The sequence below is a fragment of the Heterocephalus glaber genome, unplaced genomic scaffold, assembly GCF_053883595.1.
Source record: "Heterocephalus glaber isolate CG9 unplaced genomic scaffold, H.glaber_assembly_v1.0 deba00001472, whole genome shotgun sequence".
Classification (NCBI taxonomy): domain Eukaryota; kingdom Metazoa; phylum Chordata; class Mammalia; order Rodentia; family Bathyergidae; genus Heterocephalus; species Heterocephalus glaber.
In genome coordinates, this window is record NW_028258315.1 from 37341040 (window position 1) to 37413128 (window position 72089).

Genomic DNA, 72089 nt, shown 5'->3' on the forward strand with positions numbered 1-72089 from the left:
AGGACAATGCATTGAGCCAAGTCCCCTTCTTTGCAAAGTCTCTGCTCTGCACTACCCTGGGGCACAGGAATCTGATATTTCCCTTGTACTACTCAGAAGCTGAGTGCCCTCCCACTTAGACCCCTTCATTGCAAAATCTGTAAGTCAACTACCTTGTCACTTATTCAAACAGTAGCCTACACTCCCCAGACACCCATCCGTACATACAAGACAGGAGCAAAGCATTTGTTGGATGACTAAATCTTTTATGTCCTATTAAATTCCCACTAGCATTTTTTAGCAATTCCTCTTTGTAATTCAATGTATTGATCAAAAAATTGGTTTCTGTCTGTTGAGAGAAATGGAACTACATGTCTGGCTTCTGTTTGTTTCTGTTTCTTAATGTTTTATACTTTTGCATTATTCATGTACCCAGAGGCTCTACATGACAGCCACATTTTTATAAATCCCCCAAATAAATAAGTAATAGCCTATTTAGAAAAGCTACTTTGGTTTACCTAGGACTTTGTTGGTATCTGATAAGTCACATCTCCCAATGGAAGCCAAAGGACAGCAAGTGCAATATCTCCTGTTGTGCTTCAGATATTAAAAATAAAAACTATTACCACCCACTGGTGGGTGAGTTCGATGTGAATATCACAGTGCAGCATTTCTGTTGAAGTCTTCTTTGCTTCACCGAGAAATCTAACTCACTCATAAATTCAATTCAACATACAGATAATTGAATAATAAGTGACCTTAGGAAAACCTTTTTAAGAAAAACTGAAGACATTTTTTGTTAAAAGAACTTTTTTATGAGTGTTTGCCCTTTGATACTTGAGGTTAATAGATGTTACAAAGAGATTTGATAAAAATTGATTCATTTAGCAAACTAAGGTAGGAAAGGAAGATAATTTTCTTTATTATGCTTGTCCTGAGTAGATAAAGGAAAAAAGTCAAATTTTCCACTGATGCAATCTGTGTTAATCTAATTATTTAAAAACTTGCTCAACTCTCCACTAAGCATGGTGCACCCAAGAATGTCCAAGAATGTCCTGCCAAATTCACCAAAGCATCACCCTCCATGGCAGTACCTCCCCCTGAAAGACAGGAGATGAGGCTGCAATGTTATTACACTATGTGACTGGCAATGCAATAAAACTCATTCAAAATGATTCACACATTAAGATATTTCCCTTCTTTGCAATCTACCTTATGTCCTTTAATTACAAGGGCAAATCTCCATGACAACTTGCTCAGAAGACATGCAGCTGTGTAGCCAATTCTGCAGGGGATTTTTTTTTCTGAACTTGGTGATGTCAAAAAGAATTCAGGCTTTTGGATTTTTCTGTTCCTTTCCTCCAAGATGCTTCACTTTATAAAGCACGTTTTATGCACATATTCCTCACTCTTCTCTCTCATGGTGAAATGCATTAAACTTTCTCTTAGCTTCACTTTGGCTTAAGATCAATATTTCGAATAAATTCATATCTTTGATATATAGCATTTCACTAGGAGAGTATAAGAAGCCATATATTATTTTGCTCTTAAGAAAAATGGGAATCTGATCTGGAGATTACCTGCTAAGCAGTTGTGAGGATTTATTTGAATTCCCCTAAGAACCTGTTAGTGTATAATTTGTTGCATAGGATTTATGACCCTCCCCAGAGATTTCATTCGCTGCAGAACATTTCCCCGACATGTCAAAAATGTGCCACTGTACTGGGAGTTTTGTGTATCCATGATGAGCCTGCAGTGGAGCTTCTCTTGAAAGCTTGGCTACTCCCCAAAGACCGGCCAAAGAGATATGCTCACATGGGAACCACAGAGCATCTTCCTGACTATAGAGCCCATTTTCATACTCAAATTAATCATATTTTACAATACAACCCAGATTGGCCTTTATTTCTTTTGTTCTCTCAAATCTATAAAATGAATTTTCATTACAACAAAATGGTCTCTAGGTTTTACTGATTTTATACTATATTGTAGCATATTTATCTTCATCTAATATTTATCAATCAAAAAATATCCTTTAACATAAAATCAAGATTTACATTTTAAACATGTATGTTAAATTAAAAATAAATAAAGCAGCATGGTTTGGTTTGGTTTGGTTTGGTTTGGTTTTCCCCTACAATCAAAGTGGCCTAGTTCTTCCAGAGACTTGCTCCTTTGTCTAAAGGATGCTCAAACCTCATTAATTTAGAGAAGATGTCTTGTGAACCATAATTAAGAGGACTAAAACTGAGTTAAAACTGATGTCTGTACCTGCCATCAGCTTAGTGTTTGAAGCTGGTTGACAATGTAAGCGATATCTTAGGGGCAATATCTAGTAGTAAGTTCATCTGCTTTCCAAAAATTTGGAAGCACCAACGATGACAAACAGAAAGTACTAACTCTGATTATGATAAGTTATGTTTACATACTGCCTTGTGGATCTAAGAAGAACTTAAGCTATTTACTCCAATTCAAGTGGCTGAAGCAGTTGCCCGAAAGACCATTTCTTGTCATGTTTTCAGTTAACACCACTTGAGAATTTCCAATAAGTGGCTTTAAAATCCACTACAATTTTTCCCCAATTTCTAAGTACATTAAATTTAATTATAGACTGAAAATACATTTTAAAAATAAATAAATTCTTTAGCCTTCATTAAATCCCTCTGGAATTTTTAACATATAGATTTGGAAATTGCAGATCATGCTATGACTATTTATGCATGAAAGTAAAATGCAGGATTCTCTCTGTGTAAGTAAAGTAGACAACTGAAAATCCTCACTCCCATTAGCTTCTGGCCCTGTGTGCCTTTGCAAGAAGCATTCAGGCAAAGCCCACCCTAGATCTCTCTTCTCACTTTCCCCCTGAGAGAGAAACTAATCTAATGGGATCCAAGATTGACAAAAGAAAGCAAGCTTGTTGAATTATACTGAGATCCTGCACAATTTTTCTAATTTACCTGTTCTGAAGACAAAGCTTCAGATATATGTCCAGCCAAGTCACTACTATCCTGGAGTCAGTTTTGCCCCTGTAGAAGTTTGGGGATGGCAGGGTCAGCTCAAAATTGAGATTGCTTATTCAGACACCCACTCTACATCCAAACCCAAGCCAAGGTCCCCCATCCAGCCTTGCACAGAACAGAACTGGCCTGTCCATTTCCATTTGTCAGATGCCCACACTATTTCTGCATTTGTTATAAATGTGTGTAAAGTCATATTAACTATTAGCCCTTAAACTGTAGCATCTTGGTACATTCCTCAGAAGCCCTAAAGAAAAGAAAGGGAAAAATTTGTGAGTAGAAATGAACAAGTAAGAATTGAAGGTTTCGGATTGATGAGAGAAAAATTCTGAGATGTCCTAAATGTAATTATAAGGATGAGAGGATGGAAGGGAGGAGAGATGGGGAGGTCAGTCGATTAACAAGCTACAGGTCAAAAAGAACAAAAGACCATTTTACATCCCAAATACAGATTAAAACCCCAACTCAAATTTCATCACCCTCTTTAGGTGCCACTGCGTCCACCTTGCACCTCCAGCTCACCAACAATTGCTCCTCAAAGGAAGGTCCTCCTATTCCAAAGCTTCCTCACCTGTACATAACCGCCCCCCCCTTATCTCTACCTGTAGGTTTTGTGTAAGTATACCAGGGCAATTCCTAGAGAGAAACTCCTGTTTTGAAGAGTCTTCTTCTTTTGAAAACAGAAAGTAGAATAGCTTCCAGTCAGATTTCTGAAAACTCAGGTAATTCTCTTAAGATTTAACTTGGAACTTGGTATGAACTCATGAGCATTTTCTCAGCTTGAGTCCAGGTGTGTAGCTACCTGCCAGGCTCACTAGCAAAAGCAGTGCTGTTACTCAAAAGCTAGAATTGCTGCCTGGAGTGTTGACTACACTCCCTAAGGAACTGACGCTTTCCCCAGAAGAGGCCCCAAAAGAGTATAACTAGACCCCACAGAAGCACACTGTCAAAGTGCATCACCCAAGATGAAGATTCAACAGAGATGCTGCTGGGGACTAAGCATGCTGTAGAGAGGATGCAACTTAGAGACATCACAGTTCAATCACAATACTCTGATTTTTTTTTTAAATGTGTATGTATTGCAGTAATGGAAGACTAGAAGGAGGGATATGTTTGATTTTATTTCCTCAACTTACCATATCACTTTCTACTTTAGACCAAATGTGTGCCCCCCAAATTCACATGTTGAATCCTAATGTCCAAGGATTAGGAGGTGGGTCTTTTGGGAGGTGATTAGGTCATGAGAATGGTGCCTTCATCAGTGAGATGAATGCTCTTATGAAAAAGATCCCAGACAGCCTCCTTACCCTTTCCACTACAAAAATATGGCAAATGTATTAAATTAAAGAGAATGTATTACAATAAAAGACATCTTACCATTAATCCTTCTCAAAACACTCTCCCTCACTTCAAACACACTTATCCCATCATTTTTGCCACTTTATGAAGCAGTTTTGGAAGTCTTGTTTTGAGAATGTCTTTAACAGGATTGACCAAAAGTACAGTGAATCTGCTGCCTAGTCCCATCCACCAGAAATGCAAGTTCATAAAAACATTACGGAGTGTCCTCATGCACTTCATCTGAACTTGGCTCCATATGACCTCTGGGTCTTCCCCAAAGACAAAATGAATCATGAAAAGCAAACATTTTTAATTCAATTCAGGACACACAGCCAAAACAGCACAACTAAAGACACTCATGAAAGAGAACTTCCAGAACTGCTTTAGAAAGTGTTAAGAATTATGGGAGAAGTGTGTTCAAAGTGAGAGGAAGTATTTTGAAAGGAATGACTGTGTGTCTTTCACTGTAACAAATTTTTTATAAATATTCACCATATTTATTTAATCACAACACATTTGAACCCAGAAGAGATCGTCTCCAGATGTGGAATCTGTGGGCTTATAGATCTTGGGCTTCCAGCCTCCAGAAGTGTTAGAAATAAATTTCTGTTATTTATAACGCTTTTAGTTTGTAGTATTTTGTTATAGCAGGCCAAATGGAAAAAGAGACTTTCTGCACATAAACTAACAATAACCAATTGGATTTAGTGATTTGCTTAATTAATCCTAATATCCACTGAGGGTTTAACACAAGCTAAGCTCTTGACTTAAATATTTTACATAGGTTACTTCCTTTTGCCTTCAAAAAAAACAGTGACTTGGGTCTATTTTATCTCCTTTTTCACATGATGGAACTGAGATTGTGATAGATTTAGAAACATGTCCAATATTAGGCACAATGATAAAGTGAAAGTTCAAGGCTTAAACCTGGAAATCATACAAAATAGACTCTTTAGAAGAATAGAGGCAATGATTCCCATTTCCAAGAGCTTATAATCTAACTGGAGAAGAAAAAGCTTTAAATCTGTAAAAGAAAAACTATAAAATACTGTTCTATAAAAACTCAGCCATTAAAAAATGATTAAGCCCCAGCCCAGAGGTAGGGGCTTCTGAGCCTCCGTCCCACTGCTCCTGGTCCAGAGGAAGGGGCTTTCCGGCCACCATCCTTCCTGCCAATTCTGGCCCAGAGGAAAGGGCTTTTGGGCCGTCATTTGTCCCGCTGCTCCCAGCCGAGAGCAAGGGGCTTCCAGGCCACCATCTCTACTGCTGCTCCCAGCCCCTGGCCCACCTCTGCCAGCTCAGAGGAGTTGAGCCGTGTGGGTGCCAACAGCACCCACCTGCCCCCCAAGTCGAAATGAGAAGACACATAAATAAGTCTCAAAACCAGACTTCCAGGTCACCTACAGCAACCCCAAAGGGAAACGAGATGGAACACTCTGATACTCAACCACCTGGACCCACTGAACTGGCAACAAAAGGGGATCTGGAAAAAATGAAATCAGAAATAATTTCTCAGATAACAGGAGAAATTGTGCTCCTAATGCAAGACATGATTAATAAATCTAGAGAGGAGCTGAGGAACATGATGGGATCCCAACATAGGAAACAAATGGAATCCATAAAACAGATGCAAATAGATTTCCAGGACATGAAAAACTCCACTGAAAGTCTACACAGCAGAATGAGCCAATGTGAGGACAGAATTTCAGATATAGAAGATAAGTTTGAAATTAATGACCAGAAAAAGAAAAATTGCTTCAAAATTATAAGGGAACATAAGAAATCCATCCAGCAGCTGCTAGACAATGCAAAGAAGAATAACATAAGACTGATTGGAGTCAATGAAGAAACAGGAGAGAGTGCACATGACATAAAAAAATCTCTTCACGGACGTAATGGCAGAAAACTTCCAAAGCAGGGGAAAAGAACTTGGCATACAGATAAGTGAGGCATATAGGACTCCAAATAGTCTTGATCAAAACAAAAATCTACACATAGGCATATAATTGTTAAGATTCCAGAAACTCAACAGAAGAACAAAGTTCTACAAGCAGTTAGAGAAAAGAAACAACTCACACACAAAGGAAGGATCATCAGAATCCCAGCAGACTGCTCAACACAAACAGTCAAGGAAAGAAGAGCTTGCAGTGACATATTCCGATCCATAAAAGAAAACAGCCTCCAACCCAGATTGATGTACTCTGCAAAACTATCTTTCAAAATTGATGGAAAAATAAGATACTTTCATGACAAAGAGCACCTTAGGAACTTCGTGAATACCAAACCAGCACTCCAAAGAATTTTACACAATATCCTAGGAACAGACATTGAGGATCACAACCCCAGGAAGCAAAGCAGAATGAACCCACATGGCACAACAAGAAATTAAATATAAATACTGATAGTTTCTCTGGTGTGAGAAACTGAAAGTGTAAATAAGGACTAAAATGTGTAATATGTAATGTGAAATAGAAAGAGAAGGGGCAAAGGGGAAAAAAGTGGGAGGGCTAGGGGAAAGGAGAGAAGGGAATGGGATTAATATGAGAAAATGGATAAATAGGAACAAAATCTTTGTAAATAGGGAGGAATGGAGGGGTTGAAGGGAGGGCTGGGCAACGGTGAAAAATAAGAACCAAGAGAGACTATGTAAAGGTGCAAATTTCCAATGATGAATGTCATTATATTGTATATCTAAAATGTACCAATGATTAGAATAAATAATCGATAATGCAAAATAGGAAGAAAAGGTCCAAAGTGGTAGGGGTAGTGGGAGGGGCAGGGGAAAGGGAAGAAGGGAAAGGAAAAATGATGAGAAATGGAAAGAAAGGAAATAAAGTCTTTGTAAATAGGAAAGGGTGGAGGGCCAAAAGGGAGGGCTAGGAATGGGGAAAAAATAAGAACCAAGATGCATTATGTAAAAGTACAATTCCAAATGAGAAATGTAATTATGTTGTATACCTAAAATGTACCAATAAAAGAATTTTTAAAAAAAGAAATTAAAGGTAAAGAGGGAGAACCCAACAAAAAGAAGAAGTCATGGCAATGACAAGTGAATACATTTCAGTTATAACCATCAACATTAATGGTCTCAATTCAACAATCAAAAGAAATAGACTGGCAGAATGGGTCAAGAAGCAAAATCCAACAATATGCTACATACAAGAAACACACTTAATTCAAAATGAAACTCATAGACTGAAAGCTAAAGGATGGAAAATAATACTCCATGTGACGGAAACCCAAAAAAAAAGAAGGAGTAGCTATCCTCTTTGCAGATCAAGTAGATTTCAAACCAACACTGATTAGGAGAGACGAAGAAGGACACTACATCCTTGTAAAGGGAAAAATCCAAGAGGAAGAGATGACAATCATAAATATCTATGCACCAAACACTAGTGCACCCAACTATATAAAACAAATACTAACAGACATGAAAAGCCATATATGCACTAATACAATTGTGGTGGGGGGCCTCAACACCCCACTGTCACAAATAGATAGATCAACTAGACTAAAAATAAGTAATGAAATACTAGAACTCAATCGAAATCTTGAACAAATGAACTTAACAGATGGTGACAGAGTCTTCCACCCCACAAAATCAGAATATATATTCTTCTCAGCTGGGCATGAGTCATTCTCAAAAATAGACCACATACTCACACATAGAACATGTTTAAGTAAGTGCAAAGGAATTGAAGTTATCCCCTGAATATTATCAGACCATAGTGCGATGAAATTGGAGATCCAAAGCAAAAGAAACAGGAAAAATTTCATAAACACATGGAAATTGAACAACACACTTCTGAATAACCAATGGGTCACAGAGGAAATTAAAGAAGAAATCAGACAGTTCCTTCAATTAAGTGACAATGACAATACAACATATGGGAATCTATGGGACACAATGAAAGCAGTCTTACAAGGGAAATTCATAGCAGTGAATATGCATATTAGGAAAACAGAATGAGCCCAATTAAACAACATGATGCTGAACCTCAAGCTTCTAGAAAAAGAAGAGCAGGACATCCCCAAAGCTCATACAAGGGAGGAAATTATAAAGATCAGAGCAGAAATCAATGCAATAGAGACTAAGAGAACAATACAGAAAATCAGTGAACCCAAGAGTTGGTTCTAGGAAAGAATCCACAAAATTGACAAACCCTTAGCCAACCTTATCAGAAAAAGGAAAGAAAAGGCCCAAATCCATGCAATGAGGAATGAAAAGGGTGAAATTACAACAGACCCAGCAGAAACCCAGAGGATCATCAATACCTACTTCCAGAACCTATACACCAATAAGATGAACAACACAGAAGAAATGGACAGATCCCTAGATACATGTGAATTACCAAAGTTGAACGAAAAAGACCTAAAAATTCTAAACAACCCAATATCAATGAAAGAAATTGAAAAAGTAATTAAAAACTTATCAACTAAGAAAAGCCCAGGCCCTAATGGCTTCACTGATGAATTCTACAAGACATTTAGAGAGGAACTACTGCCACTACTGTTTAAACCCTTCAATGAAATTGAAAGGGAAGTAATACTCCCAAATTCATTCCTGGAAGCAAGCATCACCTTGATCCCCAAAACAAAGAAAGAGCCAACCAAAAAGGAGAACTATAAGCCAATCTCACTAATGAACATAGATGCAAAAATCCTTAATAAGATACTGGCAAATAGAATACAGAAGATCACCAAGAAGATCATACACCCTGATCAAATGGAATTCATCCCAGAGATGCAGGGGTGGTTGAATATATGCAAATCAATCAATTTAATACACTGTATCAATGGAGCCAAGGACAAAAACCATATGATTATCTCCATAGATGGAGAAAAAGCATTTGACAAAATCCAATATGCATGTATGATAAAAACCCTACAAAAAATTGGAATAGATGGTCTCTACCACAAACTGATAGGCGCCATCTATGAAAAACCAACAGTCAATATCATACTAAATGGTCAAAAATTGAAATCCTTCACACTAAAATCAGGAACAAGACAAGGATGGCCACTATCACCACTCTTGTTCAATATAGTTCTGAAAACATTAGCCACGGCAATTAGACAAGAGAAAGAAATAAAAGGAATAAAGATAGGAAATGAAGAAGTCAAATTGTCATTATTTGCAGATGACATGATACTCTATATAGAAGACCCCAAGAACTCCACCAAAAGTCTTCTAGACTTAATAACCAAATTCAGTCAAGTAGCTGGTCACAAGGTCAACACACAAAAATCATTAGCTTTCCTCTACATGAATAACAGACTCACTGAGAGAGAAATAGGGCAAATAATTCCTTTCACAATAGCATCCAAAAAACTGAAATACCTAGGAATCATCCTAACGAAAGAAATCAGAGACCTCTTCTCTGAAAACTACAGCACTCTAAAAAGAGAGATTGAAGATGATATCAGAAAATGGACAGACATCCCCTGCTCCTTGGGAGGAAGGATTAATATAGTGAAAATGGCCATACTTCCAAAACTGCTATATAGATTCAATGCAATTCCAATTGAAATCCCAGCAGCATACATCATAGACCTTGAGAAAACAATCCAAAAATTCATTTGGAACCAGAAGAGACCCAGAATAGTAAAAGCAATTCTAGGTAACAGAGACATAGCAGGGGGTATCACAATCCCCAACCTGCAACTATACTACAAAGCTACTGTGATAAAAACAGCATGGTACTGGCAAAGAAACATACCTGAGGACCAGAGGAACAGATTAGAAGATGCAGAAACAACTCCAGACACACTCAGCCATGTCATCTTCAACAAAGGAGCCAAACAACCTCACTGGAGGAAAGATAGCCTCTTTAATAAATGGTACTGGAAAAATTGGGCTTCAACTTACCAAAGATTAAAACTAGACCTGTATCCCTCTCCATGCACTAAACTAAAATCAAAATGGATTAAAGATCTAAATATTGAAATAAAAACTCTGAACCAGTTGGAACAGAGGTTAGGTAGAACTCTTGAAGACATTGGTGTAGGAAAAGATTTCATGAACAAAACCTCAGTTGCCCATGAAACTAGCACAAACAATCAACAAGTGGGATCTCTTCTTTTTGAAAAGCTTCTGCACAGCAAGAGAAACCACCAACAGTGTGAAGAGACAACCCACAATGTGGGAAAAGAAATCTTCATCTGCTTTTCCTCAGACAAAGGTCTACTATCTAGAATCTATAAAGAATTTTAAAAGATCAGAACTCCCAAATTTAAAGAACCAGTACAAAAATGGGCATCTAAAAATGAGCAAACATTTCTCAGACAAAGAAGTAGAATTAGCAAATAAACATATGAAAAAATGTTCAACATCACTGGTCATTCAAGAGATGTAAATGAAAACAACGCTGAGATTCCACCTCACTCCAGAAAGAATGCCTGCTATCATGAAATCAACCAATAACAAATGCTGGCTGGACTGTGGGGAAAATGGAACCCTTCTCCACTGCTGGTGGGAGTGTAGACTGGTGCAACCACTGTGGAAATCAGTATGGAGATATCTCAAAGGACTAGGACTGGAAGTCCCATTTGACACTGCTATTCCACTGCTGGGGATCTTCCCCAAAGAATTAAAAGAATCATACCACAGTGAAATATGTGCACCCATGTTCATAGCAGCACAGTTTGTGATAGCTAAAACTTGGAAACAGCCTGAATGCCCATCAACTGGAGACTGGATAAAGAAAATATGGTTTTTATATAAAATGGAGTACTACTCAGCCATAAAAAATGAGAAATTTTAGACATTTATTGCTAAATGGATGCATATTGAGGTGATCCTCTTTAAGTGAAATAAATAGGACACACATGAATAAATACCAAATAGTTTCTCTACTGTGAGAAACTGAAAGTGTATATAAGGACTAAAAGGTATAATAGATAATGTGAAATAGGAAGAAAAGGGACAAAGTGAAGGAAGTGGGAGGGGTAGGGGAAAGAATAGAAGGGAATGGGATTACTATGAGAAAATGGAAAAATAGGAACAAAATCTTTGTAAATAGGGAGGAATGGAGGGGTTGAAGGGAGGGCTGAGCAAGGGTGAAAAATAAGAACCAAGAGAGATTATGTAAAGGTGCAAATTTCCAATGATGAATGTCATTATATTGTATACCTAAAATGTACCAATGATTAGAATGAATAATCGATAATGTAACATAGGAAGAAAAGGTCCAAAGGGGTAGGGGTAGTGGGAGGGGCAGGGGAAAGGAAAGAAAGGAAAGGAAAAATGATGAGAAATGGAAAAAATGGAAATAAAGTCTTTGTAAATAGGGAAGGGTGGAGGGGGTGAAGCAAGGGCTAGGAATGGGGAAAAAATAAGAACCAAGATGCATCAGGAAAAGGTACAATTCCCAATGAGAAATGTAATTGTGTTGTATACCTAAAATGTACCAATAAAAGAATTTAAGAAAAAAATAATTTAAAAAATGAAGACAGCATTACTGTAAAAAGCATTTAGAACACCAAAATTATTATGATTTGAAGTTACTATCACTATATGGGAACTAGCATATATGTTACAACCATTTTCCTTGCTTGAAAAACAGCAGAGATATTTAATTCAGAGGTTTATTCAGATATACTGAATCAGTACAAACTACTTTAAGAAATATATACAAATACCCAGGATACATTTAAAAATAGAAGACACAGAAGCAACAAAAATCAAACCCCAAACTGAAGGAGTTCCTGAATGAGAAAGGCAGAACAAATACAACAGAAATGCTATGCATGTAAATGCAGAAAATATTCCAAAATTTAAAAACTGAGAATGGGAATGTAGAGTTCACTATTTCCTAAATAAAGATAACAGGGAAATACTAGTATTTAAACTTACTTATTTAAAAACTTAAATTTCAAAAATTTAAAGAAATAATTTTATAAACATCAAATGTAAAAATGCATGCTTACCGAGGGCCTAAGATGAAAACTGTTCTCTGAATGCTAGGAAGAGTATGATATCTCTGTAATCTATGAATAAATGACATTGATTCTATTTTCAAAGTAGTTACAGTTCTAATTCATGTATATATAAGTACTCTCCTAAACTATTAAAGCACATAATATTTCTCAACAAAGTACCTTTCTGCAGAGAACTTAAAAAGAAGAAGAAAAAATAAATGAAATATGACTGGATTATTTTGGGGGCATTAAAATTTTAGGGCAATGATAAAATGTAACAAATATTCGTTCACTAAACAGTTACTTCTGTCATCAGCTGTACAATATGTACAGTACCATAGACCTGGCCACTGGGATTAAAATCCACAAGAAGATTTTCCGTGTTAAGTGTCAACAGCAGCATCATGGAAATTTTTACATCTATACCTATATATACAGTCAACCATTTTGAACCATACATATATACACATATGTATATACACATTCAACCATTTTCACATATTTTAACACATATTACATATTACAGCATATTGTAGCATATTACAGTCATGTGTCTAAGCTGTTGCTCAGTAAAAACTCAAACCACTGCCTAGACATAAATGTAGCCATTGAGTATAACTACAATTTGTAAAGCAAAAAGGAAAAAAGAAATATAACTGGACATGAAGTGGACCCTAATGTATATTTTAGAAATGGACTTGTTTGGTTATGATAATCTGCTTAAAAGGACAGGGATTGAGGATTGGGCTGGATAATGGTATCACTGCCTGAATAAGAAAGAGAAGATAGAATTCCAAAGAACAGGGATGTTGCTTCCAAGGTTAACTGACTTCATTGCTGTAATAAAAATTAGAAAACACAGAAGAAACCAAAGCCAGATCCATAGCAAAGTTTATTGTTATTGTTGTTGTTACTATTGTAATTGTTTTAATAGGGCAGGATTTAAAGAAAGATTCAAGGAAAAAATATAAACTTGGCAAGAATCTCTCCTTTATAAAAGGCAAAGGGTATTTACTGTTTTAATAAACAGTAACAGAAAAACTACAATACAAAAAATACGATAGTTTTCTGAAAAATTGTCAGTACTATTAAAAGTATATGATATTTGCAAAAAATCTTAGTTAAACCACTTGTTAGCCAGGGGCTTGGTGTAGAAAAACTTTCTTATACCTTCCACTCCATGGTTTCTTTGTCTAGATAACAGGACATAATTCACATTTTCTAGGGGAGAATATTGGATGTGGCAAGGTGCTCAGAGCACCTCCATTTTTCTCTAGAACCATGTTCTCACTGTTATCCTCATACTAGGTGATAGCGCCTGGATAAGTGATCAGATTCCATATAGAAGGCATTGAAATATGATATAGAGAAGTATTTCTCAAATTATCTGCTTGTGATTTCTTTAGTATCTTCAAATTTACTGATTTAACTTCAATATACTATAAACAATCATTATAAAACCTCCTGGACACTTGCAATATTCTGGATTTGCCTCAGGGTATGTGCCTGTGTTTCCATGCCACAAATGCTACAATATCTAACATAAACGAGTAAAGCCAGAAAAGAATAAGGTATCATGTGACACTCAGAGGCTTGTGCCTGACAACCCAAGTTGCTGGTCCTAGAGCAGGTGGCTACGCAGCTTTCTACCTAACAACATACAACAATTTGAGCACAAGTGTATCTATCTTTTCCCTTTTGCCCAATAGAAAAATAACGAGAGCCTCATACATAATTTAAATTCCCCAACCCCATAAAAAGGTAAAGAGGTGGGCCGGGGATTTAGCCCAGTGGTTCCCTCGCCTGCCTTGCAAGCTCAAGGACCTGAGTTCAATCCCTGGTACCAAAAAAAAAAAAAAAAATGTTAAAAAGGTAAAGAGGTGAAATTAATTTTAATTATATATTTTCATTGACTCACAGTTCCAAAGTACTATTATTGCAACATGTACTCAATCTTTAAGATTCTGTAGATATTTTCCACTCACAACAATAGAAAAAAATATGACACTTTGCAGTTGGGAAAGCATTCACTGAATTAAAATGACCCGCTTTCTGATTCCCTTCTGTCAAATATATTCTGTGGGACTTTGGTCAAGATCATTAACTTCTATAATCTCAGGTTCCTCATAAATGACACAACAGTGGTATCACAGAGGTAGGGTAAGAATTAAATGGAACAACACATATAAATGGCTTGACAGATTGTGTGTTATTTTGTGTGGCTGCCAGAGCAAAATATAACAGTGAGTGCCTTGAATAACCAGCAACACTTTCTCATAGTTCTAGAGGCTGGAAGTCCAAGATTAAGGTGCCAGTGGGGTGGGTTTCCCCTAACCCTTCTCTCTTGGTTTGCGTTCAGCCATGTTGACTGTGTCCTCACGTAGTCACACCTCTGTTGGGGCAGCCCTGGTGCCTCTGAGTGTGTTCTCCCCTCTCCTCATAAGGACATCAGCCATGTTGGATTAGAACCCACCCTACAGCCTTCTTTTAACTTAGTGATCCAATTAAAGGCCCTATCCCCAGATACAATCACATTCTGAGGTACTGATGGTTAGGGCTTCAACAGTTGTGTCTTGGGAGACACAATTCAGCCCAAAACATTCTAGGAAATGCCATCAATGTATATGAATATTATGGATTCACATAATTTTCAAATGAAAGACCATTTATTCCTATCTTTATTTATTCATTCACTTAATCATTAAAAATATACAAGTCAGTGGACTTCTAAGTGCTAAATAATGAGCTCCCTGTTCTGCAAAGGGCTCCCTTTCAAGCTGGGGAGACAAAGAAAAACATAGTCATAGTTTAACCTGATGAACCCATCTTGGCTCTCTGGCCATGATTGTGTGTGCTTAAACAGCAGCCTTGGCTGTGTCTGACAGAAGGACTTGCATTGATATCACTAATATAAGGCAAGAAATATAAAATCATACTGCCAAGGAAAAAGAGAATTCATTTGTCTCAACTACCTATTCGCAAGTGCTCCTTCCCACCATAGTAATCCAACTTGAAAACTGAGACCCAGAGGCTTAGAGGGAGCACTGAGAGGGGACAGAAAACCAGCAGCCATGCAAACAAGAGAGATTGAGTGCTAGGTAATTGGTGTCCTTCAGGCAGTAAACTGGATGGAGATTTTGCCTTAGAGGCAGAATCGATGTGCACCAGTGCTTAAAGCATGACCTTTGTTACAGTAGCTTTGTAGTATAGTTTCAAGTTGGGTATTGTGATACCCTCAGCCATGTCTCTGTTGCCTAGAATTGCTTTTGCTATTCTAGGTCTCTTCTGGTTCCAAATGAATTTTTGGATTGTTTTCTCTAGTTCCGTGAAGTATATTGTTGGAATTTCAGTTGACATTGCATTGAATCTATATAGTAGTTTTGGAAGTACGGCCATTTTCACTATATTGGTTCTTCCTACCCAGGAGCAAGGGATGTCTTTCCATTTTCTTACATCCTCCTCAACCTCATTTTTCAGAGTGTTGTAGTTTTCAGTGTAGAGGTCTTTTGCTTCCTTTGTGAGATTGATTCCTAGATATTTCATTTTTTTGGATCCTATTGTAAAAGGAATTGTTTCCAGAATTTCTCTCTCAGTGAGTCTGCTATTTGTGTACAAGAAGGCTATTGTTTTTTGAGTGTTGACCTTGTATCCAGCTACTCTACTGAATCTGTCAATTAAGTCTAGAAGCCTTTTGGCAGAGTTTTTTGGGTCTTCTATGTAAAGTATCATATCATCAGCAAATAATGATAGTTTAACTTCTTCCTTTCCTATCTTTATTCCTTTTATTTCTTTCTCATTTCTGATTGCTGTGGCTAATGTTTCCAGAATTATAATGAACAGGAGTGGTGATAGTGGCCATCCTTGTCTTGTTCATAATTTTAGTGTCAAAGTTTTCAGGTTTTGACCATTTAGTATGATACTGGCTGTTGGTTTTTCATAGATAGCCTTAATCAGGTTAAGATAAAGACCTTCTTTTCCAATTTTCTGTAGCATTTCTATCATGAATGGGTGTTGGATTTTGTCAAATGCCTTTTCTGAATTTATTGAGGTGATAATATGGTTTTTGTCCTTGACTCTGTTAATATAGTGTATTATATTTATTGATTTATGAATATGGAACCAGCCTTGCATCCCTGGGATAAATCTAACTTGGTCAGGGTGTATGATCTTCTTGATGACCCTCTGTATTCTGTTTGCCAGTATATTGTTGAGGATTTTTGCATCTATGTTCATTAGGGAGATGAGCCTGTAGTTCTCTTTTTGGGTTGGGTCTTTCCCTGGTTTTGGAATGAAAGTAATACTTGCTTCCAGGAATGAATTTGGAAGCCTTGGTGCTGGCAAAGAAACAGACCCAAGGATCAGTGGAATAGATTAGAAGATGCAGAAACAACTCCAGACATACTCCCACCTCATCTTTGACAAAGGAGCCAACCACCCTCATTGGAGGAAAGATAGCCTATTTAACAAATGGTGTTGGAAAAACTGGATTTCAACCTGCCAAGATTAAAACTAGACCCATACAAATCACCATGCACTAAACTAAGATCAGAGTGGATTAGAGATCTAAGTATTAAGACAGAAACACTTAACTTGTTGGAAGATAAGTTAGGTAGAGCTCTTGAAGATATTGGCATAGGAAAAGACTTTATGAACAAAACCTCAGTAGCATGGGAAATAGCACAAAGAATCAACAACTGAGATCTCATCTTATTAAAAAGCTTCTGCACTGCAAGAGAAACCACCAACAGAGCTAAGAGACAACCTACAAGGTGGGAAAAACTTTTTAGCAGCTGTACGTCAGATAAAGGACTACTATCTAGAATATATAAAGAACTGAAAAAAATCAGACACCCCCCCCCCCGCAAATTCAAAGACCCAATTCAAAAATGGGCATCTGAAATGAACAGACATTTCTCAGACAAAGAAGTAAAAGCAGCAAATAAATATATGAAAAAATGTTCAACATCACTGGTCATTCGAGAGATGCAGATGAAAACAACCCTGGGATTCAACCTCACCCCAGAAAGAATGGCTGCTATCAAGAAATCAATCAATAACAAATGCTTGTGGGAGTGTGGGGAGAAAGGAACCCTTCTCCATTGTTGGTGGGAGTGCAGACTGGTGCAACCAGTGTGGAAATAAGTATGGAGATACCTCAAAGAACTAGGACTAGAGGTCCCATTTGACCCAGCTATTCCACTGCTGGATATCTTCCCCAAAGAATTAAAAGAATCATACCACAGAGATATATGTGCACCCATGTTTATAGCGGCACAATTTGTAATAGCTAAAGCTTGGAAACAGGCCAAGTGCCCATTAACTGGAAACTGGATAAAAAGATGTGGTTCTTTTATAAAATGGAGTACTACTCAGCCATAAAAAATGAGAAACTAGAGACATTTATAGCTAAATTGATGCATATTGAGGCCATACTCTTAAGTGAAATAAATAGGCCACATGTGTGTAAATATTGAATAGTTTCTATAGTGTGAGAAACTGAAGGTGTAATTGAAATAAATAATTGATTAAAAAAAACATGACCTTTGAACAACTGTAGGCAAAGACCTGAGCTGCAATTATCATTACAATAACTGAGTTCCTTTTCAGTTGAATTACCTCTGAAAAGCATGGAATACAAAAATGTAAAGCAAGCACCTACCCACATACAGACACACACACTCATTCACAAACACACATACACCAGGGTCTGTGCCAAAACCCAAGTTGATGAGAGAATGCCACTGGCTAGCGTTGGTCCCTGCTTCAGTGACTATGGAAACTAAAACTGAAGGGGCAACATGAATTTACAGGCAAAGCCTTTGATTGGAACATAAGAGAAAATGAGGAAAGGACTTTAGCTTGAGGAGAAGTTGAAGGAGGAAAGCTCTGAGGAAAAAGATCAGGCTGGCCTATTAACAAAGAGAAGGGGCCAGATTTATGGGATTGCTGGAGTGGGCTAGGGTTTGATTGATCATTATCTCAGTTCTGGTTTTGCATCTCTAGGAAAAGCCCTTATGGCTTAAGGGCAATACAGTTTTTAGGAGAATGATTGCCCCTTCTTGGGCACAGGGGGAAGTCTGTTGTTGTTTTTTAAAGGTAAGCCACTATTTTTAATACAAACAGGACAAAAAAGGCTTGAAAAGTCTCCCTGAATGTCACAATTTATTTGCCCTGGTGTACATTCTTGGTGAGCTGAACATTATTTTCACAGAAGGAAGCTCAGTTTTCTCTTTTTATTGTAAGTCAGTGATGGCAAGCCTTTCAGAGCTTTCAATAACAAATAGCCAGCTGCAGCATGGGTGCCATAGGTTCACCACCTCATTCTTAGTCACCTTTGAAAGGGGTACTTTGCCTATCAAGTTCCTCAATGCTTAGACTGATATAACAAGGTATAAAAAAGTCATTTATAATTCAGAGGGATACCAGGTTTATTTGGAATAAAAATACTCTAGAAAAAGAAGGCTATTTTTTTAGTGATTTTTCCAAAACCCCTCCTTTTGTGAATAGAGGAGGAAATCTAAGGGAAGGGATTAAGTCTCACAGATCTTCCCTGATAATTCTGCTAATCTAATCATATTTGACAAACAAACTGATTAGTTTAATTATCCAAGAAATCTGGGTTTTATATATCTGCTGCCTATAGATCAGTATCATTTTAATATATGATACCCTGGGAACAGTTAAGAATTGTATATTGCATTTATGATTTAACAACCTATATTTAAAGATTAAGACTTGTGCTTATGTAATTATGATGTTAAGGGAAATTAGAAACCAAAGAGATTGATATTTATAAAAGCGTATCTCAGGAAAGGATTTAAAGAAAGAAGCCCTTTCCAACTGAGGAACATAAACTGAGGAACATACAATGACTTTAAAGAGAAATAAGTTTCTTCCTAACTTCACTCCAGATTATGTCAAGAGCAAGATATTCCGCAATCGTGAGACTTTTAGCTCCCCAAATTTCAGCTGGACTGCTTTCCAGAATGATTATATGAAATCATGTAGCTGACGAAAAGCTGAATATTTACATTCTTCTGGATTTTTCTGTGTTAACGCAGCAGTCCAGCGTTCACCACACTGAGCGGAAAGGAATCATTTCACTTCCTTCATCCCTGTATTGCATAAATGGGGTTAACGTAGAATTTCCTTTGATGGTTAATACTGTTGACTTCGTGTCAGGATTAATTCTAAGGACACAGCTGTCTGTATGTCAGCTAGAAAGTGTACTTTTCAGTTGCCACGGCATCTTCAAAGAGTTTTCAGTTTGTCTTTGTCTTGTTCTTTCTGACTGCAAAGTGCAAAGGATTCTCGCACAAACTGCCTGCACGTCGGGCACTGCTGGAAATACGGGACGCAGCCGTGGCACAGGCACGTGTGCCGGCAGGGCAGGAGCACCCAGTTCACACTCCCGTTCTGGCACACGACGCAATCCTTGCTGCTGTCCTCTGAAGGCTCTGCCTCGCCTTCACACAGTCCAGCCCTCTCCAGGAAACTGCGGTCCGCGTTCTTCTCTTCTGGTGAGGGACCGCTGGAGGGAGTGGAATTATTATTTGCAGACATGAAAAGTTGCTTAAGATCATGAAATTGATCTTGAGCCAGGAGTAAATATTGATACAATATTCTGCAGGGAAATTTATAAGTCTTATCAGGAATATGAATTACTGATACCATGGAAATAATATCATAAATTGCTCGGTCATCCTCATCTGCTAAGGTCAACAGTGCCACCAACAGATAACGAGATCTGGGCACCGTCCCAAAGTCTTCAATTTTAGTGTCTCTTGGTAACTGGCAATATATTTCTTCTTTGCTGTCCTTTTTAATAAAGTACTGCTCTTGGTGGAGATACTCGCTATACAGGGCATCTTCTAGCGCCTGCGGAGTGCTGATCCGGAAGCAGTACGCGTGCTTCTGCAGCGCTTCGTATAATTTCTGGACACTGCAGCCCCAATAGCACGTAAGGTGGCTGTCTTCAAGACAGTCTGTTGTCAGTGTTATGCCGGCTGCGACATTCCATTCTCCTCTTGGGTAAGTGTCTCTCTCTGTTTACGAGGTGATAAATTCCTTAGAAGAAAGCTGTTAAATTCTTAATCTTTGTATCTGCAGTATTCAGTCTAGAACTTGTAATTGTAGCTGTGGATGGATTCGTGATCTCTAGGCCAAAAGGATTCTTCGCTTGTCTCATTTGCTTTTTGAAAACTCTTGTGCTGAACTGGGTCTCTTCGGAATTTCTCAGAATTACCGGAACATCCCAACCAAACCTTTTTGGGTGACTCTGTGACTACGAGCTCAGCTGCAGAAAGCACTGCCTCCACCCCAGCAGGCAAGGGGAGAACAGGAAGTCTGTTTTGAGGCTCTATCAGAACCTGAGGTGACAGGAGGTTTAATGTAATGACTGGAGACTTTTTGCACCCATTTCAGAGTGTAAAACATTGTACTTGAATGTCTCTGTCTTTTCTTGGTATCTTGATTTTAGGGTTGATATACAGTAACTTGTATTACCACACCCCCTAAATGACTAATCTGCATACATGCACAGCTGAGCAGGAACCTGGCCCAAAGTTGTAAGATAATAAAGGTGGCAGATACAAAATGAAGGCAGAGCTTTATCCTGCATTGAGCATCTGTAGACCCAAGTGAAGAGTCATGTTTTGTTTTATTTTGTTTTGTGTTGTTTTAGCAAAAACAGTTTTGAGGTCTCTAACTGCTTCAGAAGAAAATACAAATCGTGTTTTTAATAGGTAACAAGGTAAGGCCTTCTGTCCCTTTGTGGTGATCCCAACAGTCTTATTTCTCATCTACTTTGTTCTTGGAGAGCCTGTGGTGAAAGAATCCTGGTTTTGACCTGACTTTTAAGGTCCATAAGATTGGTCAGGAGAGTGAATGGGGAGAATACTACATTTTTAAAAGGTAATAGGTACTGAGTTAAGGCACAGGAGTATAACCTGCCCTTTATCCCCAAGGTGGCCTCTGTCCAAAAAAAAAAAGCTATCTTCCAGACCACATCGGGATAATGAAAAAGGCACTGGAATTAAATATTGCAGACTTCAATATTGATTATTTATGATGGAACATACATAATTTGCTGAAGTTCACTGGAGACTAGCATGTATTTAATGCATATGTGGGCTCAAATACTCTCATCTGATTTTTTAACTTGTATTTCTTACTGTGATATCTTAAAGACTTCCTCTGAGGTTATAACAGCTGCCTGGACCAGGTAGACCATATTGCCCAGTGCACCTGAGGTTCCTGCATTCTTTGTGGTCCCTGGGTGTGTAGCATCCTGCATGATGCTTTGCTTTTTCTGACAAATTGGTGCCTGTATATGATACATATTGAACAATTATAAAGTACTGAAAAGCAGGAAAGAAGGGCTTCCTATCTCTGCCCCCAGGACCATCAGTTACCTTCCAATTTACCTAAGGATTGGTAAATAATAGACCAAACCAAAGGGTAACTAACAGAGGTATCACAGAGGGACCCCTCAGAGAACAGTCAGAATCGTCTTCTAAATAAAGTCCCCACGTGGTCATTCAGGGACACACAGAGAAGGCAAGTGTGGAGGGCACCATCCTATGGGGGCAACAAACTAGGAAAACTGAGCATTTGTGAACAGCATTTAGCTTCTTAATCAGATAAAATGAGCAACAAAGATTCTCTGACACATGTTTGATGATATACATAATTGTCACTGAGCTGCATGCTAATTAGGTATCAATCCTAAGCAGTTCATTTAAATGACTATGATTGGAATGACATTCTCACAGTCCATCCCAGCTTTTCAGAGCAAGGAGCAAAGGAGGTAAAGCCACCTAGGCAGAAATGGGATCCAGAGTTCTAAAAGCTGCTGTTCACAAAGTGTCTTTCCCACACCACTCACAGGATCTCTGCTGAAATTGTTGAGTGTCATTGTTTCACTCTTATCCCACATTTTTTCTGTTATGGAGGGTTAGTCCCAAGCTTTGCTTCTCAGCCAGGTAATGATGGGCAGGAATGGATCTCCTGAAACAGCATGGAAAGGGTGCAAAGACTGTAGCCTGTCCCTACACGCCTGGGAAGTCTGGAAACACACACTGCGAAAACCAACATTCTCCTCACCACCCACTGCATTCAGAAACTTCCCTAGGGCTGCACAGATGGCCCTTTTTTAGTACATAAAGATTTCTCCTGGACCATTGAATGCAAACGAAGGAGCAAGGGCCAGCACTAGCCAGGACATGGCAAGATTCACAGGGTGACTTGGGACAGAGCTCAGTGGGACCTTCCTCTCATGCTCCCAGCAACAGCTGCCATTTACCCAGATCTTTGAATTTTTCTGACTCTGAGGTTAGGCAAATACTAGATTTCATTTCCTTCTCATAACAAATAGGATACTGAGACTTTAATGAAATCCCTCTGTCTAGCAAAAGAGAACTCTCAGGACCAAAGACAGTCTCTTGGCTGGCAGATAAATGAATTTAATACTACATTTTAAAGGCAAACTTGATTTGTTGAATATACATGAGGTATTATCAAAAATATTGTGACTGTCTAAATGTCTTTTAAAAATTTGTTATAGTAAAGGACGTATTGTTATTAATTGCAAAAAAAAATCCCCCTCATTTCAAACACATGTATCATTCTTGATGCTTTGTGAAGCAGTTCTAGAAGTCCTCTTTCATGAGTGCCTTTAGTTGCGCTAACTGCTGGCTTCAATGTCTTGAATTATTTCAAAACACTGAACTTTCATGGTCATTTTGACTCTGGAGAAGAGCCAAAAGTCACACAGTGCCAGATGCAGTGGATGAGAATATACCACCGTGACAGAAATTGCCATAAACATTTTGCATTGATTCTGGACATCGAGACAGCCCCCAAAGTGCAACTAAAGACAGTATTTTATCTCCTCTTCACCACCATCTCCACAACAGTCCTAGAAAAGCCTTGGGCAGGTGAAATCAGATAAACCTCATATGTATTTGTGCATATATATTCATATGTTTGTGTGTGTGCTTGTGTAGATGTGTGTATGTGTTTGTGTAAGACTACACATGCATGCAGGTATACAAAGTGTTCTTACAGGGCAAAATAGATTTCCAAAAGAGAGAGAGATCATTACAAACATGCTTTGAAGGTATATTAAAAACTGGTTATTATAAGTCTGAGTCAGGAAGACAGCAAGTTCAAACCCAGTCTGTCCACTTAGCAAGATCCTGTCTCAAAAATATTTGAGAAGAACAGGGGATGTATCTCCCCAGCAAAGGTCCCAGGACTGAAAAGAAGTGGGGATACAGCCCAGTGGTAGTGACCTTGCCTAGCATTCACAGGGCCCTGTTTCAGTTCCCAGCACTGCCCCCCAAAAAACTGATTCTCTTAAACTGGAAATGAAAAGAATGAAATAAAAAATCTTAAGGTCAGGATGTCACCTTTTCCTAGAAGTATGTGGCAGAGCAAGAGATGTTGGCAGGAAAACCTCAAACAGATGCCACGCTTGTGAGGCAAAAACTTTGTGTTTTGAGTTTAGCCTCTGTGGACAAAAACCCTCAAGACACTTTAATCACAGGTAGCTCTGCACTGGAGGTGAAGAATCTTGAAGTACTACAAATTCAGGTCAAAACCAGATCTGGATCCTGATCTGACTCATAAAATAATGTCTTAGAGATAGGGCTTAAAAACCCATATATTTTAACTATAAAGCAAAAATTTAAATAATAATACTTTCAATAATTTCTACTCTATCCTCACTTTTTAAACATACTTACAGGTTGGTAAGACAGTACTGAATATCAATTAGAGCTACTATAAAAGTTAATACCTAAGGGCCAGGAATTTAGCTCAGTGGTTCCACCACCTGCCTCTCAAGCACAAGGTCCCAAGTTCAATCCTCAGTACCAAAAAAAAGAATAAAAAGTTAATACCTCACACATGAGTTCTGTTAGTACGAAGAAAAGAACTTCTTTGAAGCATAGATTATCCAGATATATTTCTCTCAAGAAAATTTGTTCAGGACTTTTAAGAAAGAACATTGATCAACACATTGATTTTTTAAAACACCCCACCACCCTATGTGTGCACGTGCACACACACACAAAGAGAGATTAAGATTTTTATATTATATTAACCTCTATATATTTGCCAAAAATGAACAAAACTACTAGAAGGCAAAGCATGATGTTCTCTAAATTTTCAAATCTGAGCTTTATGAAAGGGATTATAAAATATACCACATTACAAAAGAATGAAATTTCAGAAATGACAGAATGCAGTAATTCTCTGGAATTGAAGACTGAAGAAAAGCACAAATCTGAAATAAATGTAATGTCCTAAAATGGGAAGATTTTTATGCCAGTGACAGAAACAGGGACAGTCCAATGAGTCTTTGGGAAAATGACAATGAATCATGGCAGAATCACAGTACAAAATGTTCAGTCCAGTGTTGAAGATTCAGAAATAAAACTCAGTGAAAAGTCAGAGCCCAAAACTGGTTTTAAAACCACCTACTTGGAGCTGCTGGGTGATGTTAGTTCTCAGACAGCCTGTTAAGGTTTAGATCATAGATAGAAGCCATGGTCCCCAATGCAAAAGTGTACAGAGGTAATTAGATCATGAAGTGGATGAATCCACTGATGAGACCATAATTTGATAGCATTATGGGGGGAATGGAAACAGAAAGTGGAACCTAGTTGAAGGGAGTGGGTCATGGACTTATGATCTTGGGGGCTATTTGTGCTCCACAGCCTCTTCTTCTCTGGCTCTTTCCAGCTCTGCTTCTTGGCTGACATGAGATGAGCAGTCTTCCTCTGCCATGCTCTCTGCCATCTTGTTTCTGCCTCACCACAGGCCTAGGGCAATGGAACCAACTGACCATAGACTAAAACTTCTGAAAGCATGAATCAAAATAAATCTTTCCTCCTGTAAATTATTTTCTTCAGTTATTCTGTCACAGTGACATAAAGTTGACTAATGCACAATCTAAAGGCACTTTTGAAAGGGCCAGAGATTACACACTCTCAATTGTAAGTTGAAAAGAGAAACAAGCAAAGGAGAAAGCTAAAGATGGCTAAAGGGGAAGTAGCAATAACAAAAAGTGTCAACACAGCCAAGGAAAGATGATGCTGCATGCATATGTAGAATCAGAAACATGGAGGGTCAAGAACAAGCACTGAGCTCCTGATTGTGATATATGCACTGTTAGCTCCTCTCTAAATAAAGGGGACCCACCACCAGGGTTTTTCTGAGGCTTAAAAGAGTCAAGAAATACATGAAGCTCTTAGGGAAGCATCCAGCACCATCTGTGCTCTCTGCCTATCTATTATCAATAGCATCTTCACAGTCATGGAAGCCAAGCATCCTGACATCCAAGATCTCCACCAGATAAATCTTCCTGATTCCTCCAACTTACTTGTATGTTTCTTACTTCTACTTTTAGTTACTTTCTTGTGCTCTTTCTTCTGGCATTTTCTTTGTCTCATTTTACCTTAACTGTCCTCACTCATAATCAATCATTGCTACTCCACTATGTTTTACCCTAGTTATATGTATAGACATTAAAATAACTTCAAGATGTTTTGTATTTTATTCATTTTTCAAGCATGGATAAGCCTTATGCTATGGCATGTATCCAGATGTCCCCAAAAAGCCTCATGCTGTCTTAGGTGCGGATTTTTCTGACATGGCTAAATTTAGAGTGTGTGATACTGGGATTAAGGACATGTGATTATTAAATCAGTACACTGATTGGTTAGGCACTGCCCTAATCCCAGTAGTCTGAATAACATAAAAGGGGCAGAAAGATGCCCCTTACAAATGTTAACTGACTCTTCCTAGAAAACTTATTAGATATTGTTGCCAATTATAACAAATATTATTTTCCCATACTCATTTTTCTTATCCCTACAAGATGCATTACTCAATTGAAATAATCTCTCACAGGCAGAAAGGAGATGTTCATGAGATAGGGAAGTACTCAATGGTAGATTAGTGTTTTTATATATTTCAGAATACCTTCTATACATTCTGGGAAAATGTCATGTGTCTGAAAAAACCATCAATGTGACTGTTCTGTGTTTGGCGGGGGGGGTATTTTTTTTTTGTTTTGCTGACTTCACACTGAGTGCCATTGAGAGTTCTTTTTCCAGAATGTGCATAAATGAAAGAACAAGGGGAGAAAAGAGGAGACTTCCAGGCCACCATACCACCCCCTCCCCCCAGTGCACAGCAGGTGAGCCACACGGGCACCAGCAACAACCCCCCCCCCCGCCACAGTCAAAATGAGAAGACACGTGAACTAGTCTCAAAACCAGACTTCCAGACCACCTAAAGCAACCCCAAAGGGAAACAAGATGAAACACTCTGATACACAACTACCTGAACTCCCTGAACTGGCAACAAAAGAGGATCTGGAAAAAGTAAAATCAGAAATAATTTCTCAGATAACAGCAGAGATTGTGCCCATAGTGCAAGACATGATTGATAAATCTAGAGAAGACACAAATTTAAAAAAAATAGAGGAACTGAGGAACATGATGGAAATCCAATATAGGAAACAAATGGAATCCATAAAACATGCAAACAGATTTCCAGGAGATTAAAAACTCCATTGGAAGCTTATGTAGCAGAATGAACCAATGTGAGGACAGAATTTCAAATATAGAAGATAAGATTGCAATTAGTGACCAGGAAAAGAAAAATAGCTTTAAAATAGTAAGGGAACATGAGAAATCAATCCAGCAGCTGCTAGACGATGCAAAGAAGAATAACATTAGACTGATTGGAGTCAATGAAGAAAGAGGAGAGAGTGCAGATGACATAAAAAAAAAAAAAAAAAAAAAAAAACTGTGCACAGAAGTGATGGCAGAAAACTTCCCAAGCAGGGGAAAAGAGCTTGACATACAGATAAGTGAGGCATATAGGACTCCAACTAGCCTTGATCAAAAATCATCTACACATAGGCATATAATTGTTAAGATTCCAGAAACACAACAGAAGAACAAAGTTCTACAAGCAGTTAGAGAAAAGAAACAAATGACATACAAAGGAAAGCCCATCAGAATCACAGCAGACTTCTCAATACAAACCATCAAGGCAAGAAGAGCTTGCAGTGCTGTATTTCAAGCCCTAAAGTAAAAGAGCCTCCAATCCAGACTGATGTACCCTGCAAAACTATCTTTCAAAATTGATGGAGAAATAAAATACTTTCATGACAAAGAGCACCTTAGGAACTTCATGAATACCAAACCAGCACTCCAAAAAATTTTAGACAATATCCTAGGAAAAGAAAATGAGGATCATAACCACAGGAAGCCCAACAGAATTAATCCATTGGGCGCTACAAGAAATTAAATGCAAAGGGGGAGAATCGAACAAAAAGAAAAAGTCATGACTACGATAAGTCAATATGTATCAGTACTGGCTATTTATCATCTTCTTAAGTCTACTTTTTAATTGGGTTATCTGTTAATGAGCTGTAAGTGTTCTTTATATATTCTGGTCTTAAGTTATATGCATTATAAATAAGGTCTGTTTAAGGACTACTTTTCATTTTCTTAACAATGTCATTTAAAGTTCTAAATTTTGATGGAATCTCATTTATCAATTCTTCTTTTATATATCACGTTTTTTGTAGCCTAGGAAATTCTTGCCTACCCTAAATTCATGAACATTTTCCCATATAATTTCTTCTTAAAGTTTTATAGTTTTAGTCTTTCATATTTAAGTTCATAGATCCTTTCAAGTTATTTTTATGTATGGAAATAAAGGGTTGAGGTTAATTTTTTACATACGGATGCCAGGTGTTCTAGTACTATTTGCTGAAAGCACTATCTTTTCCTCTGCTCTTTAATTGAGTTTATGTTCTATAAAATGTTAATGTTAAATAATCTTTCAAAACTCAGTGGACCATATAGTGAACCATGTGCGGTTCTATTTCTAGATTCTCTGTTTTATTCCATTGATCTATATGTTTTTCCTTACGCCAACACTGCCTTGATTACTGTAGCATTACAGGAAGTCTTAAAATTAGGTACTAAATGTCTTACAACACTGTTTTTTTTTCTTTTTACTTTTCTAGGTCCTTTGTAGTCCTACATAACTTTTAATTTCAATATCCAATTCTTCATTTATAGCAAGTATACATAGACCTGAATTTTTATATATACCTTGTGTTTTCTAATCCTGCTAAATTCAAATACAAGTTCTAGGGGATCATAGAGATTTCTTAGTATTTTCTCTGTAGATGATCATTTCATCTACATATAAAGATTTTACCTCTACCTTGCCAACCATATGCTAATTGTGTCTTTTTATTGCCAGACTATTTTGGTTTGGGCTTATGTTTCAAAGTTTAATGGAAAGATGATGAGTAGGCATATTTGCCCTTGTTCCCCACCTTAGGGAGAAAGCATTGTATCTTTTCCATTCATATAAGGTGTTTTTGCTGAAAGTATGGAGTACATGGCTTATGTGTTGAGAAGGTTCTGTTCTACTTCTAGTATCCTGATAGCTTTTTACCATGAACAGCTGTGGAAGATTAGTCCAATACTTTTTCTGCAACTACTGACAGCATCATGTGGCTTTTCCTTTCCTCTGTTAAAATGATGACTTTGGGGGTGGATCTTCCAATGCTGAACCAACACTTCCATCCCTATAATAAAACTTCTTTCTACAAACTACCAGATCTGACTTCTAATAGTTTGTTTTGTTAAACAAATTTTTATCTGTGTTCATACTTTTTTCTTCTATTATCTTTATCCAGTTTTAGGATTAGCACAATGTTGAGTTCCTAAAATGAGGGGAGAAGTGTTCCTTCTTTCTTCTGCTTTAAATGTTCGATATAATTTATCAGTTAAAATGTATATGAGCCTGTTGTTGTCATATAGTTAGGCTTTCAAGCTGGGATTATACTTTCTTTAATAGGTGCTATTCAAATTTTATATTTCCTCCAGAGTCAGTTTCATTAATTTGTCTTCCAAGGTACTTCTTAGAAGTTATCAAATTTATTTCAAAAAAAGATTTTTGTAATATTCTTTCTATATCCTTTTAAATTCTGTAAAATCTGTGGTAATGTCCTCTAAATTTTGATATTATAATTTTTAAAATGTATTGTGTAATAGGAAGAAAAGGTCTAAAGGAGTAGTGGAAGTGGGAGGGGTAGGGGAAAGGAAAGAAGGGAAAAGAAAAATATGAGAAAATAAAAAGATGGAAACAAAGTCTTTGCAAATAGGGAAGGGTGGAGGGGGTGAAGGGAGGGCAAGGGAAGGGGAACAAAATAAGAACCAAGATACATCATGTGAAGGTACAAGACCCCAATGATGAATGTAACTGTATTTTATACCTAAAATGTACCAGTAAACTGAATGGGGAAAAAAAACAAAGGGGAGAGCTGGGGGGAAAAAGTCACATGAAGATGGGGGAAATGGAAACCAATGGTAATAAATAAAAGTGTCTATGAAATGACTTGGGTGTTGCTGAGTCATGTGCCACTGAATGGGTGTGTTACACAGTCACCTCAACTTCTGCTCACAGCTAACTTCCAGCCCCTAGACATTAACAGATTTTCACAGAAGTACTGTGTAGCTACATAAAATAAAGATACTGAGGGTAGCAATTGTGGGACTGAAAATGTCCTGGACCTGTGAGGTTTCCCACCCTGGCTCAACTTATGAGAATATGGAGGGCCACATTCCCAGCAAGACCATGGTCCTGGGGCTGGTGGAACCCAACAGGGAACATAACACACCTAATCTCTCTACAATCTGTTTATTCTTCAATTTGCATGAGTGACCCTTGTGAAATTATGACCTTCAGAACAGCACTAATCCTAAAGATTAAATACTCCCAGAAGAACAGAGCATGGACTACCATCATTGCACTCCCCTATCTCCAAGCTCTCCAAACTTCTGAGGCCACCAGACACTGTAAAACAACCCCAAAGCTACTGAGACAGCTCTTTAGTGGAGAAGGTCGAGGTAGCCCTACCCCCTGCCCTCATCCAAACTCAACTTTTAGAACCATTCCTCTGCTGTTCAACCCCCACTGACCCCAGCTGGCCAGCTAAGATTCTGGAGAAAAACAGGTACTTGCTCATGAGAAAAGTTTCAGCTCCCTCCTTGGTGACTTACAGTGTTGGATGGAGCCTGCTGCCAGCTGCTGAGGGACAGCTCTGTAAACCAGCCATGCCAAGGCCTATTTTTCGACTGTCTGTCAGAGTGACTAATCATACTCCCTGCTCTCTTCTCCACCTCATTTTCAAGTGACTTCTTTTTCTTGTAATTCATAAATCCTTACTTTCATGTGAGGCTTCTGTATGATACTTTGTCAAATGCCTTTTGAAAGCCTCTGCAGAAAATATAACCCATGTCCCAGACTTCTTTCTCTTCGCTTTTTCTTCAGTAATGGAATCAATTTTTTTTTAAAGGGAGACACAGTGTAGAGCAGGAACAGCTCCTGTATAGACTTTACCTTCCACTGAGGATCTCAATGCATTTAATGCAAATTTTGTATAATTTACCTTCATCATGTGCTTTCTGAGAAAGGAGAAGATAAGGGCAGGGGATTTAGCTCAGTGGTTCCACCACCTGCCTTGCAAGCGCAAGGTCCCAAGTTCGATCCCTGGTACCAAAATAAAAAGAGAAAAGAAATGTGAAAACACCTTTCTCCTTTCAGCCAGAACCACCACCTTCCAGCAATTTGCCAAAATGACAAACACAAAGGCAAAGAGGAGGGGAACCTGGTATATGTTCTCTAGGCCTTTTAGAAAACACAGGGTTGTTCCTTTGGCCACATACATATGAATCTACAAAAAGGGTGATATTGCAGACATCAAGGGAATGGGTGCTATTCAAAAAGGAATGCCACACAAATGTTACCATGGCAAAACTGGAAGAGTTTACAATGTTACCCAGCATGCTGTGTGCATTGTTGTAAATAAGCAAGTTAAGGGCAAGATACTTGCCAAGAGTATTACTGTGCATATTGAGCATATTAAACACTCAGAGTCAAGATAGCTTCCTGAAACGTGTCAAGGAAAATGATCAGAAAAAGAAGGAAGCCAAAGAGAAAGGTACCTGAGTTCAACTGAAGTCTGCCCCACCCAGAGAAGCACACTTTATGAGAACCAATGGGAAGGAGCCTGAGTTGTTGGAACCTATTCCCTATGAATTCATGGCATAAGCTGAGGATGTAGCTCTGCCATGCAGCACCTAATTAGCGGCTGAGTGCCCTAAGCCCTACTTCAAAATAAAAAATCATCCTGTGTTGTAAGGATGGTTTTCTTAATTGAATAGGTGTGTGGTGCCTTTACCTCAGAGAAACAAATATTTGGAGCAGATTCTCATCATACCCAGTTAATTGTGTCAGGTCTTTACTCTTCAGTGTTTTTCTTGCTGAAAGATGTGAGGTATTGTGCAGATGTATACCCAAATGGCCAAATACTTATGAAATACTTATATTGGCTAGAAGATCCTCTAAATCACCTTGGGGACAAGATGTACCAAAATAAACAGAAGTCAGTATATGGCATTTCAGTTAAATAAATTGTTTAAAGAACCCTATTGTATGTTCTAGTTCTGAATTGCTTTGACCATTTCTTGAAATGCTTGGAAAATATGTAAACACTAGAGATTTTGTTTAATTTATTATTAGAGCATGTTTTTGTAGTACATAATGATCACAGTCCTCATGGGAAGTTGGTGCATGTCCACAACACAATACCACAACCCACCCCCTTTTATTTAATCTCTCCAACAATAGAAGCTTAAATGTTTGCAGTTCTGGAGGCTAGGAAATACTACAACAAAGTGCTGGCAAATTTGGTGTCTGGTGAAGTTCTAGTCCCCTGCTTCAGAGATCATGCCTTGTTGCTGTCCATCAGAGGTACAGCACATGTACTATCCTCACCTGGTCAGAAGAGGGAAAAGCAGTGGGTTTGGAATGGGGCCTAGGCTAGTTTCCTTAAACCCTTTATAAGGGGACTAATAAGTGAATTATAAACAGCCTTACTCTTTGTCATTCAAACAGAATCCTCACTATGATATGCCTCAAATCTGTTTTATTTATATTCTATGTTTTCCATACTCTGTTGCTAACTTCTTAGGTTATATTTACCATATTTTTGTATCTGTGTTTAAATAGTGTTCTGTCTTATACTGGGCTCATCTTGACAATCTTTTTGTATTCTCAAGTAGTAAATGTTTTGGGTGAATAATCAAAAAAAAGAAGATAAATCTGAATTCTTCCTTTGGCGTAAACCTCTATTTCCTCAGACACTCTCAAAAATAAGTCTTTATTCCAAGTTGTCAGGAATCATATATGGGCTCCACATAATTAAAATAACTAATCTTTAAGAAAACAGTGAGGTAACTATTATAGATTAAATCTAAAATGTCCCCCAAAAGTCTCATGTGTGTGGAAGGTGACTGGATCATGGGGACACTATGGATTCATCAGTAGATTCATCCATTGGTGAGTTCAGTAGCTGAATGTGCTCTTCAGAGGTAGGGCCTGGTTGGAGGTTGGTTACTGGGAGCATGACCTGGAAGAATGTACACTTGTTCAAGGACTCTCTCTCTCTCTCCCTCTCTTTCTCTCTCTCTCTCTCTCTCTCTCTCTCTCTCTCTCTCTCTCTCTCTCTCTCTCTCTCTCTCTCTCTCTCTCTCCTTTTCTTTCCTGGCTGCAATGGGTTCCTCCACCATGCTGTTCCTGCCTTGGAGAGCCAAACATGGACTAAATCCTCTAAAACTGTGAGTCAAAATAAATGTCCTCTCCCTTAAGGTGCACAAATTGGGTATTTTATCCAACCAAGAGGAAAGTGACTAATACAGTGACCCAAGACCCCCTACCCTAAGGCCTCTTCCCATGGAACCAGGGGCTTCTCACCCAAAGACACAAGCATGGCCCTTTCAGAATTGCCCAGAGTCAAGAACATGCCAAATCAGCCCACTACAGACAGACAGGTCTGGGCGAGCCCTACCGAGGTCCTGAATCCTGAAGAGGACTCCCAGTCACCGGCTGCAGGCAGCCAGGTCTGCCCACGCCCTACCGAGGTCCCCAGTGGCACAGAAGATGCCAAATCACTCCACTGCACACAGGCAGCCACCTGGTTCCACACTACAAAGACGCAGAGAACACCAGACCACCAGACTAAGGTACTGAGTCCCGCTGCTCCCGGCCCAGAGGTAGGGGCTTCTGAGCCACCGTTCCACTGCTCCTGGTCCAGAGGAAAGGGCTCCCTGGTCACCATCCCTCCCGCTGCTCCAAGCCCACAGGAAAGGGCTTTTAGGTCACCATCCCTACTGCTGCTCCCGGCCCCTGTCCCACCTCTCCCAGCTCAGAGGAGGAAATCCCTACAGGCACTAAAAGCCCCCCACCCGAGTCAAATGAGAAAACATATAAATAATTCTCAAAACCAGACTTCCAGATCACCTACAGCAACCCCAAAGGGAAATGAGATGGAACACTCTGATACTCAACCACCTGCACCCACTGAACTGGCAACAAAAGGGGATCTGGAAAAAATGAAAGCAGAAATAATTCCTCAGATAGCAGGAGAAATTGTGTCCCTAGTGCAAGACGTGATTAATAAATCCAGGGAGGAGCTGAGGAACATGATGGAATCCCAACATAAGAAACAAATGGAATCCATAAGACAGATGAAAATAGATTTCCAGGACATGAAAAACTCCACTGAAAGTGTACACAGCAGAATGAGCCAATGTGAGGACAGAATTTCAGATATAGAAGATAAGACTGCAATTAGTGACCAGGAAAAGAAAAATTGCTTCAAAATTATAAGGGAATATAAGAAATCAATCCAGCAGCTGCTAGATGATGTGAAGAACTATAACATAAGACTGACTGGGCTCAATGAAGAAACAGAAGAGAATGGAGATGACATAAAAAATCTCTTCACAGAAATAATGGCAGAAAACTTCCAAAACAGGGGAAAAGAACTTGACATACAGATAAGTGAGGCATAGAGGACTCCAAATAGCCTTGATCAAAAAAAAATCTACACATGGGCATATAATTGTTAAGATTCCAGAAACACAGCAGAAGAACAAAGTTCTCCAAGCAGTCAGAAAAAAGAAACAGATCACATACAAAGGAAAGCCCATCAGAATCACAGCAGACTTCTCAACACAAACCATCAAGGTAAGAAGAGCTTGCAGTGACATATTCCAAGCCCTAAAAGAAAACAGCCTCCAACCCAGATTGATGTACCCTGCAAAACTATCTTTCAAAATTGATGGAGAACTAAGATACTTTCATGACAAAGAGCACCTTGGGAACTTTGTGAATACCAAACCAGCACTCCAAAGAATTTTACACAATAGCCTAGTAACAGACATTGAGGAACACAACCCCAGGAAGCAAAGCAGAATGAACCCATCTGGCATGACAAGAAATTAAATGGAAAGGGGGAGAACCCAAAAAAAAGAAAAAGTCATGGAAATGACAAGTCAATAAGTTTCAGTTATAACCATCAATGTTAATGGTCTCAATTCACCAATCAAAAGAAATAGACTGGCAGAATGGGTCAAGAAGCAAAATCCAACAATATGTTACATACAAGAAACACACTTAATTCAAAAGGAAAATCATAGACTGAAAGTTAAAGGGTGGAAAACAATACTCCATGTGACAGGAACCCCCAAAAAAGCAGGAGTAGCTAACCCCTTTGCAGATCAAGTAGATTTCAAACCAACACTGATTGAGATGAAGAAGGACACTACATCCTTGTAAAGGGAAGAATCCAAGAGGAAGAGATGACAATCATAAATATCTATTCACTAAACACTAGTGCACCAAACTATATAAAACAAATACTAAAGAACATGAAAAGTCATATATGCACTAATACAATTGTAGTGGGGGACCTCAACACCCCACTGTCACAAATAGATAGATCAACTAGACTAAAAATAAGTAATGAAATACTAGAACTCAATTGAAATCTTGAACAAATGAACTTAACAGATGTCTACAGAGCCTTCCACCCCACAAAATTGGAATACACATTCTTCTCAGTTGCACGTGGGTCATTCTCAAAAATAGAACACATACTCATACATGGAACATGTTTAAGTAAGTGCAAAGGAATTGAAGTTATCCCCTGTATATTATCAGACCATAGTGCGATGAAATTGGAGAACCATAGCAAAAGAAACTCAAAAAATTTCATAAACATGTGGAAATTGAACAACACGCTTCTGAATAACCAATGGGTCACAGAGGAAATTAAAGAAGAAATCAGACAGTTCCTTCAATTAAATGACAATGACAATACAACATATCGGAACCTATAGGACACAATGAAAGCAGTCTTATGAGGGAAATTCATAGCAGTGAATATGCATATTAGGAAAACAGAATGAGCCCAATTAAACAACCTGATGCTGAACCTCAAGCTTCTAGAAAAAGAAGAGCAGGACAACTCAAAAGCTCACACAAGGGAGGAAATTATAAAGATCAGAGCAGAAATCAATGGAATGGAGACTAAGAGAATGATACAAAAAAATCAATGAAGACAAGAGTTGGTTCTTCGAAAGAATCAACAAAATTGACAAACCTTTAGCCAACCTTGTCAGAAAAAGGAAGGAAAAGGCCCAAATCCATGCAGTTAAGAATGAAAAGGGTGAAATTACAACAGACCCAGCAGAAATCCAGAGGATCATCAATACCTGCTTCCAGAACCTATACGCCAATAAGATGGACAACACAGAAGAAATGGACAGATTCCTCAATACATATGAGTTACCAAAGTTGAACGAAGAAGACCTAAATATTCTGAACAACCCAATATCAACCAATGAAATTGAAAATGTAATTAAAAACTTATCAACTAAGAAAAGCCCAGGCCCTGATGGTTCACTGCTGAATTCTACAAGACATTTAGAGAGGAACTACTGCCATTACTCTTTAAACTCTTCAATGAAATTGAAAGGGAAGCAATACTCCCAAATTCATTCCTGGAAGCAAGCATCACCTTGATCCCCAAAGCAGAGAAAGACCCAACTGAAAAAGAGAACTATAGGCCAATCTCACTAATGAACATAGATGCAAAAATCCTTAAGAAGATACTGGCAAACAGAAGCCCGAAGATCATCAAGAAGATCATACACTCTGATCAAGTGGGATTCATCCCAGGGATGGAGGGATGGTTCAATATATGCAAATCAATCAATGTAATACACTATGTCAATAGAACCAAGGACAAAAACCATATGATTATCTCCATAGGCACAGAAAAGCATTTGACAAAATCCAACATGCATTTATGATAAAAACCCTACAAAAAATTGGAATAGATGGTCTCTAACTCAAACTGATAGAAGCCATCTATGAAAAACCAACAGGCAATATCATACTAAGTGGTCAAAAACTGAAATCCTTCACACTCAAATCAGGAACAAGACAAGGATGGCCACTACCACCACTCTTGTTCAATATAGTTCTGGAAACATTAGCCATGGCAATTAGACAAGAGAAAGAAAAAAAAAGAAAAAAGATAGGTAATGAAGAAATTAAATTGTCATTATTTGCAGATGACATGATACTCTATATAGAAGACCCCAAGAACTCCACCAAAAGTCTTCTAGACTTAATAACCAAATTCAGTCAAGTAGCTGGGAACAAGATCAACACATAAAAATCAATAGCTTTCCTCTACATGAATAACAGACTCACTGAGAGAGAAATAGGGCAAATAATTCCTTTCACAATAGCATCCAAAAAACTGAAATACCTAGGAATCATCCTAATGATAGAAATCAGAGACCTCTTCTCTGAAAATTATGGCACTCTGAAAAGAGAGATTGAAGATGATATCAGAAAATGGACAGACATCCCCTGCTCCTGGGTAGGAAGGATTAATACAGTGAAAATGGCCATACTTCCAAAACTGCTATATAGATTTAATGCAATTCCAATTGAGATCCCAGCAGCATACTTCATAGACCTTGAGAAAACAATCCAAAAATTCATTTGGAAGAAGAAGAGACCCAGAATAGCAAAAGCAATTCTAGGTAACAGAGACATGGCAGGGGGTATCACAATCCCCAACCTGCAACTCTACTACAAAGCTACTGTGATAAAAACAGCATGGTACTGGCAAAGAAACAGACTTGAGGACCAGTGGAACAGATTAGAAGATGCAGAAACAACTCCAGACACACTCAGCCATCTCATCTTCGACAAAAGAGCCAAACACCCTCACTGGAGGAAAGATAGCCTGTTTAATAAATGGTGCTGGAAAAATTGGGCTTCAACTTGCCAAAGATTAAAACTAGACCTGTATCTCTCACCACGCACTAAACTAAAATTTAAATGGAGTAAAGATCTAAATATTAAAAAAGAAACTCTGAACCAGTTGGAACAGAGGTTAGGTAGAACCCTAGAAGACATCAGTGTAGGAAAAGATTTTATGAACAAAACCTCAGTTGCCTGTGAACTAGCACAAACAATCAACAAGTGGGATCTCTTCTTATTAAAAGGCTTCTGCACAGCAAGAGAAACCACCAGCAGTGTGAAGAGACAACCCACAATGTGGGGAAAATATCTTCACCTGCTCTTCCTCAGACAAAGGTCTACTATCTAGAATCTATAAAGAACTTAAAAAGATCAGACCTCCCAAATTTAAAGACCCAATCCAAAAATGGGCATCTGAAATGAACAGACATTTCTCACACAAAGAAGTAGAAATAGCAAATAAATACATGAAAAAATGTTCAACATCACTGGTCATTCAAGAGATGCAAATGAAAACAAAGCTGAGATTCCACTTCACTCCAGAAAGAATGGCTACTATCATGAAATCAACCAATAACAAATGCTGGTGGAGCTGTGGGGAAAGAGGAACACTGCTCCACTGCTGGTGGGAGTGTAGACTGGTGCAACCTCTGTGGAAATCAGTATGGAGATACCTCAAGGAACTAGGACTGGAAGTCCCTTTTGACCCCACTATTCCACTGCTGGGGATCTTCCTCAAAGAATTAAAAGAATCATACCACAGTGATATATGTGTGCCCATGTTCATAGCAGCACAGTTTGTAATAGCTAAAACCTGGAAACAGCCCAAATGCCCATCAACTGGAGACTGGATAAAGAAAATGTGGTTTTTTTAATAAAATGGAGTACTACTCAGTCATAAAAAATGAGAAATCAGAGACATTTATAGCTAAGTGGATGCACATTGAGGCAATACTTTTAAGTGAAATAAATAGGACACACATGAATAAATACCAAATAGTTTCTCTACTGTGAGAAACTGAAAGTGTAAATAAGGGCTAAATGTATAATAGTTAATGTGAAATAGGAAGAAAAGGGGCAAAGGGGAAGGAAGTGGGAGGGCTAGGGGAAAAGTTAGAAGGGAATGAGATTAATATGAAAAAATGGAAAAATAGGAACAAAATCTTTGTAAATAGGGAGGAATGGAGGGGTGAAGGGAGGGCTGGGCAAGGGTGAAAAATAAGAACCAAGAGAGTCTATATAAAGGTGCAAATTTCCAATGATGAATGTCATTATATTGTATACCTAAAATGTACCAATGATTAGAATGAATAATCAATAATGTAAAATAGGAAGAAAAGGTCCAAAGGGGTAGGGGTAGTGGGAGGGGCAGGGGAAAGGAAAGAAGGGAAAGAAAAAATGATGAGAAATGCAAAAAATGGAAATAAAGTCTTTGTAAATAGGGAAGGGTGGAGGGCGTGAAGGGAGGGCTAAGAATGAGGAAAAAATAAGCACCAAGATGCATTATGTAAAGGTACAATTCCTAATGAGAAATGTAATTGTGTTGTATACCTACAATGCACCAATAAAAGGATTTAATAAAAAATTTTAAAAAGGAAAAACAAATAAAAATAAAGAATTGCCCAGAGTCATGAGTGAGAGTTTCCAGGTAGATTGAAAAAGAAAGAATAGCTACAGAGTCTACTTGGTTCAGAAAATCCCAGAATTCCAGGAGTATAAACCAGTATTTTCTGATCATGTCAACACTAACCTGTTAACTATTAGCAGAATAAACTCAGTGAATGTGATACTAACATGGAGGAAGTGCCAAGGTCCAGAGACAGGAGGATTTTGCTCCAAAGAAGCCCAGATGTTGGCACCAGAGGAAGTCATAGAGAGGATAGACTTAACAAAGGGCAGTAGGAGCCATGGTCATGGGCCTCAGGGCAGCTCCAGGAGTGGCCAGGCCTGGAAAATGCTGTCTACTCTGCTGACAACTCATGTGAGTAGAAAGATAACTTGTACTGCCCTAGATGGTTCCTCTAGTATCCACTTGTTTACTTTTCTCACCACTTCAAAGTATGATCAAGCCCTTCCAAGTTTCTGTATTTGTGTACAAGAAGGCATTTGTACCAGCCAGACTGTCTTAGTTACTTTCTCATTGCTGGAACCAAATATCTGATACCCACAAGTTAAAGGAGGAAAGGTGTATTCCAGCTCACAGTTTGTAGAGGTTTCAGTCCATAGTTGGCTGGTGCCAAGCAGGGCAGCATGGCAGAGGGGCATGGCAGAGGAGTAACAGTCTGGGTCATGGCAGGCAAGAAGCAGCAGCCTTCTTGCTTCTAGGCCTTTTTATTCTATCTAAGCTACAAGCTTATTGGTTGGTGACACCCATACCCAAGGCAGGTCTTCCCTCTTCAGTAAATCCAACACCTACACCCAAAACTGTGCTAATCCAATCAGTGAACTAATCCAGTATCACATATCTGTGATCCAGTATCACACACCCATTATCCAGGCACCTCCCACAAGCCCCACTTAGTGCATGAGACTTTGGGGGAACATCTAAATACAAGTCATAACACAGGCACTCTACACAACCTTTATCCTTAATTATTTCTACACTGACACCTGTAAGTAGAATGAAACAATTTGACTATACATCTCACAAAAGAAGAAATAAATTCAAATAACCACAACCTTAAAAAAATAAGTAACTAAATTCATCTCCAGATGAAGAAACTTAAGAGGATTTTTTTTATCATTCTTTAAAAATAGCCTCCACAGCTGTTCCACCACTCACAGACCAGAGGAAGGGGTTTCCAGGCTGCCTTTCCACTGCTCCCAACCCAGAGGTAGGGGCTTCTGGGCCACTGTACCACCACTCCCAGCCCAGAGGAGGTAAGCCATGCAGGCGCCAATAGCACCACCCACCCACCCAACAAAATGAGAAGACACATAAACAAGTCTCAAAACCAGACTTCCAGATCACCTACAGCAACCCCAAAGGGAAACAACATGGAACACTCTAATACTCAAACACCTGGACGCCCTGAACTGGCAACAAAAGAGGATCTGGAAAAAATGAAATCAGAAGTAATTTCTCAGATAACAGCAGAAATTGTGCCCATAGTGCAAGACATGATTAATAAATCTAGAGAGGACACAGATAAAAAAATAGAGGATCTGAGGAACATGATGGAAGCCCAACATAGGAAACAAATGGAATCCATAAAACAGATACAAACAGATTTCCAGGAGATTAAAAACTCCATTGAAAGTCTACACAGCAGGATGAGCCAATATGAGGACAGAATTTCAGATATAGAAGATAAGATTGCAATTAGTGACCAGGAAAAGAAAAATTGCTTCAAAATTGTAAGGGACCAAGAGAAATCAATACAGCAACTGCTAGATGATGCAAAGAAGAATAACATAAGACTGATTGGAGTCAACGAAGAAACAGGAGAGAGTGCAGATGACATAAAAATAGCCTCTACTTCATCCTTCATATGAACTGAATAAGAACACAGGACAATAGCACAGTGATTTGGGGGCCAATTTCCTTTAAATACCTCTTCCATAAGATATTGAACCCTTTTGGTATTTGGAAGCTTCAGGACTCTGACTTCTGAAAAAGCTGCATAAATTGAGGAGTTCTTACAATAAAATTAGGTCTAATATCTCCCTGATCATGGATCCTCAGTGCTCGAGGGTCTGACTGATTGGGCCTTCTCAGCAAGATCTCCCATCACAATGATGACCATTCAAAGTGCCTCTGCTCACAGCTATCTGCATTGCCTTTATTAAACCCTTTTGTCAGAGCTTTATAATTTAGCTGTAAAAATCAGTGTGAGCTAAAGCTCAAGCTGCAAGCTGAGAAGAACTTTTTTTTAAAGGTCATTTAAACTGCATCTTCAGGCATTGGGAGATTTAAAACGTTGGGGGCTGGCAATAGCAGAAAATAATACTTCATCCCCTGTCTCAATTTTCTGCTTAACCCTAGTATCCAGTAGAAAAAAGTTATATTTTTCCAAACTATTTGAAAACATTTTCTATGAAAAAAATATTTTCTTTCTGAAATTCTGGCTGGCTCCCTTTGTCTCTCTCTCTTTCTCTCTCTTTCTCCCTCTCTCTCTCTCTCTCTCTGAAAAATCATTTAGAATATATTGTATGTACAAATAGAAATAAATCAACTTTTCCAAAATATTGATCTTGTGTTTAACTTAGGGAAATGAGTAGGGACCAGAACATAATTAAATTCTAAACTGGTGTTTCCCAAAGTGCGGCCCACGGAGCATATCCATTCCAGACCCCCTAAGTCCCAGCCTCACCTCTGGAATAGACCTGCAGGGTGGAGTCAGAGTTGAACAATGGCCCAGAAAATCCACATGCTCACTCAAGTTCACACCCTGCCCTATGTTGGCCTCAGGCATGGCAGAGAATCCTGGTGCGGCTATGCACTTCCACTGTATTCAAAGAAGAAAAAAATTATGATGTATGTGAAGATTAAATCAAAAACACAAACTCTAGGAAAAAATGTATTGTGGGAAATGGTAGAATTCAGCTATCTAGTTGTAAGAATAGATCACAAGAAGTTTGTTAACTAAGAGAATTAAGTTGTTTCTGGGAAATTCCACAAGTCTGTTTGTTAAAAGAATGCCAGAAAACTTTGAGACCTTGTAAAAGTCTCACTGGAGAAAAACAGGTTTCCCTAGTTTTCTTATTTACCATTTTCCAGGATCAGAGGACAACGACCCAATGACTCTATGGGTGGTAAGAGAGATACAACTCACTATGCACATCTGTGATGTTCATGGTGGGCCGGTGGGCTTGATTTTGGCTGAAATCGTCCTGCTGTCTTGATACTATTTGATAAGAAGAGGGCTGCAGTATGCTCTTTGATGTACGGGATTAGTGAACAGAAACAGGGGACTTGTGAATTCTCCTATAGCTTTTATGAGTCACTTAAAGTCACTGGTTATCATCAGAGGTTAAAATCGGAAAGACAATAGCCAGAATAACTAAGCTGCTTTCCTACATGTATAAAAGCCTTGCTTCTTCCCTTTGTGATGGTCGAATAGTGCCAGATGAATTAAACTGCTGTTCGTCCCCCAGGCTGTCTCCTTTTCTTTCTTTAAAAGTCAGTGCTTTCTGGGGTTCCAGGTCTCCTTCTGGAGAGACCACCCATAAGTACCAAGAGCATTTGTCTGGAGCCTCTTCACTTCTGCTTGACTCATGCAGGAGACAGACTCCTAATGCATTTACAGTAATTATATCCCATTTTAGCTATCAAGAAAAAAATAACCTAGAGCATGGGAAGATGATATGTAAATATTTGTTTTTTAGGATGGAAAAATTTAAGGAGAATTGATTGGCAAGTAACTAAATAGGGCATAAATGATGCTGGTGGTAAAAAGGGAACAGGAGGTGCAGAGAAGGTCTGAGTCTGGTGAAGTAAGTCACCCTCCCAGAGCCTAGAGGTCCAGAAGGCACTGGGTTTGGACAGTGGGCTCCAGAGGAAGAACAGACCTGAGAGTGAGGACCTCCAGCCCTGACCATGGTGAATGCTACAGGTCAGACAGACGAGAGAAGGCACCCTTAATGAGACAGTGGCGGGTAAGCTCCAGACAGCTGCTCACAGCCATGGCCTTTGACAACTAGCAGAACAACATGTCTTCAGCTTAGATCATGGCAGCACTTTCTAAGCACCTGGCTCAAAAAGAAGTATATTGTCAGAGAATGAAGGCTAACTTATTAAGAACCAGATTTATGTACAAAAAAATTGGTTTTGTGGAGGGCAGGCAACCTCCACAGCAGAAACTATTGCATCACCAGTGGATGAATAAAAACAAAGAAAAGAAAAACTCAAAAGCTAAGACAAAGCTGAAGTTAAAGATAAGGACCATCTGTGGAGGAAATAAGTTGAACTTCATATTTTATTTATCCTATGTTTTATTTCTACCTCAATGTCCATCAGCATCTCAGATTCTTCTCATTAGACATGAGCTCATAACTTTCAGCCACACACATTTAGACCTTCCATACAGTTCTGTTTTTAAGCCAATTAATACTTTCTACTGTACCGATTAGCACATATTAATTGTATAAATAACAGGTTTGTTGTGACATTTTCATACATGCATACTTTGATCATATCCACCCTCCCTAAAACCCTCTCCCTCCCTACTATCCTCTCCTACCTCCTCCCTTGACCCTTTTCCGTTTTCCTAATAGCCCCTCTTTTACTTTTGAAGCATATTTTCCCCTAGATTCCACATGAGTGGAAACATGTGAACTTGTCTCTCTGAGTCTGGCTTATTTTGCTTAATATGGTGATCTCCAATTCCATCCATCATTTTCCTGTCAATGATATGATTTTTGTGACTGAAATATATATATATCACATTTCTAAACACCCCATTTTCCCAAACATTCAGGTGTAAAACACTGACATTCATTTTGACTTTACTCAGACATCTTTTCTGCTCTCCCATCATCAAATCTGTTAACTACTACAAAAGAGCTTTGCATTTGCAACATACCTTAGAATTCTCACTTCTCCTCACTGCTGCTACACGAGCTTCAGTCATCTTCTATCCCATATGGACAGTATTCTTAATCACTTCCAATTCATTCTCCAAAAGGAAAAAAGCTCTGCAATAATTTTTCTAAAGGACTTTTCTCATCAAACTGGTCCTCATCTAATCACTACCACCAGCCTGATATTGTTATCATCAGTACAAACTATGTAGCTTATCTTCTAAAGAATTCACCAAAGTGTCTCCATCACCTACACACATGCCCCAAGGGCAACCAATCCCAAGCAGTCATGATGTCCTGGACATCAAGGTGCTGTGATCTGCAGTCCAGCCCTAATTTTTCTCTGTGCTGAAATAACACCCACCTAAAATTCATTTCCCTTAGTTAGTTCTTCTCTCTGAGCTTGTGCATCAATAATAGGAAATTCCTTTCTCCTTGTGTCTTGTAAATTTCTCACTTTCCTTTTCTGATTTCACATTAGTTTCTGTCCATCTTCCTCTCCAAGACCATAAATCTCTCAACTCAACTTACTGCTGTAGTTCTTCCTTAAACTCACCCAGGCCCACTATTCCCATATTCTTTTCCTATATTTACCCTGCTTTTGTATAAGGCTTCTTTATCCCAATATCATATGGTGTTGGCACTTTATTAAGTGATGTGACCAATTTGATTACTTTAAATCAAAAGTGTTGACAAGTCTGCACATAATGTGCCTTAAACATGGAAAAAGACATGTATTGAATGTTTCCACTAAGACTTCTGCCTCCATGTGGCTACCCAAGGAAAAAATAAGAAGGCACATGTCTCAACTGGGGAATCATAGAAGTCTAGGCCTGGTGGAAGAGGAGCATAGGTCTGGACTTTAGGAGATGAAAACTCGGACCCTGACTGTCCTTGGGCTACAGGAAGTCCCATTACCAAGGTCCTCTACTCACCCCCAGATGCCAGGACTCATTCACATTCTGTTCTTTCCTTCCTTTGAATCTCTGTCCTGATTTCACAAATACTAAAGTGGTGTACATGAAAGAGGTTAGTGAAATGGAAATGGTAAAGATGGAAACAACATCACTCTTTTGAATCTATTCTTTCATCTCACATCCACACTCATGACTCCTCAATTTTTCAACCCAAAAAAGAAAAGGCAGAGCATATTTTGGCTCCAAAAATCTTGGGACAAATAATGACTTCTTAATCCCTTCCCCCATCATGAAATTTTTCTACATCTTCATTATGACATTTTTCTTTTTGCTTCATCATACTTCATGACTCCCCAGTGGGAAGAGGTCATGCTCTGTTCTTTGTCCTCAAGATCTTTTCCTTCAGAAAAGACATTATGAACAAAACCTCAGTAGCACGGGAACCAGCACAAAGAATCAACAACTGGTATCTCATCTTATTAAAAAGCTTCTGCTCTGCAAGAGAAACTACCAACAGAGCTAACCAACAACCTACAAGGTGGGAAAAAAATTTTAGCAGCTGTACCTCAGACAAAGGACTACTATCTAGAATATATAAAGAACTGAAAAAAATCAGACCCCCCCCAAATTCAAAAACCCAATTCAAAAATGGGCATCTGAAGTGAACAGACATTTCTCAGACAAAGAAGTAAAAGCAGCAAATAAATATATGAAAAAATGTTCAACATCACTGGTCATTCGAGAGATGCAGATGAAAACAACACTGAGATTCCACCTCACCCCAGAAAGAATGGCTGCTATCAAGAAATCAACCAATAACAAATGCTGGCAGGGTTGTGGGGAGAAAGGAACCCTTCTCCATTGTTGATGGGAGTGTAGACTGGTGCAACCACTGCGGAATCAGTATGGAGATACCTCAAAGAACTAGGGCTAGAGGTCCCATTTGACCCAGCTATTCTTCTGCTGGGTATCTTCCCAAAAGAATTAAAAGAATCATACCACAGCAATATATGTGCACCCATGTTCATAGAGGCACAGTTTGTAATAGCTAAAGCTTGGAAACAGCCCAAGTGCCCATCAACTGGAAACTGGATAAAGAAGATGTGGGGTTTTTTATAAAATAGAGTACTACTCAGTCATAAAGAATGAGAAACTAGAGACATTTATAGCTAAATGGATGCATATTGAGGCCATACTCTTAAGTGAAATAAATAGGACTCACATGTGTAAATACCAAATAGTTTCTCTAGTGTGAGAAACTGAAAGTGTAAATAAGGATTAAAATGATTAAAATGAATAATTGATAATTTGAAATAGGAAGAAAAGGTCCAAAAGGGTAGGTGAAGTGGGAGGGGAAGGGGAAAGAAAAGGAAAAGGAAAAATTATGAGAGAAGAAAAAAAAATGGAAACAAAATCGATGTAAATAGGGAAGGGTGGAGGGGGTGAAGGGTGCACAGGTAATGGGGGAAAAAATAAGAACCAAGATACATCATGTACAGGTACAAGCACCCAATGATAAATTCAAACATATTGTATACCTAAAATGTACCAATCAAAGAATTTTTTTTAAAAAAACCTTTTTCTTTGAATATTTCTTCCCTTCCTCACTTTCAGCTAATGACGGAGTCTCTTACTTTACTGACAAATGGAAGCAATTGAAAGATAACTTTACCAATCCCCAGGACCCCATTCATGGCTTCCTGGCCTGTCCCACTGACTCAGTCTTGGTCCCAGCCCTGAAAAAATACTGTTTCCATCTCCAAACTAAGGACCACCTTTCCCATCTCTCTCATTTCCTCCATAATACCACTTAGCAATTCTCCTTATTTCATTCTACATCAGAAATGTACCCTGAATTGCATCATTCCTTGATTAAAAAAAAAATCTCTTTGTTGGGTATGGTAGCATATACCTGTAATCCCAGCACTCTGGAAGGCTGAGGCAGGAGGATTGCAAGATGGAACCCAACCTGGGCAATTTAGTGACTTAGCAAGATTCTGTCTCAAAATAAAAAATGGCTGGGGGTGTAGTTCAGTGCAAAGGCAATTTCAATTCCCAGTACTGAAAAGACCAAAAAAACCTCTCCTCGCCTGACTTCTTACGGAGTCCCCACCCATTTCTTTGCTCCCCTTTCATCAATAACCCTCAGATGGCATGTCTCCTTTGGGTGCCTCTATTCATTCTCTTCTGTTTCCTGTTACACCTCTCCTGTCCTGTACAGACTGGACTCAAGTCTCTGCTCTCTGTGGACTCCTCAGAGACCAGTCTTGACAACCTGCTTTAAAATTGAACCTTAAGATCACAACAACCCTCTTTTGCATCCCAGGGCACAGCTCTATTTTTGTGTGTGTAGTATTTATTACCCTCTAATAAACTATATATTTTTTTCTACCCAGCGTAATTTCATTCATTCATTCCCTAGTTTCTCAGCAGTGCCTAGCACAATAATTAGATTATTTAGTATAATAAACACTATAGCTAAGGAACTAATTGGATATTCTTCATCAATCCTCTCTAATCCAGCTACCAAACATCACTATCAAAACCCATCTTATCAAAAACACAGCAGTTATTAAGAGAGTTGAAAAGGAAATTTGGAACACTGCAAATTACACTGGAAAAGTCCCAAGCTCTCCTGGGAGATCTCAAATTATAGAATAATTCTAGCTAACTTATCTGAACAGCAAGATCTAAAACAAGTAAAGTTTTCATACTAAATGGAAATGAAGTTCACAGATCAACTGACCTCTAATGCAACAAACACAATCCAAAAGGAAATTTTTCACCTATATTGTAAAAGGAATGCTAGTCATCATACAGTGTCCTTACTTAACAGACTTAGTTAATAAATTGAAAAAAATTCAGAAACACTTCCTGGCAAGAAGTAAGAAGTCAAGACAAAGACTCTTTAAGGATTCAATCCTGTCCCGGCCCGCGGGTAAGTCAACGAAGACCCTAGAGGGGGAGCGAGGATGAGAAGGGACAGGGGACACGAGAGATGGAGACAAGACAGGTTTCTGATCAAGTCTCGTTTATTGCGGAAGCTGCTACAACATATATACCGTAGGGCTAGAGGGGAGGAGCGAGAGGAGGGTACTGGGGCTACTTCCTTGTTGCCGGGTAGATTTGCAGCAGGCCCGGATATGTCCGTAAAAGGCACTCAAGAGCTCTAGCGGGGGTCAAGGCCCCCCACAGGTCCTCCCTTTAAAATTATAATTATAAGAAAGGCGTCAGGAAAGCCAAGCCTGCGGGGGCTGAGCCTGTCTTGGGTCAGAGCAACATACGTGTCTGCACCGTGCACCTTACCCGTCATCGGTTAACCAGAGAATCAATGCTCTGGCACCTGTCTTAGGCGGCACACGAGGGCCTTTTTACAGCATGGCACGCTTGCTCAGTTGCCCGTCATTGGCTTGCCAGCCCTCTCACCAGGTACTCATCCTGATCAGCCATGGCTAACCGATTATAATGGACCTGTATGGGCGCTGTTTTTATTGCCTTGATTTGGGCTTTTAGGAAGGCCACGATTTTGTTATAAAGTATGGGCCCTAAAGAAATGAGCAAGAGTAGACCCAATAGAGGCCCCAACAAAGGGAGGAGATAGGGGAGAAAACCATTGAGGCCAGTCCAAAGGGGATTTTGAATGAGTTCTTGTCGTCTTCTGTTTAAATCTTCTTGAAGTTCGCGAATTTTTCCCTGACGATCCCAGATTTGTTGGCATAGAAACAGCAATGTTTATTTAAGGCTATGCAAATCCCTCCTTGTTCCGTTGTGAGGAGGTCCAGACCCCTTCTATTTTGAAGGACCACCTCAGCCAGGGAATCGATCTGATCTTGTATATCTGTAAGAGTGTTGGAGAGAGCTTGAACATCATTAATCAATTGGTTGGATAATTTGGCATAGGAGTGTAACGCCACCCCGACGCCAGCAGAGCCAGTGGCAAGGGCGCCGGACACCCCTAGCCCCACGAGCAAGGGGACCAGTGAGACGGCCCTTTTATGTCGCCCAGCGATATAGTCAAAGCTGGGCAAGGGCACTGGCTCATCTCCAGGAATAAGGGAGATGCCCGGGAGGACAGTCGCCACCACGCACAGCCCAGTCCAATTAGTGGGGAGGGAGATGAATGCCAAGCTCCCTCCACAGACGAGCACGTGACCCGGGGCAGGGCAAATGGCGGCAGGGCCATTAAGCACTACCGAGCAGAGAGAGAAATTTTGGACTCCAACACATATATCGAAGCTATTGTTGTGGCCCGAATTTAGATAACAAACTGAGGCATTGAACTGTACTGGCTGGACCCTGAAGGGCAGAGAAAAACTGCAATTGTAACTAGAACTGTTGGCATAGTCAGTTTGGTCGACAACTGGCAAGGCGAGGGGCAGGGGTGTGTCAAGAGTCAAGCATAGCCAACAATCCGCAGCAAAGGCGGGGTTGGATGTATTGATCAAATGATAAGTGGCCTCTAGGACACTCAGGGTTTGGGCGTCAGGGTCTGGGCCTCGAGGTTTGGGAAGGACCAGTGGATGATAATTTAGGGAGGGATACATCTCTTGGACGATAGTCTCAAGTTGTTTTTGTACTCGCTCTTCCCTGAGCTGATCTGAAGGCCCACCACCATCAGATATATGGATTGGGGCCTGTGGTGGCCAGGAACAGCAACAGACCATGCAACAGATTCAGGGATGTCATCTCTTTAACCTGTAAGCAAAATTTCGTCCTGCGATGTAAACAAGGCTGGGCTGTAGATAAGAGAGTTAGGCTAACCTGATTAAGCTTTTGAAGATAACCAATGTGGACATACTACAATAACATATTCAGAACTTAACCAATATAAACATTTTGTAACAACATATTCAGTGCTTAAATATCAAGGACAACCAATACAATCAATTTATAACATATTTAGATAATATTCATTGTGATATGTCTCCCATAAGATTATATAATATAAAATTTACTAGGGGGTCCCTTTAATGAATTAAGACCAGAATAATCATTTTCTGGGTGGCCACTTCTATATTCATCAAAGGGAGTCCCCATCTTAAGTCATTTTGACAAACAAGAGTCTATATCTTCCTATTTTGTAACTGTCAATTGCAAATTGATTATTGCTTGTAATGCACATTACTTTCACAACATAAATTCCAATGGTACTTTGATCCATTAACAACCTGGAAAGGAAGGCATGTCTTTAATTCAGTCATATTTATCTGTAAATCAATTTAACAATAGGCGAATATCCTATGAAAGGGAAGGAACATATTGAGCTCAACTGTACGAACACAAACAACAGACAATAGACAAACATATAAGACAGTGTATAAAATTAGGGTGCACCCAAATATAACTAACCAAATTGAATTATACTATACTCTTGATGATTATTAGATTGTAATTGTAGGCGCCGTTGTTAACTGGTTAAGATTGGACAATGTCAGGTCATCGGCATCATCAGCACGCCTATCGACTTGTTTTACTAGGCGTTCTGGGAGCCACCTGGCTGACTTCATTTCCTTGGAGTAAATACACACTGATCCTCGGCCCCAGATAAGTACAGGATTGGGCCCGTGCCATGAGTGGTCCAGGGGGTCTTTCCACATCACCGAGGCAAATTGTCATTGCATCTCTTGTTGCCAGAAACGATTGGCTGCAGATAAACCTTTGGCATCCAAATTTAAGAAGTTAAGAATAAATAGTGCATGTGATATCAGGTTTCTAGGTGACCCCTTGATAGGGTACCATTCCCCTCTTTTTATTTTATCTAATGTAAGTTTGAGTGTGAGGTTGGCTCTTTTTATAATGCCTTGTCCCTGTGGATTATATGGGATTCCCGTTATGTGTGTTATGTCTAATTGTTTGCAAAACTTTGAGAAGCCAGAACTGGCATAGCCTGGACCATTGTCTGTCTTAATTTGTTGTGGACATCTAAGTACTGAGAAGGCAACTAGAAGGTGGGCAATTACATGTTTAGTAGCCTCCCCAGATTGTAGGGTGGCAAATACAAATCCACTATATGTATTAATGTTGACATGTATATATTTAAAATTTCCAAATTTAGGGTAATGTGTGACATCCATATAGTGTATAACATACATTTGGGCCCAAGATTTACGTACGGCCTGAATAGCTGAAGCTACAAAGGACTGGCTCAATGGGCTGTACAATACCTGTAGAGTGTTTACCTAGCCCTTTGCCTGGAATGTACCCATTTTTAAACATCTGTGTAGTGACAATTTTATTAGGGCTAGAAATAATCATCTCCATTTGTGATAATAGGTCTCTCCCCCATAGATTAATGGGTAACCCTGAGATGATATAAGGTTGAATGGTGTCCTGATTACCATCTTGGTCTCTCCAGGTCAGATCTTTGGCACTTTGTTTAGGATTTTGACTCTGACCTATACCCCTGAGATGGGTGAGGGTGTCTTTTAATGGCGATGCCTGAGGCCAATTTTTTCCCTTGATGAGAGTTACATCAGCACCAGTGTCTACCAATCCAGAAAATTGTCTCCCATCCAACCACAAGGTCATGAGAGGCTTCTGGGCTGAAAGCATCTCCGACCAGTAGACATCGGATGAGCCGAATCCCTGGCTGCCTCGGGCGTTGTTAAGAGCCTTATTAGAGGTAGAGAGAAGGGGAAGGAGTAACAATTGAGCAAATCTTCGGCCTGATTGAATGGTGTTAATGACTTTGGGGGAAGAAACCATAACTCTAATCTCTCCGGAATAATCACTATCAATCACCCCCAGGTAGATCAGCAGCCCATCTATAGTGCTGTTGTTTTTGTCTATTACAAGCCCAAAGGTTTCCTTAGGCAGGGGCCCAAAGACCCCTGTCGGAAGGGCCTGTATCCCCATTTCTGGAGTCAATACTGTGTGGGCAGTGGAACTGAGGTCCAGTCCGGCACTTCTCGTTGTTGCTCTGAAGAGGTCTGGAATGGATTGTTGTTTGCTGGAGCAAAATTGAGCGCCCCGTAAATTTGTTTGGGTGTGGGGGCCCGGGGCTGGCCCCCTTTCCCGTTTCCCTGGTCCGGGTTATGGACAAGCGGGAGGGGCCAGCCTTGAGCGTCAGTCATGGACTTGTATTTATTTGTCCAATGTCTCCCTTTATTGCATCGAGGGCAAGGCCCCGGAGGTGTGGCCCTAGGGGCCGACGTCCTAGGGGCCTGACATTCTTTGGCAAAATGACCCGTTGTCTCGCACCGGAAACATTTGTTACCCGGGCGGTGTGACAAAGCGACAAAAACTGTTTGACCGTGTAACCCTGCATGGCGGCAGCCCTGGCAAGTCCCTGTTGGTAGGCAGTCCCAATTTCTGAGCAAAGGCGAATGTAACCTGAGAGATCAGTTTTCTTTTTATAAGGGCGGATGGCGGCCTGGCAAGCAGCATTAGCATTTTTAAAAGCAAGCTGTTTAACAAAATCTGTCCCGGTTTTTGTGTTCCCAAAAATCTGACCCTCTGTTGTGAGCAGGCGGTGAACAAAATCCGCGAAGGGCTCATCAGGCCCCTGTCGGATATTGGTGAGAGAAGTACTCACATCCCCTTTAGAAGGGAGCTTTCTCTAGGCTCTAGTGGCTGCGGTCTGAATCTGGGCATATAACCCCGCATCAAATTGCATCTGTTGATCGTTGGTAGCATAGGCCCCATCCCCTAGAAGCATATCAAGTATCCAACCATTACCCGCCTGAGCATTGTGTCTAGCAATATCTCGGCAATTTTCAATATATTCAGATTTCCATAATAAATAATCACCTCCTGTAAGGGTGGCGCGGGCCAGAGTCTGCCAATCAATTGGGGTGAGCCAATTTTCTGCCACCGATTCTAGAATAGCCATGGTGTAAGGTGCAGTGGCCCCGTATTGAGCTGCGGCCGTTTTAAGTTCTTTAATAACCTTGAAATCAAAACCACTATGGTGTCTCCACGCCTGTCCCTGTGCGTCAGCAGTCTCAGTTACAGGAAAGACTTCCACAGTTTCAAGTTTTAGGGGTACCCTTGATCCAGATGGCACCCTGGGGGTCGCCCCTCTAATGGGGGGTCGTGGCTTAAGGGTGTCTTTTCTACAGACATTTTTATGGGCTTTGCCTGTTCTTAAGCCTTCAAGCTGGGTAATAAGGTCTTGATGTTCCTTTTCTAACCTTATCTGTTTTTTTAGAAATTCTATTTTGTCCCAGAGTTCCTTTTGGGGATCAACAACAGGGCATGTCAAAGCGGGCGCAATGGGAGTGTTGGGTTCTGGAAGATAAGGAGGCGGACATTGAACTACGGGTGGCCAATCAGGATTGCGATATCTGGTTGCCTCCTCCTCAAGATTGGTCCAGTCAGCCTCCCCCGGACCGTTCTGTGGGAAGGGGGGGTTTCTGAAGTGTCGGAGGGAAGGCTACAAGGCTGGTTCCTCCTTAACAGGCGGGGCGGGGTTAGAGGCAGGGGCTGAAAGAGCGGGGCGGAAGCTGAGGAGCGCCGAAGCTTTTTTTTTAAAAGGCTTGGAAGAGGCAGAGCCCGCCTGTAAGCCCTCATCAATAACATTTTGTTTTTCCTTGTCTAAGTCATCGTCGCTATCAAAAGACATCAAGTCTTCTCCTTCATCCTTTGAAGGAGTCCCGTCCCGCAGGGGCTCGGGCCTCGGCGCCATCTTGGCATCCCGCAGGGTATTTACAAACTCCTCACTCCGAGGGAGAGTGATCAACCCTTCCTCCGATCGGAGAGCTATCTCCCCGACCTGGATGGCTTGAGCCACCACCGGATCTTTGGTTTTCTGAGAGATAATGTCATTAATAAGATTCCAATAAGAAAATGCAGTGATCGGGACCTTTCCTGGTCCGCAAGTAGCATAATAATCTTTAAGGGCCTCCCCTACTCTTTTCCATCACCTCTCGTCAATGGTACCCTCGGCGGGAAATCAAGGGCAGAGATCTCTAATATAATCAGAAAATTTCAGCAATTGTTTGACTGTAACCTTTACCCCTCGTGCCTGTAATGTCTCCTTGAGACCTTGCACGAACAATTCGTGCTGACTAATGCCCTGTCCCATAATCGCTGCTCAACTTACCGAGGTGCGAAAAAGACGGCAGGTTTACGTCAATTGCAAGCCTCTCCTGTGTCGAGTGTGCTCTTTGTTCCTCAATCTTAATCTTAGGGCCCCTGAGCAGCGTCCTTCACTGGATCCCCCGTTCTCTGGCCGCACGTTGGGCGCCACTTGTCCGGGCCCGCGGGTAAGTCAACGAAGACCCTAGAGGGGGAGCGAGGATGAGAAGGGACAGGGGACACGAGAGATGGAGACAAGACAGGTTTCTGATCAAGTCTCGTTTATTGCGGAAGCTGCTACAACATATATACCGTAGGGCTAGAGGGGAGGAGCGAGAGGAGGGTACTGGGGCTACTTCCTTGTTGCCGGGTAGATTTACAGCAGGCCCGGATATGTCCGTAAAAGGCACTCAAGAGTTCTAGCGGGGGTCAAGGCCCCCCACACAATCCCTTCAAGGATTCAATATAATTCATCATCCCTCTATTTTAATGACTGCATTCAAAGCTTTTTCTAGATAGACCTGGATCAGGCTGGTACAACATATATTTATTCTCTCAGCCATGTAGCCAACATCAAAGTGCTTTTGACTAAGAAACAATCAAGATAATGATCTTGCCCTTAAGAGACCCCCCCCATCTAATCTGGGACTTACCCAATACCGCCTCATTCAGCCATTGTAACCAGGCTACTCTGACTAGGCATTCTCAACTTCATTGTTTATTAAATAAAAGGCAATAAGGGCAGAGACGCTCAGCCGGTCCCAGTCCCAGCACCCAGAAGGAAGCTCCCTGCCTCCATCCCAAGCTCCTAGGGCAGAGAAGTTCAGCCAGTTCCAGCATACAAAGGAAGCTCCCCCCCCCCACCATCCCAAGCTCCTAGGGCAGAGAAGCTGAGCCGGTCCCAGAACCCAGAAGGAAGCTCCCCCACTGCCATCCCAAGCTCCTAGGGCAGAGAAGGTGAGCAGTGTGGGTGCCAGAAGCAACCCCTCCCGTGGAAATGAGAAGACACTTAAACAAGTCTCAAAAACAGACTTCTGGATCACCTACAGCAACCCCAAAGGGAAATGAGATGGAACAATTTGATACTCAACCACCTGGACTCTCTGAACTGGCAACAAAAGAGGATCTGGGAAAAATGAAATCAGAAATTATTACTCAGATAACAGCAAAGATTTTGCTCATGGTGCAAGACATGATTAATAAATCTAGAGAGGACACAGATGAAAAAATAGAGGATCTGAGGAACATGATGGAATCTCAACCTAGGAAACAAATGGAATCCATAAAACAGATAAAAACAGATTTCCAAGAGATTAAAAACTCCATCAAAAGTCTGTGCAGCACAATGAACCAATGTGAGGATAGAATTTCAGATATAGAAGATAAGATTGCAATTAGTGAGGAGGAAAAGAAAAATTGCTTTAAAATTGTAAGGGAACATGAGAAATCAATCCAGCAACTGCTAGACGATGCAAAAAAGAATAACATAAGACTGATTGGACTCAATGAAGAAAGACTAGAGAGAGTGCAGATGACATAAAAAAAACTGTTCACAGAAGTGATGGCAGAAAACTTCCCAAGCTGGGGAAAAGAGCTTGACATACAGATAAGTGAGGCATATAGGACTCCAGCTAGCCTTAATAAAAAAAAAAATCTACACATAGGCATATAATAGTTAGGATTCCAGAAATCTAACAGAAGACTAAAATTCTATGAGCAGTGAGAGAAAAGAAACAAATCACATACAAAGAAAAGCCCATCAGAATCACAGCAGACTTCTCAGTGCAAACCCTCAAGGCAAGAAGAGCTTGGAGTGATGTATTTCAAACCCTAAAGGAAAACAGCTTCCAACCAAGATTGATGTACCTGAAAAACTATCTTTCAAAAGGGATGGAGAAATCAGATACTTTCATGACAAAGAGCACCTCAGGAACTTCATGAATACCAAACCACCACTCCAAAAAATTTTAGACAATGCCCTAGGAAAGGAAAATGAAGATCACAACCCCAGGAAAACCAGCAGAATGAATCCATTGGATGTGACAAATTAAATGCAATGGAGGAGAATCCAACAAAAAGAAAAAGTCATGACAAGGCTTTTAAAACTTTGAACTTCACCTCCCTAATGAGTGTATAATTCAATCTTATTATTGTACTGATTTGTATTTTTCTGATTCTAGAATTGCACACCATTCTTTGTGCTATCCTGGCTATTTATCATCTTCTTATGTCTACATTTTAATTGGGTTGTCTATTAATGAGCTCTAAGAATTCTTTATATATTCTGGTCATAGGTTATATGTATTGTAAATATGGTCTGTTTAAGGACTACTTTTCATTTTAATGATGTCTTTTAAAGTTCTAAATTTTGATGGAATCCCATTTATCAATTTTTTTCTTTTATACATCATGTTTTTTGTGTCCTAGGTAGTTCTTGCCTACCTTGAATTCATAAATATTTTCCCTTATAATTTCTTCTTAAAGTTTTATACTTTTAGGCTTTCTTATTTAGGTTCATAGATCCCTTCAAGTTATTTTCATGTATGGAAAAAAAGGGTTGAGGTTAATTTTTTATATATGGATACCAGGTGTTCTAGTGCTGTTTGCTGAAAACACTATCTCTTCCTTGGCTCTTGATTTGAGTTTATATTCTATAAAATGCTAATGTTAGGCAATCTTTCAAAATTCAGTGGACCATATATGTGTGGTTCTATTTCTAGATTCTCTGTTTTATTCCAATGATCTATATGTCTTTCCTTACACCAACACTGCCTTGATTACTGTAGCTTTAGAAGAAGTCTTAAAATTGGGTGCTAAATGTCTTCCAACACTGTTTCTGTTTTTGTTTTTGTTTTTGGCTTTTCTGGGTCCTTTTTACTCCTACATAACTTTTAAATTTCAATATCCAATTCTTCATTTATAGCAAGTATAGACAGACTTGAATTTTTATATATACCTTGTGTTTTCTAATCTTGCTAAATTCAAGTACAAGTTCTGTGGGCTCCTAGAGATTTCTTAGTATTTTCTCTGTAGATGATCATTTCATCTACATATAAAGATTTTGCTTCTGCCATGCCAGTCCTATCCTAGATGTGTCATTTTATTGCCAGACTATTTTGGTGGGGCCTAGATTTCAAAGTTTAATGGACAGATAAAGAGTAATCATATCTGCCCTTGTTCCCCACCTTACAGAGAAAGCATTGTATCTTCTCCATTCATATAAGGCGTTCTCGCTGGAAGTATGGAGTACATGTCTTTAATCTGTTGAGAAGTTTCTGTTTTACTTCTAGGCTCCTGATAGCTTTTACCATGAACAGCTGTAGAATTTAGTCCAATACTTTTTCTCCACCTAGTGACAGGATCATATGGCTTTTTCCTTTCCTCTGTTAAAATGATGACTTTTGGGGGCGGATCTTCCAATGTTGAACCAACACTGCCATCCTTAAAACAAAAACACTTTCTACATCCTGCCAGATCTGACTTCTAATAGTTTGTTTTGTTAAATGAATTTCTATCTATGTTCATATTTTTTTCTTCTATTATCTTTATCCAGTTTTAGGATTAGCACAATGTTGAGTTCCTAAAATGAGGGGAGAAGTGTTCCTTCTTTTTTCTGTTTTAATTGTTTGATGTAATTTGTCAGTTAAAATGCTTATGAGCCTGCTGTTGTCATATAGGTAGGTTTTCAAGCTAGGAATATACTTTCTTTAATAGGTGCTGTTCAAATTTTTTATTTCCTCCAGAGTTAGTTTCACTAATTTATCTTCCAAGGTACTTCTTAGAAGTTGTCAAATTTATTTCAAAAAAGATTTTTGTAATATGCTTTCTATATCCTTTTAAATTCTGTAAAATCTGTGGTAATGTCTCCTAGATCTTAATGTTGTTATTTCAGAAACGTATAACTGATATTGTGTAACAGGAAGAAAAGGTCTAAAAGAGCAGGGGAATTGGGAGGGATAGGGGAAGGGTAAAAAGGGAAAGGAAAAAGTATAAGAAGAGGGAAAAAAATGGAAACAAGGTCTTTGCAAATACGGAAGTGTGGAGGGGGTGAAGGGAGGGCAAGGGAAGGGGAAAAAAGTAAGAACCAAGTTACTCACATAATGGTACAAGATCCCAATGATGAATGTAACTGTATTTTATACCAAAAAGGTACCAATAAACTTAGTGGGGGAAAAAAAAAAGAAAAGCAGTTGGACAGAAAAAAAAGTAAAATAAAATAAACAGCAATATAAGCAGTCAAACATCAAGAGCCTGATACGTGATTATAAATTGCTGTCTTTCCTTCTTTTGTTTCCATCCCAAGTCTTAGTTTTATTATCCTATTTAGAGTTGGAAGAGATCTCAGAGGGCACCTTGATTTTACTAAAATCCACTGTCTGTTTCTATAGCACACAGGCTAAGCAAAGAAAATATTACTAATATACCCTGTATCTACTCCAAGGGTTATAAGACAAAGCATACACATGATGGTTACAGGGATAAAAATGTCTTTGCAATAATTAACAAGTGTAACATCACCTTTGGTGTTATCCTCTGGATTAGAGAGTCTATAATGGTGCTGCTTCTTGTCGTTTTCCCAGATAAATCAGAAAACAGATACTATTGAACCCACTTTCCTAAGGCCCAGGGGGACACCAAATATGCAATAAGGACAGACTTAATGAATCATCAAAACAGGGAATGATGAGTGGACAGTGGTTTGGAATATTCTGTAGGAGTATTTCCTCTATAATTTCCACTATAATTTCCTCATTATAGACTCCACAAAAAACACTCTCAATATGCATCCATTTAGCTATAAATCCCCAGCCATAAAAGTTTTTTGTTTTAAGACAGTCTTGATAAGTTGCCCAGGTTGGGCTTGAACCTGCTATCTTCTTGCCTCAACCTCCCAGAGTGCTGGGATTACAGATGTGTGCCACCATGCCCGGTTTGTCTATTTATTTATTTAAACTACTCAGACAAGAGTTACACCTTTGTGATGGAAGAAAAGCTCCATCAGATATGTTCTCAAAATACCAAGATGATGAATTTTAGAAGTAAAGGTAACTTTTCAAGAACAATCTGTTCAGAAAAAGGTGAAGACACAAGAGAGTGAGCAGAAATCCAGACGATCATCAATACCTACTTTGAGAACCTGTACTCTAATAAAATGGAAAACACAGAAAAAATGGACAGATTCCTAGATACATATGAATTGCACAAGTTAAATGAAGAAGATATAGAAATTTTAAACACCCCAATTACAATGACTGAAATTGAAAATGTAATAAAAAATTTATCAACAAAGAAAAGCCCAGGTCCTGATGGCTTCACTGCTGAATTCTACAAGACATTTAAAGAAGAACTATAGCCATTACTCTTTAATCTAATCAAGGAAATTGAAAGGGAAGCAAGGCTTCCAAATTCATTCCTGGAAGCAAGTATTACTTTCATTCCAAAACCAAGGAAAGACCCAACTCAAAAAGAGAACTATGGGCCAATCTCCCTAATGAACATAGATGCAAAAATACTCAACAAGATACTGGCAAACAGAATATAGAAGGTCATCAAGAAGGACTAAGTCGGATTTATCCCAAGGATGCAAGGATGGTTCAACATTCGAAAATCAAAAAATGTAATACACTATATTAACAGAGTCAAGGACAAAAACCATATGATCATCTCAATAGATGCAGAAAAGGCATTTGACAAAATCCAATACCCATTCATAATACAAATGCTACAGAAAATTGGAATAGAAGGTCTTTATTTCAACCTGATTAAGACTATGTATGAAAAATCAACAGCCAACATCATACTTAATGGTCAAAAACTGAAAACATTCATGCTAAAATCAGGAACAAGACAAGGATGCCCACAATCACCACTCCTGTTAAATATTGTTCTGGAAACGGACACACTAATTAGAAAAGAGAAAAGGAATAAAGATAGGAAAGGAAGAAGTTAAACTGTCATTATTTGTTGATGATATGATACTTTACAAAGAAGACCCAAAAAACTTGGTCAAAAGTCTTCTAGACTTAATTGACAGATTCAGTGGAGTACCTGGATATAAGGTCAACACTAAAAAACCAATACCCTTCTTATATACAAATAGCAGACTCATTGAGAGAGAAATTTGGGAAACAATTCCTTTTACAATAGCATCCAAAAAATGAAATATCTAGGAATCAACCTAACAAAAGAAGCAAAAGACCTCTACACTGAAAACTATAGCACCCTGAAAAAGGAGATCGAGGAAGATATAAGAAAATGGAAAGACATCCCTTGTTCCTGGGTAGGAAGAACCAATATAGTGAAAATGGCCATACTTCCAAAACTACTATATAGATTTAATCCAATGTCAATTGAAATTCCAACAATGTACTTCACAGAACAAGAGAAAAAAATACAAAAAGTCATTTGGAACCAGAAGAGACCTAGAATAGCTAAAGCAATTCTAGGCAACAGAGACATGGCTGGGACTATCACAATCCCCAACTTGAAACTATACTACAAAGCTACTGTGATAAAAACAGCATGGTACTGGCAAAGAAACAGACCTGAGGATCAGTGGAATAGATTAGAAGATGCAAAAACAAGTTCAGACATACTCAGCCACCTCATCTTTGACAAAGGAGCCAACCACCCTCATTGGAGGAAAGATAGCCTATTTAATAAATGGTGTTGGAAAAACTGGATTTCAACCTGCCAAAGATTAAAACTAGACCCATACTTATCACCGTGCACTAAACTAAGATCAAAGTGGATTAAAGATCTAAATATTAAGATAGAAACACTAAATTTTCTGAAAGATACTTTAGGTAGAACTCTTGAAGACATTGGCATAGGAAAAGACTTTATGAACAAAACCTCAGTAGCACGAGAACTAGCACAAAGAATCAACAACTGGGATCTCATCTTATTAAAAAGCTTCTGCTCTGCAAGAAAAACTACCAACAGAGCTAACCAACAACCTACAAGATGGGAAAAAAATTTTAGCAGCTGTACCTCAGACAAAGGACTACTATCTAGAATATATAAAGAACTGAAAAAAATCAGACCCCCCCCAAATTCAAAAACCCAATTCAAAAATGGGCACCTGAAATGAACAGACATTTCTCAGACAAAGAAGTAAAAGCAGCAAATAAATATATGAAAAAATGTTCAACATCACTGGTCATTTGAGAGATGCAGATGAAAACAACACTGAGATTCCACCTCACCCAAGAAAGAATGGCTGCTATCAAGAAATCAACCAATAACAAATGCTGGCAGGGTTGTGGGGAGAAATGAACCCTTCTCCATTGTTGGTGGGAGTGAAGACTGGTGCAACCAGTGTGGAAATCAGTGCAGAGATACCTCAAAGAACTAGAGCTAGAGGTCCCATTTGACCCAGCTATTCTTCTGCTGGGTATCTTCCCAAAAGAATTAGAAGGATCATACCACAGCGATATATGTGCACCCATGTTTACAGCATCACAGTTTGCAATAGCCAAAGCTTGGAAACAGGCCAAGTGCCCATCAACTGGAAACTGGATAAAAAAGATGTGGTTCTTTTATAAAATGGAGTACTACCCAGCCATAAAAAATGTGAAGCTAGAGACATTTATAGCTAAATTGATGCATATTGAGGCCATACTCTTAAGTGAAATAAATAGGACACACATGTGTAAATACCGAATAGTTTCTCTAGTGTGAGAAACTGAAAGTGCAAATAAGGATTAAAATGATTAAAATGAACAATTGATAATTTGAAATAGGAAAAGGTCCAAAGGTGTAGGGGTGGTGGGAGGGGAAGGGGAAAGGGAAGATGGGAATGGAAAAATTATGAGAAAAGAAAAAAATGGAAACAAAATCTATGTAAATAGAAAGGGTGGAGGGGGTGAAGGGCACACAGGTAATGGGGGAAAAAGTAAGAACCAAGATACATCATGTACCGGTACAAGCACCCAGTGATAAATGTAAAGGTACTGTATACCTAAAATGTACCAATGAAAGAATGAAAAAAAAAGGACAATCTGTTCATTTGCAAAATTTAAAATAGTCACACCAGGGAAGTTTTGAAAGTCACTAAGTGTTCAGAGTCTTCATCCACAGAGATTACTGTGGCGTGTACAGTGTATACACTAATTCAACCAGAGACCAAACATGCTTGAAAATCTCCCATTGCTTCACAAGCCTCCCACTGACATGTCCTTTCTGTACATTCTTGCTTCAGGGACAGCCTGTAATCATAAGTCACAATAATTTATGATACCTATGTGTAAATAATATTCCATGGACAAAATGGGAGGGTGGCAAGAAAGGGAAAATACATCCTAAGGGGCTAACAATTAACCTGGAAGACAGACACACACACAAATGACAGGACACTTTCCAGCTAAACCTTTTTACCGTCAACTTAAGTGGCCATGAAGAACGTGTGTATTGCAAACTCAGTGCATGGCAGGGCCTCAACAAATGAAGTAGTCACAATAAATCATGTTCCTTAATATTTCCACCTCTCAAAGAATTAAAAGAATCATACCACAGTGATATATCTGCACCTATGTTCATAGCAGCACAGTTTGTAATAGTTAAAACTTGGAAACAGCCCAAATGCCCATCAACTGGAGACTGGATCAAGAAAATGTGGGGTTTTTATAAAATGGAGTACTAGTCAGCCATCAAAACTGGGAAATCAGAGACATTTATTGCTAAATGGGTGTACATTGAGGCGATACTCTTAAGTGAAATAAATAGGACACACATGTGTAAATACCAAATAGTTTCTCTAGTGTGAGAAACTGAAAGTGTAAATAAGGGCTAAAAGGTATAGTAGATAATGTGAAATAGGAAGAAAAGGGGCAAAGGGGAAGGGGAAGTAGAAGGGGTAGGGGGAAAGGAAAGAAAGGAATGGAATTAATATGAGAAAATGAAAAAAAGGAAACAAAGTCTTTGTAAATAGGGAGGGATGGAGGGGTTGAAGGGAGGGCAGGGGAAGGGGGGAAAAATAAGAACCAAGGGAGTATGTTTTAAAAAAAATATTTCCACTTCTCTATCCACTATGTTTTGCATGTGCCTCCCACAGCTCAAGTGCTGGAAACTTCATTCCCTCCACAACAGTGTTGGGAGTGGGGCTTAACGGAAGGTGAGGAAGTCCTGAGGGTTCTGTCTTCATGAATTGGCCAATGTCCTTATTGCAAAAGCAGGTTGTAGCCCAAGATACTTTCAGCCTTCTCTTACTCTCTTACTCACCATGTGATGCTTTCCACCATGTTATGAGGCCTTCCACCATGCTATGATGCAGTAACAAAGTGCTCAACAGGTACAGCCCCTGATCTTAGATGTTCCAGTCACCAGAACTGTGAGGAAAATAAATTTCTGTTCATTATAAATTCCCCAGTCTCAGATATTCTGTTACAGTAGCAGAAAACACTTTCTTGATTATTGAGTAGATCTCCTAAACCTTGTCCTGTGTCCACTCCCACTGTACCTCATTTCCAAAATTGCTTCCAGTACAATGCTTTAAAATTCAAATCTGATCATGCTGTTCCATAGTTTAAAATGCTTCACTCCCTTCCCCCATTGCTGCCACAGGAGATGAAAAGTCAAAGGCCTGCAAGGGCTGAGAGAATCTTATGTGCGCTAACAACATCTGAAAGTCTATGTTTTATTGTGACTAGTGATTAACTCTTGGCCTCACTGCTTCAGAAACAATGCAGAGGGCTAGAGACTATAGCCCACTTGAGCACTTTTGCTCAGTATATAGGAGGTGGAAGCTACCAGATGCTTGTTGAATATTGTCCAGGAATCACTAACAATTTGATTCTTAAAATTAAAATATGTAGCATTTTTAAATGCTGAAAACTATGCCAATAAAATTAGACTACTGTAATTTAATTTAATACATGTCAAACAAATCGCATCTGCGGGCTAGATACATGGCCTGGTTTGTTTCCTCCATCCTGTAAAAGTGAGTCATTTACTCTTAGCACTGTGCCCAAATTCAATAAAGGCTATAAATTTAATCTTGAGTGCTGCCTGACACTCACAGCACACATGTGTATACACACACACACACACACACACACACACACACACTCACACATACACAGAATTTTTTTTCTCCAATCTCATGAGATGGCTCCAGGATGGTCCTTGCCCCTTTCCATCCCAGTCTTTCTGCAGGAGGTTATGCTTGCTCAAGATGGAACCCATCACCACAATGGCCAAAGGTTTACTGACACCCTGCCCTCCCTCAAGGCAGATGGGCCCACCCCCCATTTTGTGCCCCTATTCCCTACATCTGTGGTCATGTCCTGTGCCTATCAGCATCCATGCCTTTCTTCTCCACAATGTTCTGAGTCATTTGAGGGCAGAGAACCAGCATTTCAAATCCAGACGGTACAGTTCCTTCTCTCTATGGTAGCTGCGATTGCTGACAAGGCTCAATTTCCAGAGACCAAAGATTTTCTAGTGCAGGGCTTTGTGAGAGCAGCACAGCCTCCCCCTTAGGTGTTTAGTATTATTAGTGTCCAGCTGGATTTGGGGTAAGTTTCCTATGTATCAACAGGGGGAAAAAATGAGATTTAAAATACTAGCAGGTACTGACCTCACAAATTCCTTTAAGTTCCTAAGGAGGCTCATTATGAAAAATGCAGTAATAGTGGACATTAGGACAAATCAACAGCCTTGACTTTCTACTGAACTTCCCATTCAAAATGAAGAAATCTCACCTATTTAGGAGACACTTCTGAAACAACTCTATGGTTTTCTGTTTTATGAAAAAATAAAACAAAATTTCACAACAAAAAATAAGAGAAAAACAACTCTGTTTAACTTCTTAAAAAATAGCTTTCTGAGGCTGGGGATTTAGCTCAGTTGTTCCACTGCCTGCCTCGAAAGCACAAGGTCCCAAGTTCAATCCCCAGTACCAAAAAAGAAACAAAACAAACAAATACCTTTCTGAGAGTTACAAACTTACTGCATCTGCATTAATTTTTTCTCCTACTTAACACATAAAAGCTTTCCCCTCTCCAATCTTGGGTTGTGAAACCAATCTCTTTTCACACAATGTCATTAAGACCATAATTTCAAAACTGTCTATTTGAATAAATGTATTTGTGTATTTATATTCATGTACATATATATATTTAGATATGCAGATGTATCTATGACTATGTATATTCATATACGTATTGACAGATAGATGGAAGTCCAGATAAGAAGGGCCCTAACAAAGTCAAACAAATTAATATTTTTGCTGATTATATCTGTTACATGGCTCGACAATTGAAAAGGCATATAAAATCTATTTAGGGAGCCATGATAGGAACCAAGAACTAAAATAACAATACTAAATAGCACATTGTCTAAGTCTATTCTGGCTGCTATAACAGAAACATCATAGTGTGGTCAGCTTACAGCAAATACTTATTTCTCACAGTTCTGGAGGCTGGAAGTCCAAAATGAAGGCACCAGATGACTGGGTGTGGTGATGGCTCACTTCCTGGTTCACAGATAGCACCTTTTCATTATGTCCTCACATGGTGGAAGGAGTGAAACAGCTCTCTGGGATCCATTTTATAAGGATGCTAATCCCATTCATGAGGAATCCACATCAATCACCTACTCATTCTCCAAGACTTGCATCTCCAAATACCATTACACTGAATATTAGGACACATATTGCATATGAAATGACAGGATCATGTTGTGATGCTACAGAAGTTCAAAGGATGAGATTATTGATCTAAGCAATATGTTATTCTACTTTTAGTTATTTTTGCATGCTTTTGCTGATACTAAAAATAGTATCTTACAAATTGCTAAATAATGATAATATCTTAAAATGTTCAGTTATCTGGCATTTTTTGGAAATTTTACAGCACAATGTGCCACTAATAGATAAAAAATCAGGAAATTTGATTAACAATATTTGAATATTATTTACCAGGCTAGTGGACTGATCTAGCTCTCAGTATCTCTACATAAGAACCATCATTATCCTCTAAACAGTAACTTATTATATTTTGTGCCACTGTCAAACCTTAGGCAGCTTTCTACTGCTTTCCTCCAAAGGAAGGCACTGGTGAATTGTTCTTGAAATGATTTTGTGACACCAGGCCAGTCTATAAGTAAAGTCAAGGAAGAATGTCCTGAATTTTTTGGCCCAAATATATAATATTTCACATTGAGTTCAGTAAATACTCAGCCAATCTCAATATCTGGTATTTGCAGTTTGTTTAAATAACTCAATTTCTACATATTTAATATCATCTGTATATTAACAAAGATTGTCATAGTGAATTCCCTATTTTCTAAATTCAATTTCCTTACAATAGAGGGTTGGGAAGAAACTTTTTGCTTCCTAAAATAGCATGATGAGTATTTGCCCAAATATAATCATGACATAAATCTCAACATATGTAGTTAAAAGTCAAAAATCAGAAACATCATAGGAATAGAAATAATTGCCTTCTACTATTATTTCTGCCAAACAAAAGGCTTTATTTCAGGAAGAAAAAAGATGTATAAATAAATAATTTATTAGAACAAATTCTTACTAAGAAACAGTAAAGTGCATGAACAATCGTGTAAGAGTCAGTACCATGATTTCCAATTCATGTGCTCATTCACTCATTCATGCATTCTATCATGGTAGAAAGTACATCAAAATTCAATTTTCACTGTACTTTGAAAACTACTCTGATTGAACTCAAGATAACTTTTCCTGGATTTTGTAGCAGGCTGAGTGCTTTGAGGGATGAGTGCCATGATCTGCTACATTAAATATACTGCCCTACTCAAGGTGCAAATTCAAGGAAACTATGTTCTTTGGCCATAGAGTAGAAAGTGAGAGAAAACAACAGCAACGATTGGTAAATTGGTGAATGTTTAACAGTCAGCTCTCCAAAGGAAAGAAAATAAAAACATCTCTAAATTGAAATATTGGTCAATTTCCATGATATAAATACTCCCAGAGTGACTAATGTCAAAGGACTCACTTGGCATCCCTGAACTGAGCAGAAAGCCCTTGCACACCCAGGCAGGCAGCTTCAGCTCACAACTATAGCCTTCTATCTGAAGCAGAGTAGGAAATAAAAAGGAAAAAATGACTAAGTGAAATAAGTGATAGATGTGAAATGCGGGGAGAAAAAAAAATGAACAAAATGGTCAGATCTGCCCAAAGAGCTTTCTAAAAGGGCGATTTTTAAATTTTAATTTTTAATTGACAAATAAAAATCATACATATCTGTGGGGTACAATGTGATGTTTCGATGTATGTAAACACTATAGAAGATTAAATCACACTAACTTATCTATAACCTCATCATTTATCATTTTATGTTGTGAGAATGTTAAAAATTCATTTTACCAATTTTGAAATATACAATGCATTGTTATTAACTGTGGCCACCTTGTAGTGCAGTAGAAAACTAAAACTTACTCCTCATTTTTTATGGCTTGTAGCTCAATATACCCCCAAAGCCTCATGCAGGCATAAATGGAGCTGGATGTAGGGTGTGTGATGCTGGAATCAAGGATATGGTGCTGGGATTGATTCATGGTGGAATACTAAGATTAAGGCTGTCCTACCCTGGGTGTAAGCACTGGGGGCAGAAGGTTGCTTGCTTCTTGCTGCTTCACTGCCTTCTGCCTGCCATAAACTGTTTCTCCTCCATGATCCCCTTTTGCCACCCTGCCTTGGAGCCAGCCAATTATGAACTGAAACCTCTACAAAATGTGAGCCAAAATAAGCCTTTCCTTCTTTAACTTTGGGTATCAGATATTTTATTTCAGTGATGAGAAAAGTAACTAAGACATTTCTGTAATGATTCTATATCCTCTGATCAATAGCTTCCCTGTCCCCATCCCACCAGCTCTCCCAGTCTCTTATAACTAATTCCCTTTTTACTCTGTTTCTATGAGAATTCTTTTGTTTTAGATTCCACATGTAATTCCCTTTTTACTCTTTGTCTCTATGAGAATTCTTTTGTTTTCAATTCCACATGGTAAGTAGAATATTTATAGCTGTAATATTTGTCTTTCTGTGTTTAGCTTATTTCACTTAACCTAATGACCTATGTCTCCTTCCATGATGTGGCAAATGAAAGAATTTCTTCTTTTTTAAAGGCTGTATAGTATTCCATTGTGCATATAATATTGTCTTTATTCATTCAGACATTGATGAGTTCTTAAGTTACTGCCATATATTGGCTGTTATGAATAATGGCACAATGAACTTTGAATTGTAATTATCTCTCCTATATCCTACTTTTAATTCCTTTGGATGCATACCAAAAAGTGGGTGGCTGGATCAAAGAGAGGGATTTTGCAGGGCCATGTTTCAAATGTCAGAGAAAAAGTGCACTATGAACTTTCCTTTAGAGTTGGTATTTTTAGACCCCTCTGCCACAACTCAATTCTCACTTTTCCAACATGTAAGTGTGTAGGTTAGCTTTCTGTTGCTAGGACGAAATACCTGACTCACACAACTAAAAGGAAGAAAGTGTTATTTGACTCACAGTTTCAAAGGTTATAGTTCATGGTCAGTTGGCTCCAAAGTAGAACCATCATGGCATGGAAAGCTACTCACCAAATGATATCCAGGAAGCAGAGAACAGGAGAAGACACAAAGAAGAGGCAGCCAGGGACCAGGTATAATCCCCAAGCTCAAGCCTCCAAGACCTGCCCAGACACATTCAGACACATTTTCTAATCTCCTAAACCTTTCTTAAGCCATTGAAGTTGATAATCAACAATAAGCTTCATTGTAAGTCATTTTTCTCATTGTGGTATAGAATGATGATTATAAACATGGACTGTGGATGCCAACTACCTGTGTTCAGAATCAAGCTATGGTGACTTGGGCAATATACTTCACCACTCTATGCCCAGTTCCTCATATGTAAAATAATAATTGAACTGTTTGTTGTAACGCAATAAAATAAAAGCAAATATAGCTACAGAATGATCAAAGGGAAAATAAAAATCCCTTTACAAGCCCAGGAGACTCACTAAGAGGGATAAATTGTTACACAGAGACTTTACCCAAAAAACAATTTTGGTACTTTGTAAAAAAAAAACAACAACCTGGGCCTGAGAAATTTCAGAGTGACCAGTCTGTCTTTGGCATGAACGTGTTATAGACTTGCAAAATTTGCAACCAATCTGATTCATATCATTTCCCACCATAGACTCATTCAATTCTTCCTTATCCACAAAGACTGCTGAGCTCTGCATTTCCCTCACTCCTTTTGTTATGGAAACCTCAGTCCTGCCTTGCCTCACTGGAACACTAGTTCAGTTTCTAAACTGAACTTCTGTGTCCCAATTTCCAAATCTATGCAGCATCCAAATCAAACTGTCTTTGCCTTCATTTTAATTCAATTTGTAAGAGCTCACAGTAGGCAGAATAATAGTGCTCCAAAAATGTCCCTATCTTAATTCCCAGAATCTGAAAATATGTTTCTTTACAGGGAAAAAGGATTTTGCAGATGTGATTAAGTAAAGGCCCTTGAGATTACAAATGACCCTGGATGACATACCATGGGTGTGTAATTTAGACAGTGAGAAAGTTACTGTATTAGTTAGATGCAATAAAACTGAACTATTGAGAATTTTTAAAAAACACTAGGAAGAATGAGAGAAATAAGTAAAGGAAATGGGAATCTGAGAATATAATGAAAAAGAATAAAGTGTGAATGATAATGCTGCTAGGAATAAGTTACACTGAAATATGAAGAGGTAATTTTATTGAAATGAATCCAGTGAATAGCTCAGTAGTAGGGAAAAAATATTCTTTTTTTGGGGGGGGTTATTACATTCTTTTATTGGTACATTGTAGGTATACAACACAATTACATTTCTCATTGGGAATTGTACCTTTACATAATGGATCTTGGAGCTTATTTTTTCCCCATTCCTAGCCCTCTCTTCACGCCCTCCACCCTTCCCTATTTACAAAGACTTTATTTCCAGTTTTTCCATTACTCATAATTTTTCCTTTCCCTTCTTTCCTTTCCCCCGCCCTTCCCACTCCCCCTACCCCTTTGGACCTTTTCTTCCTATTTTGGATTATTGATTATTCATTCTAATCAATGGTACATTTTAGGGACACAATATAATGACATTCATCATTGGAAATTTGCACCTTTGCATAGACTCTCTTGGTTCTTATTTTTCACCCTTGCCCAGCCCTCCCTTCAACCCCTCCAGTCCTCCCTATTTACAAAGATTTTGTTCCTATTTTTCCATTTTCTCATATTAATCCCATTCCCTTCTATCCTTTCCCCTAGCCCTCCCACATCCTTCCCCTTTGCCCCTTTTCTTCCTATTTCACATTACCTATTATACATTTAGTCCTTATTTACACTTTCAGTTGCTCACGCCAGAGAAACTATTCAGTATTTACACATATGTGTCCTATTTATTTCACTTAAGAGTATTGCCTCAATGTGCATCCACTTAGCTATAAATGTCTCTAATTTCTCAATTTTTATGGCTGAGTAGTACTCCCTTTTATTAAAAAACCACATTTTCTTTATCCAGTCTCCAGTTGATGGGCATTTGGGCTGTTTCCAAGTTTTAGCTATTACCAACTGTGCTGCTATGAACATGGGCACACATATATCACTGTGGTATGATTCTTTTAATTCTTTGAGGAAGATCCCCAACAGTGGAATAGTGGGGTCAAAAGGGACTTCCGGTCCTAGTTCTTTGAGGTATCTCCATACTGATTTCCACAGAGGTTGCACCAGTCTACACTCCCACCAGCAGTGGAGCAGTGTTCCTCTTTCCCCACAGCCCCGCCAGCATTTGTTATTGGTTGATTTCATGATAGCAGGCATTCTTTCTGGAGTGAAGTGGAATCTCAGCTTTGTTTTCATTTGCATCTCTTGAATGACCAGTGATGTGGAACATTTTTTCATGTATTTATTTGCTATTTCTACTTCTTTGTCTGAGAAATGTCTGTTCATTTCAGATGCCCATTTTTGGATTGGGTCTTTAAATTTGGGAGGTCTGATCTTTTTAAGTTCTTTATAGATTCTAGATAGTAGACCTTTGTCTGAGGAAGAGCAGGTGAAGATATTTTCCCCACATTGTGGGTTGTCTCTTCACACTGCTGGTGGTTTCTCTTGCTGTGCAGAAGCCTTTCAATAAGAAGAGATCCCACTTGTTGATTGTTTGTGCTAGTTCATGGGCAACTGAGGTTTTGTTCATAAAATCTTTTCCTACACCGATGTCTTCAAGGGTTCTACCTAACCTCTGTTCCAACTGGTTCAGAGTTTCTTTTTTAATATTTAGATCTTTACTCCATTTAAATTTTAGTTTAGTGCATGGTGAGAGATACAGGTCTAGTTTTAATCTTTGGCAAGTTGAAGCCCAATTTTTCCAGCACCATTTATTAAACAGGCTATCTTTCCTCCAGTGAGGGTGTTTGGCTCTTTTGTCGAAGATGAGATGGCTGAGTGTGTCTGGAGTTGTTTCTGAATCTTCTAATCTGTTCCACTGGTCCTCAAGTCTGTTTCTTTGCCATTACCATGCTGTTTTTATCACAGTAGCTTTGTAGTAGAGTTGCAGGTTGGGGATTGTGATACCCCCTGCTATGTCTCTGTTACCTAGAATTGCTTTTGCTATTCTGGGTCTCTTCTTCCAAATGAATTTTTGGATTGTTTTCTCAAGGTCTATGAAGTATGCTGCTGGGATATCAATTGAAATTGCATTAAATTTATATAGCAGTTTTAGAAGTATGGCCATTTTCACTATATTAATCCTTCCTACCCAGGAGCAGGGGATGTCTGTCCATTTTCTGATATCATCTTCAATCTCTCTTTTCAGAGTGCCATAGTTTTCAGAGAAGAGGTCTTTGATTTCTTTCATTAGGATGATTCCTAGGTATTTCAGTTTTTTGGATGCTATTGTGAAAGGAATTATTTGCCCTATTTCTCTCTCAGTGAGTCTGTTATTCATGTAGAGGAAAGCTGTTGATTTTCGAGTGTTGACCTTGTAACCATCAACTTGACTGAATTTGGTTATTAAGTCTAGAAGATTTTTGGTGGAGTTCTTGGGGTCTTCTATATAGAGTATCATGTCATCTGCAAATAATGACAATTTGACTTCTTCATTTCCTATCTTTATTCCTTTTATTTCTTTCTCTTGTCTAATTGCCATG

At 39.0% G+C, this 72089-nt stretch overlaps 1 protein-coding gene and 1 long non-coding RNA gene across 2 annotated transcripts; both read right to left on the minus strand.

Annotated features, from left to right (window-relative positions):
- Positions 1–19503: 19503 nt before the first annotated feature.
- Positions 19504–44059, minus strand: LOC101699956 (cell growth regulator with RING finger domain protein 1). The gene is made up of 4 exons (XM_087181084.1): positions 44012–44059; positions 41801–41935; positions 20503–20626; positions 19504–20302 (listed from the first exon to the last, which is right to left on the minus strand). The coding sequence occupies exons 1-4, from the start codon at positions 44057–44059 to the stop codon at positions 19509–19511; spliced, it is 1101 nt and encodes a 366-aa protein (XP_087037210.1). The 3' UTR covers positions 19504–19508.
- Positions 44060–47940: 3881 nt separating this feature from the next.
- Positions 47941–54716, minus strand: LOC147826321 (uncharacterized). The gene is made up of 2 exons (XR_015439465.1): positions 53970–54716; positions 47941–48764 (listed from the first exon to the last, which is right to left on the minus strand). It is a non-coding gene; the product is annotated as an uncharacterized LOC147826321 (long non-coding RNA).
- Between the last annotated feature and the right edge of the window lie 17373 nt (positions 54717–72089).

Excerpts from the sequence above, each read along its gene's own strand:
- LOC101699956 (XM_087181084.1), bottom strand. The coding sequence starts at position 44,059 with ATGACTGAAGCTCGTGTAGCAGCAGTGAGGAGAAGTGAGAATTCTAAG. Across the intron at positions 20,627-41,800 it reads CCTGCAGGTCTATTCCAGAG|GTTCTGATAGAGCCTCAAAA; the intron begins GTGAGGCTGGGA and ends CTGTCACCTCAG. Across the intron at positions 20,303-20,502 it reads GGTTTGGTTGGGATGTTCCG|AGAGAGACACTTACCCAAGA; the intron begins GTAATTCTGAGA and ends CCTCGTAAACAG.